The sequence below is a fragment of the Oncorhynchus keta genome, chromosome 12 (genome assembly GCF_023373465.1).
Source record: "Oncorhynchus keta strain PuntledgeMale-10-30-2019 chromosome 12, Oket_V2, whole genome shotgun sequence".
Taxonomy (NCBI): domain Eukaryota; kingdom Metazoa; phylum Chordata; class Actinopteri; order Salmoniformes; family Salmonidae; genus Oncorhynchus; species Oncorhynchus keta.
Genome location: NC_068432.1, coordinates 43,034,496 through 43,106,584, shown reverse-complemented (window position 1 = coordinate 43,106,584; position 72,089 = coordinate 43,034,496). Strand labels below are relative to the sequence as shown.

Genomic DNA, 72,089 nt, shown 5'->3' with positions numbered 1-72,089 from the left:
TGTGTAGGTGCTGTCACGTTCTGACCTTTATTTCCTTTGTTTTGTATTTATTTACTATGGTCAGGGCGTGAGTTGGGGTGGGCAGTCTATGTTTGTTTTTCTATGATTTGGGGATTTGTATGTTTCGGCCTAGTATGGTTCTCAATTAGAGGCAGGTGTCATTAGTTGTCTCTGAGAATCATACTTAGGTAGCCTGGGTTGCACTGTTTGTTTGTGGGTGATTGTCTATGTTGATTGCTTGTGTCAGCACAGTTCTCATTAGCTTCACGGTCGTTTATTGATTTTGTATAGTGTGTTTCAGTGTTCAGTGTTTTCTTTATTAAAATTCATGATGAACACATACCACGCTGCATTTTGGTCCTCTGATCCTTCTCGCCTCTCCTTTTCAGATGAAGAGGAGGACGTCCGTGACAGGTGCTTATTGCATTATGATTGCAAAGTGTCCCGATATCTTTTCCAGCTGTCCCATTATCTGGTTTTAATGCCCATTCTAGAATGCCCTTCTAGCCAATCAGAAATTAGTATTCAACAATGATCTGGTATAAGGGGACTAATATAAGGTGACTTTAATCACATTGGAAAAATTGGGTGAGGGATGTGTTGTAGTTGAACCCACATTATCTTTCATCCGGAGTTTATCCTAACTTCCACTTAAATTAAATGTTCACTTAGTCATGCATCGATGTCAATGGGAGACTAAGTGAAAATTCGGCTTAAGTGAAAGTTAGGATTTAGGATTATTATTTATGACTTTGGGTGAAGTGACTGAGGAAAAGCCTGTTTTGAAGTTTAAGACACTTTCTCATAAGTTCTCAGTGGGTGTGCGTCGCTGTGGTGCACAATGTAGGGAATAGGGTGTCATGTCACACATTAACCGTAGACTTACAGTTGCAGGAACCTGAGTGTTTGACCTCCAGGTGACGCTGCTGAGCGCATGCGGCCTGCCTCATGGAACACTCGCTGGGGTAGGTGTTGTTGTCGCTGGAGCACACACTCTCACCCGGGCGACTCTCCGGACATGGCTCGTCACACACAGAGCAGCGTCCGCGGCCACTCGCTTCATCCCACAGACACCTTTTCGCTCCCCGACACACGATGTCGCCACATGACCGGGCGTCTAGAGAGGAGACACACAGAAAGCATCAGCCAATATTATCAGACTCCCACACAGACCCAGGCCAGCACGGATATATTTCTGATTCACACAGACACCATGATTCTGGTGATGGAGATAGACGTAGTGTCCTGTCTGTGTGTATGAGAACAGACAGAACAGACATGTTTTTGATGTTTATTAGGCCTACTACTCTGGTATGTTCTGACAAAGGTCTTGGCGCATCAAAACACTGAAATCTTCATTGATCTAAGCGTGATGTATCAACTTTACAAACGGCACCCCATATTGATGCTTCAGTACTTACCAAGGCATTTCCCTTCGTACGCCACGCCGATGGACCTTCCCAGGATGCACGTGGCTCTCCTCAGATGACAGGCGCTGGCATAAACAACGCCGTCGTTGCCACACAGGTACTGGTCAGGGGATTTCACCTCTGGACACTGGTGATTACAGGCCACACAGTAGGCATTGTTGGTCTGGTCCACGACACACGACGCAGAGCCAGGGCAGCGAACTCCGTGACACGTCTCTGTGAATGGAAAGACACACACACACATGTAGAGGCATGACTCACATGTGACACTATTCATGTCATGTGAAACATTCAAATTACACACAATTGAAACATTTCACTTCACAACTCTCAGGTTACACCAGGTAAATATTCCACCACCTGTGATGTTTATTTTTCCTTGCTGCTAGTCTATCTATACGCTTTCTTACTGCCTAAGTTTGACTTAGCTTATCTGTGATATCAGATGGCAGACTCCACCTCACACTTCTGGTCTTTTTTGGACCTGCAGACAGGGCCGGCTCCAGGCATAAGCGACATAACAGGTCTATTGAGAGTAAAAATAGTGAAATACACCAGGAGCAATTTCGAAATTTGGTTGTGCATCAGTAGTTTTTCTCATGTTATGTCAGTCACTCAATTAGCTGACAATTAGCCATGTCAATGTTTTGATTGGTAGTTAGTCTAGCATGCTATCTAAACATGTAGCAATCTTGGCTGAGTACCGACTGTGCCCAGGGGCCCTGACTTTCAGGGGGCCCCTATTGATTTTTTTTGTCATTCTCACTCAGATATCATATTAACATGGCATAAGTCATGGCAGAATGTGTAAAGTTATAGGAACGTAGCTTTAAAGGCCCCCAATAGAGGGCAATGCCATCACTATTTCGACATAATTTCTGATCAATAGCATAAATTCTCATTTAGGTTCCACCTCCGAAGAATGATGCATGCTGATAATACATATTCACGAGTTGAGGGTGGGAACATGGAGTGGAGAATTGAGGGTTTCAACATGGAGTGTAGAAATAATATCAAGCAGGGCACTGGCATCCATCAGTGTAGCTAGCTAGCATGCTAACCTTATATAGCTAGCTAATGTTACTAATTGCCTCATTCAGCGCGACACATCTCCTTCACATAGAGTTGATCAGGCTGTTGATTGTGGCCTGTGGAATGTTGTTCCCCTCCTCTTCAATGGCTGTGAAAAGTTGCTGGATATTGGCGGGAACTGGAGCACGTTGTCGTACACGTCGAGCCAGATTATCCCAAACATGCTCAATGGGTGACAGGTATGCAGGCAACAGAAGAAATGGGACATTATCAGCTTCTAGGAATTGTGTACAGATCCTTGCAACATGGGGCTGTGCATTATCATGCTGAAACATGAGGTCATGGTGGCAGATGAATGGCACGACAACGGGCCTCAGGATAACATACAATTGTGTTCATTGTCCGTAGCTTATGCCTGCCTATAGCATAACCCCTGCCACCATGGGGCACTCTGTTCACAATGTTGACATTAGCAAACCGCTCGCCCACACAGTCTGCCATCTGTCCGGTACAATTGAAACTGGGATTCATCCGTGAAGAGCACACTTCTTCAGCGTGCCAGTGGTCATCGAAGGTGAGCATTTGCCCACTGAAGTCGGTTATGACGCTGAACTGCAGTAAATCCAAGACCCTGGTGAAGATGACAAGCAAGCAGATGAGCTTCCCTGAGATGGTTTCTGACAGTTTCTTCAGAAATTCTTTGGTTGTGCAAACCCAGTTTCATCAGCTGTCTGGGTGGCTGGCGATCCCGCAGGTGAAGAAGCCAGATGTGGAGGTCCTGGGCTGGCTTGTTAACAAGTGGCCTGCGGTTGTGAGGCGGTTGGATGTACTGCCAAATTCACTAAAACAACATTGGAGGTGGCTTATGGTAGAGAAATGAACATTCAATTCTCTGGAAACCGCTTTGGTGGACATTCTGCTGTCAGTATGCCAAATGCACGCTCGCTCAAAACTTGAGACATCTATGGCATCTGTGTAATGGTCATGCTGTTTAATCAGCTTCTTGATATGCCACACCTGTCAGGTGGATGGATTATCTTGGCAAAGGAGAAATGCTCACTAACAGGGATGTAAAAATGTATTTTTGAGAAATAAGCTTTTCATGCATATGGAACATTTTGGGGATCTTTTATTTCAGCTCATGAAACATTGGACCAACATGTTGCGTTTATATTTTTGTTCAGTATAGATAAACAAGTTTGTGGAATCTGTACCAATCAAAGCAGTGGAATGTGGTCAAAACCATTCATCTTGGGGGGAGCGGGGTTCCAAAATGCAACATATCACACGCAATTTTATAATTTATAAAATGGTCATATATATTTTTTTAATACATACTAACTCAAAAATAAGTAAAACTTGACAAATTATCCAATGGGTTATGATAATTTGCTGGTAAAAAAGTGGAGTTGCAAAAACACAAGTCTGCACACCCTATTTTAATTTGCTCCATGGCTCAGGCAGCCAAATGTAGACTACAGCGAAAAGCTGTTTGGCTCAGCCAAACATGGTCTATTGTATTGCTCAGCTTAATTGCAACTCGTGAAGAGGAAGAACTTTGCAGGTGTTTCTGATTAGCCATGCTGGTGGGTGGCAACATTCAAACAAAACCCAGCCCTGAAAAGAAATGCAGACAGGAAAGTATTAGCACGTCCTATCACAGAGGAAACGCACAGCATTGGTTACTAAAGTTACTACTTCAACCCAAAATATATCATACTTTGACTTAATTTATTACTTATTGATTGAAATCATTGTGCAACATCATGGGCATCGTCTTTCAGCTGAAAAAAAAGTGCATGTCTTGACCTTTAAAACTGCTAAAATGTTCTCTCCACCGAATGGCAAAATGGGTTGAATTGCAGGAAATTAGCTGTAAAACTGCAAACTTCTTCTCTCTGCCCCATGGCAAAATTAGTAGAGTTGCATAAATTTTGTTATAACATTTCAAAAAAAAATCTCTCCGCCCCAAGGCAAAATGTGTAGAATTGCAGGAAATTAACTTTAAAACTAAAATGTTTCTCTCCGTCGTACAGAGAGCGGCCAATAAAATCCCGCTTAGGGCCCCCAAGCGGCTAGTGCCGGCCCTGCCTGCAGAACTAGAGCTGCCTAAACCCATCTGCCTCTGTGCCCATGCACCAAAACATGTTCTATGAATCAGGTCGATAGGGGAGTCTTCCCTGAGCTGTGTGTACTGTCTTCCTGTGTCTGAGTCTGTTACTGTAATGCCTATTCTACAGCCTCCAGGCCATGGTACTATACTCCTAAAAATAAAGGTGTTATCTATAACCAAAAGGGATTCTTTGGTTGTCCCATAGCATAACCCTTTGAAGAACCTCTTTTGGTTCCAGGTAGTAGCCTCTGTGGAAACGGTTCCTAAAAGAGTTCTTTTTACACCTGCATTGTTTGCTGTTTGGGGTTTTAGGCTGGGTTTCTGTACAGCACTTTGAGATATCAGCTGATGTACGAAGGGCTATATAAATACATTTGATTTGATTTGATTTGATTCGACCAAAAACCAAAATGTAATGTCTAGTCTACTGCCACCAGACCATGGTACTGTAATGTCGAGTCTACTGTCTCCAGACCATGGTACTGTAATGTCTAGTCTATTGTCTCCAGACCATGGTACTGTAATGTCTAGTCTACTGCCACCAGACCATGGTACTGTAATGTCTAGTCTACTGCCTCCAGACCATGGTACTGTAATGTCTAGTCTACTGCCTCCAGACCATGGTACTGTAATGTCTAGTCTACTGCCTCCAGACCATGGTACTGTAATGTCTAGTCTACTGCCTCCAGACCATGGTACTGTAATGTCTAGTCTACTGCCTCCAGACCATGGTACTGTAATGTCTAGTCTGTCTCCAGACCATGGTACTGTAATGTCTAGTCTACTGCCTCCAGACCATGGTACTGTAATGTCTAGTCTACTGCCACCAGACCATGGTACTGTAATGAATAGTCTACTGCCTCCAGACCATGGTACTGTAATGTCTAGTCTACTGCCTCCAGACCATGGTACTGTAATGTCTAGTCTACTGCCTCCAGACAATGGTACTGTAATGTCTAGTCTACTGCCTCCAGACAATGGTACTGTAATGTCTAGTCTACTGCCTCCAGACAATGGTACTGTAATGTCTAGTCTACTGCCTCCAGACAATGGTACTCACTGACCCTTATACACATACTTTATAAATGAATTGGTCGGGTTGCAAAATTCATGAAACGTTCCCAAAATTTTCAGAATCAGGATGGAATAAACAGGGATGGAATCCTCCAACCGGGATATCTGGAAAACTTGGGAATTTTGGGGAAAGTTTCATGAGTTTTGCTACCTTAATCCCGAGGGGGACTTACTGCGGCAGCGTCCGTGGTACTGGACCTCCAGGTCAGGATGGTTCCTGCAGCGGGCCCTGAGCATTGTACACTCATCCTTGTAGGATTTTCCATCCGACCCACAGATGGACCCCCTCCTTGTGACGTTGGAGCAGTCTGGAGCACACACACACCTGGGCTTGTTCCTCTTGTTCATCTTGCATCTCTTCCCAGGACCACAGTCAACGCTATCGCATGTTTCTGGGATGGATGGATGGATGGATGGATGGATGGATGGATGGATGGATGGTGGTTGGGTGGGTGGGTGGGTGGGTGGGTGGGTGGGTGGATGGATGGATGGATGGATGGATGGATGGATGGATGGATGGATGGATGGATGGGTGGGTGGGTGGATGGATGGATGGATGGATGGATGGATGGATGGATGGATGGATGGATGGATGGATGGATGGATGGATGGATGGATGGATGGATGGATGGATGGGTGGATGGATGGATGGATGGATGGATGGATGGATGGATGGATGGTTGGGTGGATGGGTGGGTGGATGGGTGGGTGGTTGGGTGGATGGATTAATTTAGGAACAAATCAAGTCATCATACATAAAGAATATGATATATGGCCAAATTCCTTTATCAAAACCCATTATTGCAGGATACTATATGGAGAGTCATTATAGTTCATTAACATATGACATGCCATACACATGATAACATGTTGGAAGTTCCACCAGAATAAGTTCCATCAGAATAATGTTGCACCACTTGAAGTCATGATATTGATCATCACTCACCTTTACAAGGTATGCAATTAGGCGCGCCTCCATTGAAGATCATCCATCGGAACAGCGTGCTGTTGGGCACATCTTCCTCGGTCCATGCGGTGCCCAGACGACCACTCCGGCAGCAGTCCTCTCGGGTCATCCCGGACATGTAGAGCACCTGGCACCGGCCGTTCTTTCCCTGCTGCAACCAGCAGTTACCCGCTGGAGAGAGACGGTCCGTGTCCAATTAAAGTCTCGTATGCGCACGCGTATAACGGTAGAGTATTGCCTTATTTGAGCATGCTACATCTTTAACAACGCCAACTTTTCCCCATAGCACCCTATATCCATTTCTACTTTTTTTTGTTTAGAGAAAAGTTCTACAATACAGGTTATGCCAAATGTGTTCTGATTGCGTAAAGACCAATAAATCCCAATGCAGCGTGATTTCACCGGAGGACTCCAGGGAGGAGCTGCGTGTACTCACTCCTCCTTGGGACCCACCAGTCCATCTGTCTCAGGCTATCAGCTCAGCTTGTAGGAGAATGACCCACTTGTAAAGGTATAGGAAGTCACATTGACTAGTCTCCGAACCTATTATGCAATAAAGATTGTACCTGTCCGTCTACCAATTGGTCATAGATTTTCTTTCAGACTAGGCCTACACATGCGTCATTTTATGATTGATCGCATGTTTTGATTAACTACGTTAGATCCAACATATTTTGCTTTAGACACAATCCCAATCATTCAAGACAAATCTGAGTACACAACCCACACAATAACCCATATTTTCTTATGAGGTATTTGGAAGATACATGTACTGTTCTCGCTTGGCTGATGCTTCAATGTCGCCTACAATTTGACCATAAAAAGTTATACCATCCTTACTCAATAGTATAACTGGTCACATAATCAATCACAGCATACTCACCCTGGACTTTGTAGTCCTCCATAAAGTGAGTGAACCACATAAAAAGTGCAATCACGCCTTGACGGAGCTGTGGTGTTTGTAGCATCCTAAACATGGGAACGGATGGGAGAGTGGCGCGAACGACTGCAGTCCTGACGCACAGCGGATAAGTTGTGTCTGTGCGCACGCGATGCAAAGCTCAGTGAGTGACTGTCAAACTGTCTGACTCCGTCTCTCTTTTAAAATCTTTAAGGGTCTCTAGCTAAATATCTGAAGTGGGCGGTCTTCAAATTGGTGGGGTGGGGGATATTTTTGCTGTTGTATAGTTCTCCCTTCATCAGGTCCTGAACAGTAACTAGACTCTATAGAGTTTCTCAATAGTGAGTTTGCATTAAAGGATTTTAAAGAATGGTTTCGGGGCAGGAGTAGTGACGACATTGGTGCGTAAAGAGATTGTCAAGAACACAATGTTGATCAGACAGTTGTACCTGTGTCATCAATTGTACACCTACTGAAACGACATTAGTTTGCTGTTGTTTGCTCATTTTAGTAGCGTAAAATGTCAGCTGTTTTGAGATGTCATTAAAAGTTCGTATGATGCAGTATATTCGTTATCAGAGTTATTCGCAAGAAATACAAATACAATAGGGTTAAATATATGTGCATTTCTTTCTCCAAGTGGGCTAGTACACCCACTGGCCCACGCCGGTTTTGGTTATGCGTTAATCTTTCTAAGTTCTCCATTGCTGTGGATAGATAGCCTATAAGAAATGATAATAATAGCCACAGGAATACAACCATTCCAATAATAGATTGGTGAGTAGTTTGGCCCTCGCTCTCTGGGGTCAAACATATAAATATAGGCTGTACAATCCCGTCTACAAAGAGGCTTATAAAGATAAACATATACATTAGCCAACGCTTAGCTGTTGAGCTGCCTTAGTGTGAATAGCTTACCCCATATGTCGCAACGCCTTAACAGGGGGCATCTCACATGTGCCACCTCTGGACAGGTAGACTACATTTACGTCCTCAACCATAACGGCTCTGCTTTCAAATGGTGATATCGTGCGCCCTCCGTTGGTAGACATCTAGAACTGCACCTCACCTGGTCCAGTTTCTTTGTGCTGGTGCCAATGTGTGCCAATGTGTGCCAAGGGTGTGCCAAGAGAGCAATGATTTTGTGATAGTTGAAATGATCAAATCGAATGACCTAACCTCTAATAATCTGTTAAATGGTTAAATTGACATTTCTAACGTTTTGCAACCGATACATATTAGTCATAGTTTATATAGGCTAAACCTCAAATGGCAACACAACATAGACAGAATAAGAAGTGAGCATATAAACTATGCATGATAGCATGATAGAGGGGAAAATGTGGTTTCAAATGTTCTTTATGGCATAATTTTGATTTGTTTGGGTCTAGCCTATATGCATTAGGGGGACATCTAGTGGTCTGTCCGCAAGAATAATATTGGCGTGAATGTGTACGCCTCCTATTTCCTGCATACCAGTCAGCTGACTGCGACGATGAGCGACTGGGGAGGTAAATACACATGGTCCAGGGTCTGGCAGTAGTAACATAGTAGCCTACATTCATTTGATCAATGTTGCGGATACAACTTCATTCATGACTACCGAAGTAAGAGCAATAGGCTGTTTAAGAGTGTTGACCTGTTACTGTCATGTTGGAGAGTTCTGCAAATACTGGTTTCAAATAGCCTGGCAAATGAACACTTTTAAACAGCCTATTACGCTCATTTTGAAACCACTATTTGCAGAACTCTCCAACATGACAGTGACAGGTCAACACTCTTAAACAGCCTATTACGCTCATTTGAAACCACTATTTGCAGAACTCTCCAACATGACAGTGACAGCTCAAGGTTTATCTGAATTGTTTGCGTCTCTCTGTCATGAGTGGAACTACAATTGATTAGTGTCTTACTGTCTTTACGTTTATAATAGACGTCCGTGTTGTATTTCGCCAAAAATGCTGAGTTGACGGGACACAAATCAGAGACGTGTGTACAGTGTATAGTTTATTTTTCAAGCAGAAATCTATCTCTACTAATTTCAGTTTTACTTATATGATCCCCTGACTGCTTATTTTAGATTCCTCATCCCTCATTCCTAATACAGAGATGTCTGAGGAAGGAGGAAGGGGTCCGAGGGACCTGATCAAGGTGACCCATGACAAGCTCTCTGTGGATGCAGTGTCAGACTCCTCACCAGCCCCTCCTGTGGTGCAATTTCCATCTTCATAGTTGAGTAGGGACTTTACACATATCTCATCTCCATATACAGTATCAGTCAAAAATTTGGACACACCTACTCATTCAAGGGTTTTTCTCTATTTTTACTATTTTCTACATTGTAGAATCGTAGTGAAGACATCAAAACTATAAAAGAACACATATGGAATCATGTAGTAACCAAAGAAAGTGTTCTCACGAGGACCGCTCTCAAGAGGACTGCCACAGGAAAGGAAGACCCAGAGTTACCTCTGCTGCAGAGGATACGTTCGTTAGAGTTACCAGCCTCAGAAATTGCAGCCCAAATAAATGCTTCACAGAGTTCAAGTAACAGACACATCTCAACATCAACTATTCAGAGGAGACTGCATGAAAAAGGCCTTCATGGTTGAATTACTGCAAAGAAACCACTACTAAAGAACACCAAAAAGAAGAAGAGGCTTGCTTGGGCCAAGAAACACAAGGAATGGATATTAGACCGGTGGAAATCTATCCTTTGGTCTGATGAGTCCAAATTTCAGATTTTTGGTTCCAACCGCCATGTCTTTGTGAGACGCAGAGTAGGTGAATGGATGATCTTCGCATGCTTGGTTCCCACCGTGAAGCATGGAGGAGGAGGTGTGATGGTGTGGGGGTGCTTTGCTCTTGACACTGTCAGTGATTTATTTACAGTTCAAAGCACACTTAACCAGCATGGCTACAGTATTCTGCAGCGATAAGCCATCCCTTCTGGTTTGCGCTTAGTGGGGCTGTCATTTGTTTTTCAACAGGACAATGACCCAAAACACACCTCCAGGTAGTGTAAGGGCTATTTCACCAAGAAGGGGAATGATATAGATGACCTGACCTCCACAATCACCTGACCTCAACCCAATTGAGATGGTTTGGAATGAGTTGGACCGCAGAGTGAAGGAAAAGCAGCCAAAAAGTGCTCAGCATATGTGGGAACTCCTTAAAGACAGTTGGAAAAGCATTCCTCATGAAGCAGGTTGAGATAATGCCAAGAGTGTGCAAAGCTGTCAACAAGACAAAAGGTGAATACTTTGAAGAATCTGAAATATAAAATATATGTTGATTTGTTTTACACGTTTTTGGTTACTACATGATTCCATATGTGTTGTTTCATAGTTTTGATGTCTTCACTATTATTCTACAATGTAGAAAATAGTCAAAATAAAGAAAAACCCTTGAATGAGTTGGCCCATATGTGTTTTTTCATAGTTTGAATGTCTTCATTAAATATATTTAAAACCAAAAAATGTAGACTTTTACTGAAGTATCAAAATTACATTTGATTTCTAAAATATGCTTAAGTATCAAAAGTATAAATCATTTCACACTCCTTATATTAAGCAAACCAGACGGCACCATAACTTTGACATTTTTTTGAGGATAGCCAGGGGCACACTCTAACACTCAGACATAATTTACAAACAAAGCATTTGTGTTTAGTGAGTCCATCAGATCAGAGGCAGTAGGGATGACCATGGATGTTCTCATGAGAAGTGCCATTTTCCTGTCCTGCTAAGCATTTGAAATATAACGAGTACTTTTGGGTGTCAGGGAAAATGTATGGAGTAAAAAGTACATTATTTTCTTGAGAAATGTAGTGAAGTAAAAGTTCACAAAAATATAAATAGTAAAGTCCAGATACCCCCAAAAAGTACTTCAGTAGTACTTTAAAGTATTTTTACTTAAGGACTTTACACCACTGATCAGAGCGCACCCATTTACACTGAAGGCTTGTGTTAGGCTTTAGCTCAGCAGGCTAATGCAGTCAGTCTCGTGGCACACAATAGACCCTGGTTGGAAGTTTGAACACAGTCGCTCACACATGTTCAGTCAAGGCCAGGATGTCCGTGATGGTGATTAATTCATTATTTCAGGGACGACAAGGAACAATTTTGAGGGAAAGAAGGTGGTGCAGTTGGAGTATGAAGCCTATGTCCCTATGGCCCAATCAGAATTCAGGAAGATCTACACAGACATCAGGGCAAGATGGCCCACTGTCAGGCACATCTGTGTCCGTTATCGACTGGAGTGAGCTTCACAAAACTCCCTGTGTCGCATTCCTGGTAAACTAACTAACTAACTAACTAACTAACTAACTAACTAACTAACTAACTAACTAACTAACAAATAACAGTGTTGTAACTCTGAGACAGTAACTCTGTTACTATGTGATACTATGGGAAGGGAACTGTAACTTTATGAGAGATTGCTTCAAGACTAAGTTAATTCTTCTGTTTTCCAAACTGGTGCCTGTGAATGAGGCCGGTGTGATCATCGGCATCTCATCTCCTCCCCGAGGGAACGCTCTGGAGGCAGTGCAGTTAAAAACACCCTGAAAGCCACCGTGCCCATGTAATAATAATCTAATATAATAATATATAACATTTACCAGATCTTTTATCCAAATGCAACTTAGTCATATGTGCATACATTATGAGTGGTCCTGGCAATCAAAGCCAATTTCCTGGCGTAGCAAGCACCATGATCTACCAACTGAGTTACAAACACCATGATCTACCAACTGAGTTACAAGCACCATGATCTACCAACTGAGTTACAAACACCATGATCTACCAACTGAGTTACAAACACCATGATCTACCAACTGAGTTACAAACACCATGATCTACCAACTGAGTTACAAACACCATGCTCTACCAACTGAGTTACAAACACCATGATCTACCAACTGAGTTACAAACACCATGATCTACCAACTGAGTTACAAGCACCATGATCTACCAACTGAGTTACAAACACCATGATCTACCAACTGAGTTACAAGCACCATGATCTACCAACTGAGTTACAAACACCATGATCTACCAACTGAGTTACAAACACCATGATCTACCAACTGAGTTACAAACACCATGATCTACCAACTGAGTTACAAACACCATGGTCTACCAACTGAGTTACAAGCACCATGATCTACCAACTGAGTTACAAACACCATGCTCTACCAACTGAGTTACAAACACCATGATCTACCAACTGAGTTACAAGCACCATGATCTACCAACTGAGTTACAAACACCATTATCTACCAATTGAGTTAAAAGCACCATCTGAGTTACAAACACCATAATCTACCAACTGATTTACAGATTACCAGTTAGTGTCATCACGGAAATGCTATACAATGTTGTTACAGTACTATAGTAATAATTACATTTTTACTACACAGGTATAAGAGCAACTAAATGTAAAGTGTTTACAAAATGTATGTATGGTGTACTTTGCACAATGCTCAGCATAATGATCACAAGGCATAGGGTACTCATTAAGTAAGAGTTGCGTGAAACTAATCATTTTCAAGTGATAGTCACACGGCTCCAGAACCTGTCTGAAGCCTGTCTGACACAGTTTGAATTGGTACATTATGCTGAATTCATATCCAAGTGAGAAGGTGGTATTTACCACATTGGACTTGGAATAATCTAATTTGTAATTACTAGTGGGTAACTTCTATCATCCTGATCACAGACTTCTCCTACATGCTGACCTCTGACAGGACCTACGAAAGAAATGACCTCTATAACATAATTTTTGGCAGTTTAATGTAACAACAAAACATTCAGTCATAAAAAGCTATCTATTAATATGTTTTTTTTTAACATTATAATTTGTTTAATATAATGATAGCTGTATTTTAAGGTTGATGCAGCTTGTTGGCCATTAGCCAATGTGTTCAATGCACATGAATGCATCTTAAGGCTATTTACGAATTCTCAACTGGTAATTACCACCTTCCACTTGGTTATGAACGCAGCATTAGTTCCACGGGAAGCTAATACTGGAGGATTTTTTTCTGTCTTTGGTAGAAGGTGTATGAAGCTGACGAGTCCTGTTGGAAAGAGAACAATGAGTGCCAGTGGACAGGACAGAGTTGAACTCTGACCTCATCTAGGAGCTTTTCTATGGCAAATATTAGATCACACACAGTACCAGTGAATCTAAAGCTGTCCCCAACAATATAAAAAGTCATTCACACCTTTATGTACGTAAAGTTTTAATGAAATAATATTCCCCATCAGCATATTTACAACACAAAATCAAAAGTTTCAATGAACACAATAATGTTGAAAATGAATGCTCGAAAATCGTAATGAAGGAAGTGATATGTACCCTTTGAAAATACACCTGGAAAAATATCAGTGCAAAAATATATCTCATAAACATTATCTCAGAGAGTTTAGTCTCTGCTACTGTCTGTATCCTACAATTAATTCGTTGCTGTTGTTTCTCTCAGTCATGATACAATGACTGTACGAAATAAACGGATTAACCGGGAAGTGCTTCTAATGCATTTTCACCATAGCTATGTAGGGAATAAGTTAAACACTTGTTTAAGTGTTATGTTTTATCTATTGATAATAAAGAATTTGAATGATACATATTTAATATAGAAACCACACAATAAATATACTTATTTTCTACACATTCAATACCTCTGCTTTGATTAATATCACTACATTTTTACAAACAGTACAATGAATCAAATGTTACATTAATCTGATCTGAATACAGTGTATATTCTAAAGACAGCGTCTTCACAGTGTCTCCCAAGGCAGTTGTATGGCTGGGGTAATTATACAGCGTTGTCTCTGTAAAACAGTGACTGAGATACTCAAAGCCAGGAAGTACCTTAGAGAAAGTAGAAAAGATGGGTTGTTGATGTTCTGTTATTATTTTGATATTCAAGTAAATGTCTCTTTCACAAATAAGGATGCCTCGGCATCAACATAATGCCAAACCCCTCCCACTGCAATGTAAAGCACCGAGAACGCCATATGCTAGCTATGCTATGATAGCGTCCATAAGCTCTCATGTGTAAACTATTGTCTATATCCATTTGAAAGGCTGTTTACAGTATACTACTGTCAATAATATCAATTGATATGACAAATTACTATACACAAGCTTCTTACTCAACAACAGGCCTCAACAATTCCGTGAACATATATAAAAAGGAATACCAGTACTGAAGAATGAATTCGTCCAGAAAAAATGCACTGTAGATAAATAACGTCCCTATGGAGGATCCAAGATGGCCGACATAACGAGGTCTTCGCATGGAAGTGTTTGGTGGTGAGAGAATCATGTTACCTCCACTAATAAAATCTGTTGTCTCTTTGGTCCCAATCAAAACACACTCTCTAATATGCTCAAACAATGTGTTTCTGTTCACTCCAAGCAATCGTTCACTCCACAACCAAAACCATGTTAAAGCCACCACCCAAACAGCCCCTTCCACTAACAAGCCATTTGCTCAATATGTGAGTACAAATCATGTTTGTTCAGTTTGTGTGTGGTTGTGGTTGTGGTCTTTGGTCATTGTGTTCTCAGTCCGTTGGCACATTGTGGTTTCTAAGATGGGTTCTTTCCTGCGCCTGGTTCTCACGCTGCTGCGTTCTCCTGCAGGCCCTCGGTCTCCGCCTGGTCTTCATCAGTGTTTTTCATCAGCTGCTGGTACTTTCTCCTGAAGAAACCAAACTGGAAGAGACAGAGAGAGACAGAGTGAGAGTGAGACAGAGGGAGAGAAAGGCACACAAACAGAAGACGTGAAGGAAGAATAAGAGATGACGTAGGAGTATTTCATGTTTCACGTTTTTAATGACACATGCACAAGTGCCGTGAAATGCCTTTCTTTCAAGCTCCAAACCCAACAATGCCGTAATCAATATCAATGTAATACTAAAAATAACAAGGTAGAACACAAACACACGCTAAGCAATAAGAACACTACACAGTAAGAAGCTACGCTGCCCTCCATAATAATTGACAGTGAAGCATTTTTTAAATCTTTTACATTTTGGCTCTATACTCCAAAAGTTTGGATTTGAAATCAAACAATGACCATGAGGTTAAAGTGCAGACAAATCCAAACCTTTGGCCAAAATTTTTTTAAATGCTTCACTGTCCCAATAATTACGGAGAGCGCTGTATATAAAGGGTCAGTTCTAATACCATATTTACAATGTGGAGGGATACTGGCGTGATAGAGGTAAGGATAGCTGGTCTAGTTAGGATAGCTCAGAGCTTCTGTATTTTTCAGTAGTTCAGTATAAGAGAGTTTTACATCATAAAGTGCAAAAGACTGGCACATACCTTCCAAAGCAGGCCAATGACGAGAGCCAATAGAAGCAGGCCTCCAATCACACTTCCCACAATAACGCCTACAGGGATCTCCCCTTTCACCCCTGGTTTACTGATGGTGACGCCAACCTGCAGACAGGTCAGGAGACAGATGACAGTGTTCAGGAGAAGACGGGATGTTTCACACCAGCAGTCAGGCAATACATTGAGTGTAGCTGTTAATATGCTGGTCATCTAAACACATTGAACTTGTACAAATGAACAAACTCTGCCTGGACATCATAGATATAACATTAGTGTATTGAGAAGTATTTTATGTATTAGTCCAGTACCGTCAGGTGCTTGTGAGAGATGACCAGCAGTTCAGGTTGGGAAGTCTCTATCTCTGTGCTCACAGTCAGCACAGTGGACTGGAATGAGGACTGCTCAAAGACAACACAAGAGGAGGACTAATGAGGTGATGTCTGGACACCATTAAAGAGGAGGAGAAGCAAGCATGTAAACAATGTGGAACAGACAAATATGTCTGTCTATACTTACAGCAGCAAAGGTACCGTTCCATATCCGCGTGGTCACATTCACAAAGAAATCACTCATCATCCCCATGTCTTTCAGGACACATTTCATAGGCTGGCACTTGGCTGTCTTACAGTTCTGGAAGAATACGAAAACAATAGATGGGTCATTCCTACCATGCAGTGCCTTTTCTGTCCCGAGGAAATACCACTTCTTATTTAGTGTAAAATGTGGAGTACAAAAGGCTTTAAATATAAGGTCAGGTGTCCTTTACCTTAAAAGAACAACAAAAATATGGATCTTGAAAGGGAATTTTCTGAATTTTGAATGTAGGATGTAGGTGTTTTTGCCATGTTATTCATCAACTTCCACAAGAAACATAAGCCTTAAAGTAATAGCATAATTAAAATCTTTCTTCATTATTTTATAGCCCTATTTAAATGCTCTCTCAATGTTTTTTTCCCTCCTGATTATTGTATTTATTATTATTTTATTGAAGATTTTCTGAGTGTCCTTGATATCCCTTTCCACCCTGTTAGTTTGTTTTAATTCTCCATCTAAGAAAACAACCCCTTCCTACAATGACACCACATTCAGGAAGTGTCATCATTTCTTTGATGGGAAAACAAAACTAAATAAGTGTAAACATTCAGCTATATCTATTCGTCCATGTTTCATGATGTTAGTCTGTATGTCCCACTCATACATTTCCACCCTGCTAGGCTTAATTATAGAGAAAAATCAACAAAATTTCAAAATGTTAAAATATGTTTGATAGAGAAGTTAAAATCCTGTTCAAGTGTTCAACATTATGCTAGCTCGAACTTGCTTGCTCACAGAGCTATGGCTAATTTGAACAAAGATGGCAGCACTGCTTCTAGCTCCTAAGCAACTTTGCAGTATTTGTTTTTTTGTGTGTCATTTCTTGGCCATCACTAGCCGGCTACCACCTGGTAACTCAACCCTGCACATTAGAGGCTGCTGCCTTATGTACAAGGGAGAACAAGTATTTGATACACTGCCCGATATTGCACGTTTTCCTACTTACAAAGCATGTAGAGGTCTGTAATTTTTATCATAGGTACACTTCAACTGTGAGAGACGGAATCTAAAACAAAAATCCAGAAAATCACATTGTATGATTTTTAAGTAATTAATTTGCATTTTATTGCATGACATAAGTACTTGATCACCTACCAACTAGTAAGAATTCCGGCTCTCACAGACCTATTAGTTTTTCTTTAAGAAGTCCTCCTGTTCTCCACTCATTACCTGTATTAACTGCACCTGTTTGAACTCGTTGCCTGTGTAAAAGACACCTGTCCACACACTCAATCAAACAGACTCCAACCTCTCCACAATGGCCAAGACCAGGGAGCTGTGTAAGGACATCAGGGATAAAATTGTAGACCTGCACAAGGCTGGGATGGGCTACAGGATAATAGGCAAGCAGCTTGATGAAAAGGCAACAACTGTTGGCGTAATTATTAGAAAATGGAAAAAGTTCAAGATGACGGTCAATCACACTCGGTCTGGGGCTCCATGCAAGATCTCACCTAGTGGGGCATCAATGATCATGAGGAAGGTGAGGGATCAGCCCAGAACTACACGGCAGGACCTGGTCAATGACCTGAAGAGAGCAGGGACCACAGTCTCAAAGAAAACCATCAGTAACACACTACGCCATCATGGATTAAAATCCTGCAGCGCACGCAAGGTCCCCCTGCTCAAGCAAGCGCAAGTCCAGGCCCGTCTGAAGTTAGCCAATGACCATCTGGATGATCCAGAGGAGGAATGGGAGAAGGTCATGTGGTCTGATGAAACAAAAATTGAGCTTTTTGGTCTAAACTCAACTCGCCATGTTTGGAGGAAGAAGAAGGATGAGTACAACCCCAAGAACACCATCCCAACCGTGAAGCATGGAGGTGGAAACATCATTCTTTAGGGATGCTTTTCTGCAAAGAGGACAGGACGACTGCACCGTATTGAGGGGAGGATGAATGGGGCCATGTATCGCGAGATCTTGGCCAACAACCTCCTTCCCTCAGTAAGAGCATTGAAGATGGGTCGTGGCTGGGTCTTCCAGCATGACAACGACCTGAAACACACAGCCAGGGTAACTAAGGAGTGGCTCCGTAAGAAGCATCTTAAGGTCCTGGAGTAGCCTAGCCAGTCTCCAGACCTGAACCCAATAGAACATCTTTGGAGGGAGCAGAAAGTCCGTATTGCCCAGCGACAGCCCCGAAACCTGAAGGATCTGGAGAAGGTCTGTATGGAGGAGTGGGCCAAAATCCCTGCTGCAGTGTGTGCAAACCTGGTCAAGAACTACAGGAAATGTATGATCTCTGTATTTCCAAACAAAGGTTTCTGTACCAAATATTAGGTTCTGCTTTTCTGATGTATCAAATACTTATGTCATGCAATAAAATGCAAATTAATTACTTAAAAATCATACAATGTGATTTTCTGGATTTTTGTTTTAGATTCCGTCTCTCACAGTTGAAGTGTACCTATGATTTAAAAAATTACAGACCTCTACATGCTTTGTAAGTAGGAAAGCCTGCAAAATCGGGCAGTGTAGCCTAGTGGTTAGAGCGTTGGACTAATAACCGGAAGGTTGCAAGTTCAAACCCCCGAGCTGACAAGATACTAATCTGTCGTTCTGCCCCTGAAAAGGCAGTTAACCCACTGTTCCTAGGCCGTCATTGAAAATAAGAATTTGTTCTTATCTGACTTGCCTGGTTAAAAAAAAAAAAAAACTTGTTCTCCCCACTGTACATGGAATCACTGGTCACTTTAATAATGGAACACTAGTCACTGTAATAATGTTACATACTGCTTTACTCATCTCATTTCAGTATTCTACTGTATTTTAGTCAATGCCACTCTGACATTGCTATATACATTGCTGTATATATTACTGCAATGTTGGAGCTAGGAACACAAGCATTTCACTACACCCAAAATAACATCTGCTAAATGTGTGTATGTGACCAATGACATTTGATTTGATTTGAATTTGGGCTCCAAATGTCCACCCTGTTAGGATTATGCACCTGAAAGGTTATAAAAAGAACCTGAAAAAACAAATAAAGTGCCTGAGCTTGACCAATATGTTTTTCAATATGTACTTTTTTCTGATTAGAATGCTATTTTTCTTTTAAATATATATATTTTTTAAAAGGCACTCAGGAATGAGGTTATTCAGAGTATCATTAAAAAACTGGCACCGCATTCAGTATCATTAGGAAAACTGACCCAGGTATGCATTCAGAGGAGATCATTAGATGTAAAACTGTGAACCATTCAGTAGGATATCATTAGATGTAAAACTGTGAAACATCGTAGGAATGACCCAGGTATGCATTCAGAGGAGATCATTAGATGTAAAACTGTGAAACATCGTAGGAATGACCCAGGTATGCATTCAGAGGAGATCATTAGATGTAAAACTGTGAAACATCGTAGGAATGACCCAGGTATGCATTCAGAGGAGATCATTAGATGTAAACCATGTGGAATGACCCAGGTATGCATTCAGAGGATAGATGTAAAACTGACCCAACATCGTAGGTATGCATTCAGAGGAGATCATTAGATGTAAAGCTGTGAACCATCGTAGGAATGACCCAGGTATGCATTCAGAGGATATCATTAGATGTAAAACTGTGAAACATCGTAGGAATGACCCAGGTATGCATTCAGAGGATATCATTAGATGTAAAACTTTGAACCTATCTTTGTCTCTCTCTGTCACAAACAATACACACAGGAATGCACGCACAAACGCACCAGCTCCTCTGTGCTCATGAGGTTCTCCTTGGAGAAGGATGGTGTGTAAGGCTTCTCACTGATCTTCAGAGGATTGACGAGGCTGGCTACTTCACAGCTAACATCTCCAGCCTGCAGAACAACAAGAGGGCAACAGTCAATCTCTTTAAAATATAACTAAGTCCATCAGGAAGGTAATTCTTGCCAGATTCTCCCCCGTCAAACCTGGGATTTGAACCAGCAACCCTGGGCCATGCCTAGTTATTTAGAAACAGGTTGACTGGTTATTTTTACTCACAGGTGCAGTGTTGACTCCTGTCACATACAGTAATGGGTTGCCTCCTGCTGTATCGCTGGGCAGTGAGACTGTGAGGTAGGCAATATTCACTGGGAAATTCCCTGTCGAAACCTGAACAGAAGAGGAAAACACTTGTCTTACCATTTATACCACAAGGAGGAAGTATTTTACCACAGACAGACTGCCACATAATGATTGTTTGTGCATTATTTCTCACCTTCAGAGAGAATTTTAACTCAGGACCGATGTCATTGAAAGTATTCACTGTGGTCTTCACCTCATTGTCCATGTCAACCACGTAGAAATTGAGATTTGCTTCCCTGGACAGAGCGATCTCTGAATCATAGTGGACAGGGATGGAGATAGAGGCGTGGTTGTCTGAGGGGTTCACCTCTGTGCTGTCACTGTAATAAGCACATGTAATCAATCAATCAATCAATCAGTCATGTAACAGAAGATCCATAGGACTAAGAGAGATTACTATGTGATCAACAAACAAGCAAGTTCTGTGTACTCCTACCTTAGAGCTTCAAAACTCACATCGGCTTCGGTCTGCAGTTGATTCAGATTGAAGTCAAAGTTGATTATGAATGTCACCTGCAGGGAACAGATGTGTATTGTTTAGGAAACGACAACCCTGGCTGACAAGGAAAGAGAGAGAGACCTACACACACACCCATAGTGTTTTGTTTTGTCGTCAGGTCTTACCTCCTGGGTCTTCCTTAAAGCTGGGTATCCCACCTGGCACGAGAGGCTACGAGTCTCTCGGGTGGAGCTACACTTCACCTCTGTTTCATCACTCTGAAATGAATCCCACAATTTTAGGGAATGTTTACTGATAAATATGCAAATAGTTATCCTATAGTGGGTGTCATGCTAAACATCAAAGAGGCTGATCCATACTGGAGGAGTGATGGAGGCGTAGAAGAGGTTTTTGGAGTATGTGGCCATGACTCGGGTGTTGTACGCATTCTCCTTCTTGTTGGTCACAGACACAGTGAAGGACAGCCTCTTGTTCTTAAAGCTGACCAACATCTTAGATGAGCTGCAAAACACAACACTCATTTTACTCAAAACAATACAGAGGGGATAAGAATGAATGTTAAAATATAACTGCAGTATGTGAGTGGGATTGTTTCAGTGCTTTGTAATGAAGACACTATATTATGATGGGGTGGGACTGTTTCAGTGCTTTGTAATGAAGACACCATATTATGATGGGTTGGGATTGTTTCAGTGCTTTGTAATGAAGACACTATATTATGATGGGGTGGGACTGTTTCAGTGCTTTGTAATGAAGACACTATATTATGATGGGGTGGGACTGTTTCAGTGCTTTGTAATGAAGACACTATATTATGATGGGGTGAGACTGTTTCAGTGTTTTGTAATGAAGACACTATATATTATGATGGGGTGGGACTGTTTCAGTGCTTTGTAATGAAGACACTATATTATGATGGGGTGAGACTGTTTCAGTGTTTTGTAATGAAGACACTATATTATGATGGGGTGAGACTGTTTCAGTGCTTTGTAATGAAGACACTATATTATGATGGGGTGGGACTGTTTCAGTGCTTTGTAATGAAGACACTATATTATGATGGGGTGGGACTGTTTCAGTGTTTTGTAATGAAGACACTATATTATGATGGGGTGGGACTGTTTCAGTGTTTTGTAATGAAGACACTATATTATGATGGGGTGGGACTGTTTCAGTGTTTTGTAATGAAGACACTATATTATGATGGGGTGGGACTGTTTCAGTGTTTTGTAATGAAGACACTATATTATGATGGGGTGGGACTGTTTCAGTGTTTTGTAATGAAGACACTATATTATGATGGGGTGGGACTGTTTCAGTGTTTTGTAATGAAGAGACTATATATTATGATGGAGTGGGACTGTTTCAGTGTTTTGTAATGAAGACACTATATTATGATGGGGTGGGACTGTTTCAGTGTTTTGTAATGAAGACACTATATTATGATGGGGTGGGACTGTTTCAGTGTTTTGTAATGAAGACACTATATTATGATGGGGTGGGACTGTTTCAGTGTTTTGTAATGAAGACACTATATTATGATGGGGTGGGACTGTTTCAGTGTTTTGTAATGAAGACACCATATTATGATGGGGTGGGATTGTTTCAGTGCTTTGTAATGAAGACACTATATTATGATGGGTTGGGATTGTTTCAGTGTTTTGTAATGAAGACACCATATTATGATGGGTTGGGATTGTTTCAGTGTTTTGTAATGAAGACACCATATTATGATGGGGTGGGACTGTTTCAGTGTTTTGTAATGAAGAGACTATATATTATGATGGGGTGGGACTGTTTCAGTGTTTTGTAATGAAGAGACTATATATTATGATGGGGTGGGACTGTTTCAGTGTTTTGTAATGAAGACACTATATTATGATGGGTTGGGATTGTTTCAGTGTTTTGTAATGAAGACACCATATTATGATGGGGTGGGACTGTTTCAGTGTTTTGTAATGAAGACACTATATTATGATGGGGTGAGACTGTTTCAGTGTTTTGTAATGAAGACACTATATTATGATGGGGTGGGACTGTTTCAGTGTTTTGTAATGAAGACACTATATTATGATGGGGTGGGACTGTTTCAGTGTTTTGTAATGAAGACACTATATTATGATGGGGTGGGACTGTTTCAGTGTTTTGTAATGAAGAGACTATATATTATGATGGAGTGGGACTGTTTCAGTGTTTTGTAATGAAGACACTATATTATGATGGGGTGGGACTGTTTCAGTGTTTTGTAATGAAGACACTATATTATGATGGGGTGGGATTGTTTCAGTGTTTTGTAATGAAGACACTATATTATGATGGGGTGGGACTGTTTCAGTGTTTTGTAATGAAGACACTATATTATGATGGGGTGGGACTGTTTCAGTGTTTTGTAATGAAGACACTATATTATGATGGGGTGGGACTGTTTCAGTGTTTTGTAATGAAGACACTATATTATGATGGGGTGGGATTGTTTCAGTGTTTTGTAATGAAGACACCATATTATGATGGGGTGGGACTGTTTCAGTGTTTTGTAATGAAGACACTATATTATGATGGGGTGGGACTGTTTCAGTGTTTTGTAATGAAGACACTATATATTATGATGGGGTGGGACTGTTTCAGTGTTTTGTAATGAAGACACTATATATTATGATGGGTGGGACTGTTTCAGTGCTTTGTAATGAAGACACTATATTATGATGGGGTGGGACTGTTTCAGTGCTTTGTAATGAAGACACTATATTATGATGGGGTGGGACTGTTTCAGTGTTTTGTAATGAAGACACTATATTATGATGGGGTGGGACTGTTTCAGTGTTTTGTAATGAAGACACTATATTATGATGGGGTGGGACTGTTTCAGTGTTTTGTAATGAAGACACTATATTATGATGGGGTGGGACTGTTTCAGTGTTTTGTAATGAAGACACTATATTATGATGGGGTGGGACTGTTTCAGTGTTTTGTAATGAAGAGACTATATATTATGATGGAGTGGGACTGTTTCAGTGTTTTGTAATGAAGACACTATATTATGATGGGGTGGGACTGTTTCAGTGCTTTGTAATGAAGACACTATATTATGATGGGGTGGGACTGTTTCAGTGTTTTGTAATGAAGACACTATATTATGATGGGGTGGGACTGTTTCAGTGCTTTGTAATGAAGACACTATATTATGATGGGGTGGGACTGTTTCAGTGTTTTGTAATGAAGACACTATATTATGATGGGGTGGGACTGTTTCAGTGCTTTGTAATGAAGACACTATATTATGATGGGGTGGGATTGTTTCAGTGTTTTGTAATGAAGACACCATATTATGATGGGGTGAGACTGTTTCAGTGTTTTGTAATGAAGACACTATATTATGATGGGTTGGGATTGTTTCAGTGTTTTGTAATGAAGACACTATATATTATGATGGGGTGGGACTGTTTCAGTGTTTTGTAATGAAGACACTATATATTATGATGGGGTGGGACTGTTTCAGTGCTTTGTAATGAAGACACTATATTATGATGGGGTGGGACTGTTTCAGTGCTTTGTAATGAAGACACTATATTATGATGGGGTGGGACTGTTTCAGTGTTTTGTAATGAAGACACTATATTATGATGGGGTGGGACTGTTTCAGTGCTTTGTAATGAAGACACTATATTATGATGGGGTGGGACTGTTTCAGTGTTTTGTAATGAAGACACTATATTATGATGGGGTGGGACTGTTTCAGTGCTTTGTAATGAAGACACTATATTATGATGGGGTGGGATTGTTTCAGTGTTTTGTAATGAAGACACCATATTATGATGGGGTGGGACTGTTTCAGTGTTTTGTAATGAAGACACTATATTATGATGGGTTGGGATTGTTTCAGTGTTTTGTAATGAAGACACTATATTATGATGGGGTGAGACTGTTTCAGTGTTTTGTAATGAAGACACCATATTATGATGGGGTGGGACTGTTTCAGTGTTTTGTAATGAAGACACTATATTATGATGGGGTGGGACTGTTTCAGTGTTTTGTAATGAAGAGACTATATATTATGATGGAGTGGGACTGTTTCAGTGTTTTGTAATGAAGACACTATATTATGATGGGGTGGGACTGTTTCAGTGTTTTGTAATGAAGAGACTATATATTATGATGGGGTGGGACTGTTTCAGTGTTTTGTAATGAAGAGACTATATATTATGATGGGGTGGGACTGTTTCAGTGTTTTGTAATGAAGACACTATATTATGATGGGGTGGGACTGTTTCAGTGTTTTGTAATGAAGACACTATATTATGATGGGGTGGGACTGTTTCAGTGTTTTGTAATGAAGAGACTATATATTATGATGGAGTGGGACTGTTTCAGTGTTTTGTAATGAAGACACTATATATTATGATGGGGTGGGACTGTTTCAGTGTTTTGTAATGAAGACACTATATATTATGATGGGGTGGGACTGTTTCAGTGTTTTTGTAATGAAGACACTATATATTATGATGGGGTGGGACTGTTTCAGTGTTTTGTAATGAAGACACTATATTATGATGGGGTGAGACTGTTTCAGTGTTTTGTAATGAAGACACTATATTATGATGGGGTGAGACTGTTTCAGTGTTTTGTAATGAAGACACTATATATTATGATGGGGTGGGACTGTTTCAGTGTTTTGTAATGAAGACACTATATATTATGATGGGGTGAGACTGTTTCAGTGTTTTGTAATGAAGACACTATATTATGATGGGGTGAGACTGTTTCAGTGTTTTGTAATGAAGACACTATATATTATGATGGGGTGAGACTGTTTCAGTGTTTTGTAATGAAGACACTATATATTATGATGGGGTGAGACTGTTTCAGTGTTTTGTAATGAAGACACTATATTATGATGGGGTGAGACTGTTTCAGTGTTTTGTAATGAAGACACTATATATTATGATGGGGTGAGACTGTTTCAGTGTTTTGTAATGAAGACACTATATTATGATGGGGTGAGACTGTTTCAGTGTTTTGTAATGAAGACACTATATTATGATGGGGTGAGACTGTTTCAGTGTTTTGTAATGAAGACACTATATATTATGATGGGGTGAGACTGTTTCAGTGTTTTGTAATGAAGACACTATATTATGATGGGGTGAGACTGTTTCAGTGTTTTGTAATGAAGACACTATATATTATGATGGGGTGAGACTGTTTCAGTGTTTTGTAATGAAGACACTATATTATGATGGGGTGAGACTGTTTCAGTGTTTTGTAATGAAGACACTATATATTATGATGGGGTGAGACTGTTTCAGTGTTTTGTAATGAAGACACTATATTATGATGGGGTGAGACTGTTTCAGTGTTTTGTAATGAAGACACTATATTATGATGGGGTGGGACTGTTTCAGTGCTTTGTAATGAAGACACTATATTATGATGGGGTGGGACTGTTTCAGTGTTTTGTAATGAAGACACTATATTATGATGGGGTGGGACTGTTTCAGTGTTTTGTAATGAAGACACTATATTATGATGGGGTGAGACTGTTTCAGTGTTTTGTAATGAAGACACTATATTATGATGGGGTGAGACTGTTTCAGTGTTTTGTAATGAAGACACTATATATTATGATGGGGTGAGACTGTTTCAGTGTTTTGTAATGAAGACACTATATATTATGATGGGGTGGGACTGTTTCAGTGTTTTGTAATGAAGACACTATATATTATGATGGGGTGAGACTGTTTCAGTGTTTTGTAATGAAGACACTATATTATGATGGGGTGAGACTGTTTCAGTGTTTTGTAATGAAGACACTATATTATGATGGGGTGAGACTGTTTCAGTGTTTTGTAATGAAGACACTATATTATGATGGGGTGAGACTGTTTCAGTGTTTTGTAATGAAGACACTATATTATGATGGGGTGAGACTGTTTCAGTGTTTTGTAATGAAGACACTATATTATGATGGGGTGGGACTGTTTCAGTGTTTTGTAATGAAGACACTATATTATGATGGGGTGGGACTGTTTCAGTGTTTTGTAATGAAGACACTATATTATGATGGGGTGAGACTGTTTCAGTGTTTTGTAATGAAGACACTATATTATGATGGGGTGAGACTGTTTCAGTGTTTTGTAATGAAGACACTATATATTATGATGGGGTGAGACTGTTTCAGTGTTTTGTAATGAAGACACTATATATTATGATGGGGTGGGACTGTTTCAGTGTTTTGTAATGAAGACACTATATATTATGATGGGGTGAGACTGTTTCAGTGTTTTGTAATGAAGACACTATATTATGATGGGGTGGGACTGTTTCAGTGCTTTGTAATGAAGACACTATATTATGATGGGGTGGGACTGTTTCAGTGTTTTGTAATGAAGACACTATATTATGATGGGGTGAGACTGTTTCAGTGTTTTGTAATGAAGACACTATATTATGATGGGGTGAGACTGTTTCAGTGTTTTGTAATGAAGACACTATATTATGATGGGGTGAGACTGTTTCAGTGTTTTGTAATGAAGACACTATATTATGATGGGGTGAGACTGTTTCAGTGTTTTGTAATGAAGACACTATATTATGATGGGGTGAGACTGTTTCAGTGTTTTGTAATGAAGACACTATATTATGATGGGGTGGGACTGTTTCAGTGTTTTGTAATGAAGACACTATATATTATGATGGGGTGAGACTGTTTCAGTGTTTTGTAATGAAGACACTATATTATGATGGGGTGAGACTGTTTCAGTGTTTTGTAATGAAGACACTATATTATGATGGGGTGAGACTGTTTCAGTGTTTTGTAATGAAGACACTATATTATGATGGGGTGGGACTGTTTCAGTGTTTTGTAATGAAGACACTATATTATGATGGGGTGAGACTGTTTCAGTGTTTTGTAATGAAGACACTATATTATGATGGGGTGAGACTGTTTCAGTGTTTTGTAATGAAGACACTATATTATGATGGGGTGGGACTGTTTCAGTGTTTTGTAATGAAGACACTATATTATGATGGGGTGAGACTGTTTCAGTGTTTTGTAATGAAGACACTATATTATGATGGGGTGGGACTGTTTCAGTGTTTTGTAATGAAGACACTATATTATGATGGGTTGGGATTGTTTCAGTGTTTTGTAATGAAGACACTATATTATGATGGGGTGGGACTGTTTCAGTGCTTTGTAATGAAGACACTATATTATGATGGGGTGAGACTGTTTCAGTGTTTTGTAATGAAGACACTATATTATGATGGGGTGAGACTGTTTCAGTGTTTTGTAATGAAGACACTATATATTATGATGGGGTGGGACTGTTTCAGTGTTTGTAATGAAGACACTATATTATGATGGGGTGAGACTGTTTCAGTGTTTTGTAATGAAGACACTATATTATGATGGGGTGGGACTGTTTCAGTGCTTTGTAATGAAGACACTATATTATGATTGGGTGGGACTGTTTCAGTGTTTTGTAATGAAGACACTATATTATGATGGGGTGAGACTGTTTCAGTGTTTTGTAATGAAGACACTATATTATGATTGGGTGGGACTGTTTCAGTGTTTTGTAATGAAGACACTATATTATGATGGGGTGGGACTGTTTCAGTGTTTTGTAATGAAGACACTATATTATGATGGGGTGGGACTGTTTCAGTGCTTTTGTAATGAAGACACTATATTATGATGGGTGGGATTGTTTCAGTGTTTTGTAATGAAGACACTATATTATGATGGGGTGGGACTGTTTCAGTGTTTTGTAATGAAGACACTATATTATGATGGGTTGGGATTGTTTCAGTGTTTTGTAATGAAGACACTATATTATGATGGGGTGGGATTGTTTCAGTGCTTTGTAATGAAGACACTATATATTATGATGGGGTGGGACTGTTTCAGTGTTTTGTAATGAAGACACTATATTATGATGGGGTGGGACTGTTTCAGTGTTTTGTAATGAAGACACTATATTATGATGGGGTGAGACTGTTTCAGTGTTTTGTAATGAAGACACTATATTATGATGGGGTGAGACTGTTTCAGTGTTTTGTAATGAAGACACTATATTATGATGGGGTGAGACTGTTTCAGTGCTTTGTAATGAAGACACTATATATTATGATGGGGTGAGACTGTTTCAGTGTTTGTAATGAAGACACTATATATTATGATGGGGTGAGACTGTTTCAGTGTTTTGTAATGAAGACACTATATTATGATGGGGTGGGACTGTTTCAGTGTTTTGTAATGAAGACACTATATTATGATTGGGTGGGACTGTTTCAGTGTTTTGTAATGAAGACACTATATTATGATGGGGTGGGACTGTTTCAGTGTTTTGTAATGAAGACACTATATTATGATGGGGTGGGACTGTTTCAGTGTTTTGTAATGAAGACACTATATTATGATGGGGTGGGACTGTTTCAGTGTTTTGTAATGAAGAGACTATATTATGATGGGGTGGGACTGTTTCAGTGTTTTGTAATGAAGACACTATATTATGATGGGGTGGGACTGTTTCAGTGCTTTGTAATGAAGACACTATATTATGATGGGGTGGGACTGTTTCAGTGCTTTGTAATGAAGACACTATATTATGATGGGGTGGGATTGTTTCAGTGTTTTGTAATGAAGACACCATATTATGATGGGGTGGGACTGTTTCAGTGTTTTGTAATGAAGACACTATATTATGATGGGTTGGGATTGTTTCAGTGTTTTGTAATGAAGACACCATATTATGATGGGTTGGGATTGTTTCAGTGTTTTGTAATGAAGACACTATATTATGATGGGTTGGGATTGTTTCAGTGTTTTGTAATGAAGACACTATATTATGATGGGTTGGGACTGTTTCAGTGTTTTGTAATGAAGACACTATATTATGATGGGGTGAGACTGTTTCAGTGTTTTGTAATGAAGACACTATATTATGATGGGGTGAGACTGTTTCAGTGCTTTGTAATGAAGACACTATATATTATGATGGGGTGAGACTGTTTCAGTGTTTTGTAATGAAGACACTATATTATGATGGGGTGGGACTGTTTCAGTGTTTTGTAATGAAGACACTATATTATGATTGGGTGGGATTGTTTCAGTGCTTTGTAATGAAGACACTATATTATGATGGGGTGGGACTGTTTCAGTGTTTTGTAATGAAGACACTATATTATGATGGGGTGGGACTGTTTCAGTGCTTTGTAATGAAGACACTATATTATGATGGGGTGGGATTGTTTCAGTGTTTTGTAATGAAGACACCATATTATGATGGGGTGGGACTGTTTCAGTGTTTTGTAATGAAGACACTATATTATGATGGGTTGGGATTGTTTCAGTGTTTTGTAATGAAGACACTATATTATGATGGGGTGGGATTGTTTCAGTGTTTTGTAATGAAGACACTATATTATGATGGGGTGGGACTGTTTCAGTGTTTTGTAATGAAGACACCATATTATGATGGGTTGGGATTGTTTCAGTGCTTTGTAATGAAGACACTATATTATGATGGGGTGGGATTGTTTCAGTGTTTTGTAATGAAGACACTATATTATGATGGGGTGGGATTGTTTCAGTGTTTTGTAATGAAGACACTATATTATGATGGGGTGGGACTGTTTCAGTGCTTTGTAATGAAGACACTATATTATGATGGGGTGGGATTGTTTCAGTGTTTTGTAATGAAGACACTATATTATGATGGGGTGGGACTGTTTCAGTGTTTTGTAATGAAGACACTATATTATGATGGGGTGGGACTGTTTCAGTGCTTTGTAATGAAGACACTATATTATGATGGAGTGGGACTGTTTCAGTGTTTTGTAATGAAGACACCATATTATGATGGGTTGGGATTGTTTCAGTGCTTTGTAATGAAGACACTATATTATGATGGGGTGGGACTGTTTCAGTGTTTTGTAATGAAGACACTATATTATGATGGAGTGGGACTGTTTCAGTGTTTTGTAATGAAGACACTATATTATGATGGGGTGGGATTGTTTCAGTGTTTTGTAATGAAGACACTATATTATGATGGAGTGGGACTGTTTCAGTGTTTTGTAATGAAGACACTATATTAAGATGGGGAATCTTTTAACAGTGTCACCATTAACTAGAGCAGTGAAAATAAAATATGCACACATGACTGTAAGTCGCTTTGGATAAAAGCGTCAGCTAAATGGCATATATTATTATTATTATTATTATTATTATTATATCATGCTACCCCTCTGACTGGCCGAGGTGCTGTCTGTCTGTAATGTCTGGTCTGGTCTGGTCTGGTCTGGTCTGGTCTGGTCTGGTCTGGTCTGGTCTGGTCTGTCTGTCTGTCTGTCTGTCTGTCTGTCTGTCTGTCTGTCTGGTCTGTAATGTCTGTCTGTCTGTAATGTCTGTCTGGTCTGTAATGTTTGTCTGTCTGTCTGGTCTGTAATGCCTGTCAGTCTGTAATGTCTGTCTGGTCTGTAATGTATGTCTAATGTCTGTGCTGTCTGTATGTCTGGTCTGTAATGTCCGTCTGGTCTGTAATGTCTGTCTGTCTGTAATGTCTGTCTGTCTGTAATGTCTGTCTGTAATGTCTGTCTGGTCTGTAATGTCTGTCTGGTCTGTAATGTATATCTGTCTGGTCTGTAATGTCTGTCTGTATGTCTGGTCTGTAATGTCTGTCTGGTCTGGTCTGTAATATCTGTCTGTCTGGTCTGTAATGTCTGTCTCTCTGGTCTGTAATGTCTGTCTGTCTGTATTGTCTGTCTGTCTGTCTGTACTGTGTGTCTGTACTGTTTGTCTGTACTGTGTGTCTGTACTGTTTGTCTGTACTGTGTGTCTGTTAATGATTCGCTGGGATTCAAACAAATCGCACTGCACTTAACTGTTAAAGGTAATTATGTTAGAGCCGACATCCATAGTGTTTACTGTCAATGCTATCATGTCAGGGAAATTGATTTTAAAAGTCAAGTTCAGTGCAATGTCGCTACATTTTGGTGTGTTTGAATCATGGCCTCTGTCTTTCAACTTATGAAACTATCTGAATTCATTTTCTTTAACCAGCAAGGCTTGATAGAGGAAGTTTATTCTCACTAAAGCAGAACAGCAGAACAGAAAATGGCTTATTTGTCCGGTCCCACAGAAAAACATTTTGGAATACTGTGTTTGCTATTCATGAGATCTTATAGGGAGTGTTCATTTCTGATTGTTTATTTCACTTTTGTTTGTTTGGCAATGTAAACATATGTTTCCGCCAATAAAGGCCATTTGAATTGAATTGATTTAGGTTTAAGGTAGCCTGCACCACTGAGCGCCGTGTTCAGTATGGATTTACTATGCTGGATTGAGTGTCAGATCTCACCTGGGAATCATCTCTCCTTTCTTGACGTTCAAGAGCAGGTCACTCTCACACAGCTCATCAGAGCCACAGTCTTTGGAGAATGGGATCTGTGTTAAGAGTGTTAAGAGAGACATGACACTCTGTTTAAGGGTTGAATTGGGAATTCGGATGTGGAGGTGCCCTATCCCAGTTCTACATCCCAGTTCAACTATAACCCCAGCCTCAACCACAACCCTAGCCCTAACCCTATCCTCAACCACAACCATAACCCTAGCCTCAACCACAAACCTAGCCCTAAACCTAGCCTCAACCACAACTACAACCCTAACCCTAGCCTCAACCACAACCCTAGCCCTAACCATAGCCTCAACCACAACCCTAGCCCTAGCCTCAACCACAACCACAACCCTAGCCCATAAACCTAGCCTCAACCATTACCCTAGCCCTAACCCTAGCCCTAGCCTCAACCCCAACCCTAACCCCAGCCTCAACCACAACCCTAGCCCTAACCCTAACCCTATCCTCAACCACAACCCTAACCCTATCCTCAACTACAACCCTAGCCCTAAACCTAGTCTCAACCACAACCACAACCCTAGCCTCAACCACAACCCTAGCCCTAACCCTAGCCCAACCACAACCCTAGCCTCAACCACAACCTTAGCCCTAACCCTAGACTCAACCACGACCCTAGCCCTAAACCTAGCCTCAACCACAATCACAACTCAAATGTAAAATGTCTTGATTTGTTTAACACTTTTTTGTTTACTACATTATTCCATAAGTGTTATTTCTTCACTATTATTCTACAACATATTATTGAAACATATTATTGAAACTCACAAAGAACTCCCATGAAGTAGGACGGAGGACATCTAGAACAGGACTGGAGTCTGGGTCATGCAGAGCGATGTCCACACGCAGACCGATGGAGCTCACAAAGTCAGGGGCCTCCTGGCAGACAATAAGACAGGATTGATTTGATTTGTTTCATTCATTTGACTGGGAACATGTGCAACGCAACAAACATTGTACAACATTTTAGCTACATGCTGTACATAGCTAATTCTCTACAGGATCAGAACTTAGTGGAATTGTATAAGGAAAACCACATGAGAATACAGCAATGTAGTGTACTTTATATCCTTTTTAATGTTTATACATACATGTAAATATTAGTCTTGGCAATTTTCCTCAAATAATAATATATTTATTTTTAAAGAGATTGATATATTAATGACATGTACCAATTGATTCTTGAAGAATATAACTTGTAAATTCCTCATGAGCTTTAGTTCAACTGTCGTACCCCATCAGTACCTTAACTTCTTGGTGACTGGGGGGCAGTATTGAGTTGCTTGGATGAATAAGGTGCCCAGAGTAAACTGTCTGCAACTCAGCCATAAAAGCTAGAATATGCATATAATTAGTATATTTGGATAGAAAACACTCTGAAGTTTCTAAAACTGTTTGAATGATGTCTGTGAGTATAATGAGTATAATAGAACTAGTCAGGCGAAAACCTGTGAAAAATATCGTCGTTAATATCGTCGTTTTTCAACTAATTCCCTATTGAAGATACAGTGGGATATTGGTCATGTTGCACTTCCTAAGGCTTCCACTAGATGTCAACAGTCTTTAGAACCTTGTTTGATGCTTCTACTGTTAAGTGGGGCCAAATGAGAGGGGAATGAGTCAGAGGTCTGGCAGAGAGCCACGAGCTCGTGACGCGCGGTCATGTGAGAGTTACCTCACGTTCCATTGCTTTTCTATAGACAAAGGAATTCTCCGGTTGGAACATTATTGGAACATTATTGAAGATTTATGTTAAAAACATCCTAAAGATTGATACTATACTTAGTTTGACATGTTTCTACGACCTGTAATATAACTTTTTGGACTTTTCGTTCGACCTTTCGGCTGGACATGCACGCGCGTTTGGATTTGTTTACCAAACACCCTAACAAAATGAAGGTATTTGGACATAAATGATGAACTTTATCGAACAAATCAAACATTTATTGTGGAATTGGGATTCCTGGGAGTGCATTCTGATGAAGATCATCAAAGGTAAGTGAATATTTTTAATGCTATTTCAGACTAATGTTCACTACACAACATAACGGATATCTCTTTGGCTGTTTTGGTCTCTGAGCGCCGTACTCAGATTATTGCATGGTGTGCTTTTTCCGTAAAAATAATTTGAAATCTGACACAGCGGTTGCATTAAGGAGAAGTTTATCAAAAGTTCCATATATAATAGTTGTATCTTTTATCAATGTTTATTATGAGTATTTCTGTGAATTGATGTGGCTCTCTGCAAAACCATTGCATGTTTTGGAACTACTGAACATAACACGTCAATGTAAAATTAGATTTTTGGATATAAATATGTACTTTATCGAACAAAACATACATGTATTGTGTAACAAGTCATCTGATGAAGATCATCAAAGGTTAGTGATTCATTTTATCTATATTTCTGCTTTTTGTGACTCCTCTCTTTGGCTGGAAAAATGGCTGTGTTTTTCTGTGACTTGGTGGTGACCTAACATAATCGTTTGTGGTGCTTTCGCTGTAAAGCCTTTTTGAAATCAGACACTGTGGCTGGATTAACGAGAATGTTATCTTTAAAATTGTATGAAATACTTGTATGCTTGAGGAATTTTAATTATGAGATTTTTGTTGTTTTGAATTTGGCGCCCTGCACTTTCACTAGGCGGGGTGGGACGCTACCGTCCCAAATATCCCAGAGAGGTTAGACATAAGCTTGTTTTACTCCAATGTTTGTAAACAATGTAAATGTGAATGTGAACAACAACTGTATAGCCTCAAAACATGGTTCAAACTATAATTTTTATATCATGGATTGGTCAGTCCTTGCATCCATAGCTCTGTCTATGAATTTGAGAGTGGTTATGCTTTGTTATTGTTTCAACTGCAGATTGCCCCTTTAAGTGTTGAAAGGATGCTTCCTCCATTCAAAATGAACACAGTCATTCAATAAGACCTGATGAAGGAGGAAAACCAGACACACTTCATTCAGCAAACCATCATTTCATATTATCTCTCTTTACCTGAACAAAAACCTCATAGGTGTCACAGAGCTCCCTGGTGGAAACCCGGATATCTTTCTGCAGGACTCTCTCCGAGTTACTGAACTGACCTCTGGAGGTGACACGAGACGACTGGAGATCAGCATCCAGGGTCAGGTTGTACCTGAGAGCTGAGGTGAGACGTAACAGAGGCAACAAGACACAATTAGAGGGCGCTAAGACCATTGCTATGATGTGAGAAGCCCCTGTAATACTGAACGTGGCCACTGATATGACAGTGACTGTGGAGAGGGGAAGGGAGAGGGCAAGAGAAGGAGAGAGCAAGAGAGAGAGAGAGAGAGGGGGAGAGAGAGGAAGTAGAAGAGAAGGAGAATGAGAGAGAGATAGATTGACACAGGAAAGCAGGGCTTACCCACAGGTCCTACAGGTATCTTGGGCCTGAAGGTTGCACTGAAACAGACAGTGGTATTGAAGCAGGACACCAGCCTCCCACTGACCCTGCACGTCTTACTCAGGATGTTGACCTTGTCAGGGTTAAAGGTCGCCCTCGCTGTCACCACGGCCAGACCTCGAGACCTGGGAGAGGAACAGTATACTGAGATTTCTTGTCATAATCCTAATCATTAAGTCACACTGTAGGAGTCAACTTTAGATTGGTTGATTGATTCATTCCTTTATTGGTTAATTGATTGGTTAATTGGTTGACTGACTGGTTGATTCATTCTTTAAATAATGATATAATGGACATCAGCAGCCATGTATAAGTGGTTAGCAGCAGTGTCAGACCCAGTGGGGAATGGACATTATTGTATTTCAGCTAGCTGTTCTGCTCTTCATATCGAGTGGAATCGAGAGGAATACCTAGGATAGGATAAGTTATCCTTCTCACCCCCCTTTAAGATTTAGATGCACTATTGTAAAGTGACTGTTCTACTGGATGTCATAAGGTGAATGCACCAATTTGTAAGTCGCTCTGGATAAGAGCGTCTGCTAAATGACTTAAATGTAAATGTAAATGAGTGGGACGAGATAACAACACTCAATTAGTTTACACAGTTAATAGCAAGCTGTCCATGAGACAGCACATCTCCCTCAGTCAACTAAAACATGAGGAGACAAGTATTGGATGTTTTTCTCACAACCTACTGTAATTCCATTGGATTGGTTTACTTTCACCCAAAATAAGTTGGCCAGCTGCTAAGAACAGCTGGCAACTTGAGTGGGGCGTGTTGGAATTGTGGGAAACAAAATTATATAGTTGGGGGGGTGGAACAGGGTTAATACAAAGAAAAGAGAAGAAACTAGCAAATCTCACCAGAGCTGGACCACCTTCCCATAAGCCCCCACTGATACATCTGGGATGGTGTCATCGTTCAGGTCAGAGTTGGCGTCTAGGGACCGCCCAAAATACTTCAATGCAGGGTCCAGCTTGGAGCCCAGGATTCTCTGAAATGAACAGGATAAAAGATGATCTCACAACTGGATCTCACATCCAATGCTCACGTTGACTGATTTCTAACAGCCTGAGCACCATCTGCATCATCAGCAGGTCTGTATTCAGAGGACAGTGTTGAGTCCTGTCGCTACCTGAGAACACTGTGTCCTCAGTTTCTTCTTGTCCCCGTTGAAGACATAAATGACCCCCCTGTTGTTGTCTTCCAGCGGGGCTCCCACCACTACATCACTGTAACCATCCATGTTGAGGTCAGGCACCGCTGAGATGGACATCCCAAAACGAGCGTTGTCCGCCGGGGACGGACCCCTCAGGATCCCCTGGTCACTTAGGATGCCCTAGAAACATAAATGCAAAATAATTCATATTGAATATATTGTAAGTGTGCTTAGGATGATCTCTTTCAGAATGTCCTGAACCACTGTGCTCAGAGGTTGTGGTGTGGAGACCAAACTGAAAGCATTAGATGAAATATACAGCATTGGGTCTGCCCTCAGAAAAGAGATGAAAGGCTTTAGGAAGATGTGCTGGGCATTGTCATGAGAAAGCTTTGGGAGTAGGTTACAGTACCGTAGAGTAGAGTAGAGTACATATAGTAGACTGCAGTAGGTTACAGTACCGTAGAGTACAGTACAGTACCGTAGAGTACAGTACCGTAGAGTAGAGTACAGTACATATAGTAGACTGCAGTAGGTTACAATACCGTAGAGTAGAGTACAGTACATATAGTAGACTGCAGTAGGTTACAGTACTGTAGAGTAGAGTACAGTACATATAGTAGACTGCAGAAGGTTACAGTACTGTAGAGTAGAGTACAGTACATAGTAGAGTAGAGTACAGTACCGTAGAGTAGAGTACAGTACATATAGTAGACTGCAGTAGGTTACAGTACCGTAGAGTAGAGTACAGTACCGTAGAGTAGAGTACAGTACCGTAGAGTAGAGTACAGTACAGTAGAGTAGAGTACATATAGTAGACTGCAGTAGGTTACAGTACCGTAGAGTAGAGTACAGTACCGTAGAGTAGAGTACATACCGTAGAGTAGAGTACAGTACCGTAGAGTAGAGTACATATAGTAGACTGCAGTAGGTTACAGTACCGTAGAGTAGAGTACATATAGTAGAGTAGAGTACAGTACCGTAGAGTAGAGTACATATAGTAGACTGCAGTAGGTTACAGTACCGTAGAGTAGAGTACAGTACCGTAGAGTAGAGTACATATAGTAGAGTAGAGTACAGTACCGTAGAGTAGAGTACATATAGTAGACTGCAGTAGGTTACAGTACCGTAGAGTAGAGTACAGTACCGTAGAGTAGAGTACATATAGTAGAGTAGAGTACAGTACCGTAGAGTAGAGTACATATAGTAGAGTAGAGTACAGTACCGTAGAGTAGAGTACATATAGTAGAGTAGAGTACAGTACCGTAGAGTAGAGTACAGTACCGTAGAGTAGAGTACATATAGTAGAGTAGAGTACAGTACCGTAGAGTAGAGTACAGTACCGTAGAGTAGAGTACATATAGTAGAGTAGAGTACAGTACCGTAGAGTAGAGTACATATAGTAGAGTAGAGTACAGTACCGTAGAGTAGAGTACATATAGTAGAGTAGAGTACAGTACCGTAGAGTAGAGTACATATAGTAGAGTAGAGTACAGTACCGTAGAGTAGAGTACATATAGTAGACTGCAGTAGGTTACAGTACCGTAGAGTAGAGTACAGTACCGTAGAGTAGAGTACATATAGTAGAGTAGAGTACAGTACCGTAGAGTAGAGTACATATAGTAGAGTAGAGTACAGTACCGTAGAGTAGAGTACATATAGTAGAGTAGAGTACAGTACCGTAGAGTAGAGTACATATAGTAGACTGCAGAAGGTTACAGTACCGTAGAGTAGAGTACAGTACCGTAGAGTAGAGTACATATAGTAGAGTAGAGTACAGTACCGTAGAGTAGAGTACAGTACCGTAGAGTAGAGTACAGTATAGTAGAGTAGAGTACAGTACCGTAGAGTAGAGTACATATAGTAGACTGCAGTAGGTTACAGTACCGTAGAGTAGAGTACAGTACCGTAGAGTAGAGTACAGTAGTAGAGTAGAGTACAGTACATATAGTAGAGTAGAGTACAGTACCGTAGAGTAGAGTACAGTACCGTAGAGTAGAGTACAGTACAGTACGTAGAGTAGAGTACATATAGTAGAGTAGAGTACAGTACCGTAGAGTAGAGTACAGTACCGTAGAGTAGAGTACATATAGTAGACTGCAGTAGGTTACAGTACCGTAGAGTAGAGTACAGTACCGTAGAGTAGAGTACAGTATAGTAGAGTAGAGTACATATAGTAGAGTAGAGTACAGTACCGTAGAGTAGAGTACATATAGTAGAGTAGAGTACAGTACCGTAGAGTAGAGTACATACCGTAGAGTAGAGTACAGTATAGTAGAGTAGAGTACATATAGTAGAGTAGAGTACAGTACCGTAGAGTAGAGTACATATAGTAGAGTAGAGTACAGTACCGTAGAGTAGAGTACATATAGTAGAGTAGAGTACAGTACCGTAGAGTAGAGTACATATAGTAGAGTAGAGTACAGTACCGTAGAGTAGAGTACATATAGTAGAGTAGAGTACAGTACCGTAGAGTAGAGTACATATAGTAGAGTAGAGTACAGTACCGTAGAGTAGAGTACATATAGTAGACTGCAGTAGGTTACAGTACCGTAGAGTAGAGTACAGTACCGTAGAGTAGAGTACAGTATAGTAGAGTAGAGTACATATAGTAGAGTAGAGTACAGTACCGTAGAGTAGAGTACAGTACCGTAGAGTAGAGTACATATAGTAGAGTAGAGTACAGTACCGTAGAGTAGAGTACAGTACCGTATAGTAGAGTACATATAGTAGACTGCAGTAGGTTACAGTACCGTAGAGTAGAGTACAGTACCGTAGAGTAGAGTACAGTATAGTAGCAGTAGAGTACAGTACATATAGTAGAGTAGAGTACAGTACCGTAGAGTAGAGTACAGTACCGTAGAGTAGAGTACAGTACCGTAGAGTAGAGTACAGTACAGTACCGTAGAGTAGAGTACATATAGTAGACTGCAGTAGGTTACAGTACCGTAGAGTAGAGTACAGTACCGTAGAGTAGAGTACAGTATAGTAGAGTACAGTACAGTATAGTAGAGTAGAGACTGAGTAGTACAGTACCGTAGAGTAGAGTACAGTACCGTAGAGTAGAGTACAGTACCGTAGAGTAGAGTACAGTACCGTAGAGTAGAGTACATATAGTAGAGTAGAGTACCGTAGAGTAGAGTACAGTACCGTAGAGTAGTGTACATATAGTAGAGTAGAGTACAGTACCGTAGAGTAGAGTACAGTACCGTAGAGTAGAGTACATATAGTAGAGTAGAGTACATATAGTAGAGTAGAGTACATATAGTAGAGTACAGTACCGTAGAGTAGAGTACAGTACCGTAGAGTAGAGTACATATAGTAGAGTAGAGTACATATAGTAGAGTAGAGTACATATAGTAGAGTAGAGTACATATAGTAGAGTAGAGTACAGTACCGTAGAGTAGAGTACATATAGTAGACTGCAGTAGGTTACAGTACCGTAGAGTAGAGTACAGTACCGTAGAGTAGAGTACATATAGTAGAGTAGAGTACAGTACCGTAGAGTAGAGTACAGTACCGTAGAGTAGAGTACAGTACCGTAGAGTAGAGTACAGTACCGTAGACAGTACCGAGAGTACATATAGTAGAGTAGAGTACATATAGTAGACTGCAGTAGGTTATAGTACCGTAGAGTAGAGTACATATAGTAGAGTAGAGTACAGTACCGTAGAGTAGAGTACATATAGTAGACTGCAGTAGGTTACAGTACCGTAGAGTAGAGTACAGTATAGTAGAGTACAGTACATATAGTAGACGGCAGTAGGTTACAGTACCGTAGAGTAGAGTACAGTACCGTAGAGTAGGGTACAGTACATATAGTAGACTGCAGTAGGTTATAGTACCGTAGAGTAGAGTACAGTATAGTAGAGTACAGTACAGTACATATAGTAGACTGTAGTAGGTTACGGTATAGTAGAGTACAGTATAGTACAGTACAGTACATATAGTAGACTGCAGTAGATTACAGAACCGTAGAGTAGAGTACAGTAGAGTACATATAGTAGACTGTAGTAGGTTACGGTATAGTAGAGTACAGTACAGTACATATAGTAGACTGTAGTAGGTTACAGTACCGTAGAGTACAGTACAGTACCGTAGAGTAGAGTACAGTACCGTAGAGTAGTATAGTAGACTGTAGTAGGTTACGGTATAGTAGAGTACAGTACAGTACATATAGTAGACTGTAGTAGGTTACGGTATAGTAGAGTACAGTACAGTATAGTAGAGTACAGTACAGTACATATAGTAGACTGTAGTAGGTTACGGTATAGTAGAGTACAGTATAAAAAACATTGATTGAACCTTTATTTAACTAGGCAAGTCAGTTAAGAACAAATTCTTATTTACAATGACGGCCTACCAAAAGGCAAAAGGCTTCCTGCGGGAAAGGGGCTGGGATAAAAAAATTATAAATATATATATATAGGACAAAACACACATCACGACAAGAGAGACAACACTACATAAAGAGAGACCTAAGACAACAACATAGCATGACAGCAACACATGACAACACAGCATGGTAGCAACACAACATGACAACAACATGTTAGCAACACAACATGGTAGCAACTCAACATGACAACAACATGTTAGCAACACAACATGGTAGCAACTCAACATCGTAGCAGCACAAAACAGGGTACAAACATTGTTGGGCACAGAGAACAGCACAAAGGGCAAGAAGGTAGACAATAATACATCACGCAACGCAGCCACAACTGTCAGTAAGAGTGTCCATGATTGAGTTATTGAATGAAGAGATTGAGATAAAACTGTCCAGTTTGAGTGTTTGTTGCAGCTTGTTCCAGTCGCTAGCTGCAGCGAACTGAAAAGACAAGTGACCCAGGGATGTGTGTGCTTTGGGGACCTTTAACAGAATGTGACTGGCAGAACGGGTGTTGTATGTGGAGGATGAGGGCTGCAGTAGATATATCAGAGTATCTCAATGTACAGTACAGTAGACTACAGTAGGTTACAGTACAGTAGAGTACAGTAGAGTACAGTACAATAGACTACAGTAGGTTACAGTAGGTTACAGTAGAGTACAGTACAGTACAGTAGGTAACAGTACAGTAGACTACAGTACAGTACACTACAGTAAGTTACAGTACTGTAGAGTATAGTACCGTAGGTTACAGTACAGTAGAGTACAGTACAACACTGCACAGTAGAGTACAGCACAGTAGAGTACAGTACAGTAGAATACAGCACAGTGCAGTAGAGTGCAGTACAGTAGAGTACAGTACAGTACAGTACAGTACAGTAGAGTACAGTAGAATACAGCACAGTACAGTAGAGTACAGTACAGTAGACTACAGCACAGTAGAGTACAGTACAGTAGAGTACAGTACAGTAGAATACAGCACAGTGCAGTAGAGTGCAGTACAGTAGAGTACAGTACAGTACAGTAGAATACAGCACAGTACAGTAGAGTACAGTACAGTACAGTAGAATACAGCACAGTACAGTAGAGTACAGTGCAGTACAGTACAGTAGAATACAGCACAGTACAGTAGACTACAGTAGGTTACAGTACAGTACAATACTGCACAGTAAAGTACAGTACAGTAGAATACAGCACTGTGCAGTACAGTAGAATACAGCACAGGGCAGTAGAGTGCAGTATGTGTGGCTTACCTTGGTGAAAGAGAGGAGATAGACCTTCCCAGTCTCCTTCTTCTGTTCATTCATGAACATGGGAGCGCCAACCAGCAGTATATCAGACACACCATCTTTATCCACATCCAGAGGACAGAGTACACTGCCATAGTAGGAGCCTATCTACAGAATAGAAAGCACATGGAACACACAGTATCTTCAGAGCCTATCTACAGAATAGAAAGCACATGGAACACACAGTATCTTTAGAGCCTATCTACAGAATAGAAAGCACATGGAACACACAGTATCTTTAGAGCCTATCTACAGAATAGAAAGCACATGGAACACACAGTATCTTTAGAGCCTATCTACAGAATAGTAAGCACATGGAACACACAGTATCTTTAGAGCCTATCTACAGAATAGTAAGCACATGGAACACACAGTATCTTTAGAGCCTATCTACAGAATAGAAAGCACATGGAACACACAGTATCTTTAGAGCCTATCTACAGAATAGAAAGCACATGGAACACACAGTATCTTTAGAGCCTATCTACAGAATAGTAAGCACATGGAACACACAGTATCTTCAGAGCCTATCTACAGAATAGAAAGCACATGGAACACACAGTATCTTCAGAGCCTATCTACAGAATAGAAAGCACATGGAACACACAGTATCTTTAGAGCCTATCTACAGAATAGAAAGCACATGGAACACACAATATCTTCAGAGCCTATCTACAGAATAGAAAGCACATGGAACACACAGTATCTTTAGAGCCTATCTACAGAATAGTAAGCACATGGAACACACAGTATCTTTAGAGCCTATCTACAGAATAGAAAGCACATGGAACACACAGTATCTTTAGAGCCTATCTACAGAATAGAAAGCACATGGAACACACAGTATCTTCAGAGCCTATCTACAGAATAGAAAGCACATGGAACACACAGTATCTTCAGAGCCTATCTACAGAATAGAAAGCACATGGAACACACAGTATCTTTAGAGCCTATCTACAGAATAGAAAGCACATGGAACACACAGTATCTTTAGAGCCTATCTACAGAATAGAAAGCACATGGAACACACAGTATCTTTAGAGCCTATCTACAGAATAGAAAGCACATGGAACACACAGTATCTTCAGAGCCTATCTACAGAATAGAAAGCACATGGAACACACAGTATCTTCAGAGCCTATCTACAGAATAGAAAGCACATGGAACACACAGTATCTTTAGAGCCTATCTACAGAATAGTAAGCACATGGAACACACAGTATCTTTAGAGCCTATCTACAGAATAGAAAGGACATGGAACACACAGTATCTTTAGAGCCTATCTACAGAATAGTAAGCACATGGAACACACAGTATCTTTTGAGCCAGTGAGCAGAAACAAAGGATAACAACATTAACAAGTCAGATATGATAGATCACACATAGATAATAGAGAGAACAGAGATAATAGAAAGCTTTGACATCTACCACCAGAAAAAAGGTACATGCTCTTCTCTGTCAGCCAGTCCCATCCTCGTACCTGATCTCCTCTCTGGGAGTCTATGACGGTGGGTTGTCCTTTGCTGTTGATGATGTACACTATGACCTGTCCAGTGTGGTTGGACCGAGGAGCGCCAGCCACGTAGTACTCCGTGCTGCCATCATTCAGCGTTGTCACAGAGTAGCCTGAACCGAACAGCCAAACAGAACATTATGGACTGATCTGTAACAATATCCAGTGCTAGAGGTTTTACTGCCAGTCACACTGTAAATCAAGATATATTTAGTTTGAGCTCCAATAAACATTCAAATTGGCTTAGAAATTGTTGGAAAATCAAGAGGCGTAAGAATGGTTTGGTGCTGTATGATAAACCAACAATAAAATAGCACTGCTTAAAATGAAGATAAAGGAGAAAATATTGACTTGTAAAACATATCAAACTCACATACCTAATAGTGAACTGTGGTTTCTGTCCTCTAGAATGTTCTCGAAGGCCGTCTTGGGGAAGATGTCTGATTTCTGAGGAGTGTAGTGAACCACAGTACCACTCCAGCCATAGGCCCCCACTGCACCCAGCATCATCATATTCTAGAACAAGTGGGAGAGAATGGCCTGTTTAAACATGCTGAATAGTGGCTTACAGGTTGGAAATACATGTGGAGGTTTGTGTGATAGTATCCATAGCCCATACATACCTGCTTCTTGGTTTGGTGGGCACTGAAGCCCACTTGGGACATCTCCATCTGAAAATCACCCCCTTTCCCAGTACCTGTCTCACGAGACAACACACAATGAAAAGATTAGTGGCTTTGTTTAGTGTCCTGTACAGAGTAAGACTGCTACCTTCTTAAAAAGGTAACATGTCTTCAAGGTCCATTCATATTGCTGGAATGTATATAGGTCGATATTTTTTCATTATGGATACAAATTTGACCTCTATAAAAACAATCTGAATAAATGACTTTAGAAAACGGTAGTGTACCCTCTATATTGAAGATTCTGTCTCCCAGAGTTCCAGCGATCTCAAGCAGAGCTTCCTCAGCTGACACATTAAAGAAGTACCTGTCTGTCGGGGTACTGGCGATGGACTTGATCTCAGCAATCAGGTTTTTAGTGTCGATGTCATTCCTTATGTAATACCCGAGGACCTAGAAACATAATAAATAATACATCTTAAAGCGATTTATATTAGAATGAAAGGGACGATTAATCAAACATAAAAATGTCATGTTATAAAGGGATCAAACAGTAAATGTTAATACCTCACACTTAACACTGTATGTATACCTATGTGCCTTTTGCTAAAGAGAGACAAACCTAGATATACATACGTCAAGCTAAATGTGATATTAACTTACAGCAATACCAAACCGGGTGATCTTCTCCTGCTCACACTTCCCGATGACGTCGTCTTTGAGGCCCTTGTCGTGAGACTCTCCATCCGTCACCACCACCATCACCTTGCTGGCTCCAGGTCGGGCACCGTTCGTAGGCAGGAACGCCTGCTGTCTGAGATACACATTCAATAGGTGTCAAACAGCAACATCCATCTCAAACCCAAGTCAATAGCAATAAGCATAGCTTCTAAAACGCTTGTTCTGAACACACTTTATTGTGTTGGATTCCATTGAATTCCATTCCTCCAAGTGTTGTATTCCTTTCCATTCTATTCAAGTGTTCCATTCTAACCCCCTCTTTGGGGGGTTTTCAGTTTGCAAAAAGGGGTTCTAATCCTTTTGTTGAGTCAACAGAGGCAGGATATGTTTAATTAGAATACATGAGGTCACGGTCACTTAAGGACCCATTGACTACCAGAAAACAAGAGGAAATGACTGAGAATGTTGGCATTGCAGGCAGGGAAAGTGTTGCTCACTGAGACGCACCTGGCAAATTCAATGGCCCGGAAGGTGTTTGTCTCCAGACCTGACTTCTGGGGTATGTTCGCTGCGGCCGCAATGATTGAGTCTTTGGTTTTGTAGGAGTTCAGATAGAATGCAAAATCCGGATCAACCGCGTACTGTATAATACTTACCTGAAAGCAAAAACATAACATCAGCAAACAAACTGATAGGGACAAATGCATGTCATTTACTTGGGCCAGGATTCAATCCGACAGTGAGTTGTCGGCAATGAGGCTTTTAAAGGCAATTTCAAAATGAGACGAAATATGCATGGTTTATCTTGAATGAGATCTAAAACGCAGGAACATTGCCTTTAAAAGCTGCATTGTCGATTGCATCCGGCTTTTGACAATTCCTATAAATAAATGTCAGTCGTGGCATTTCATTCTACCTGAGCCCAGGTAGAAATGATGTACAGAAATTATGTTGTACAGAAATGATGTACAGTACACTGATAACTGTGATCCCACTTACCTGAGTATTGTCAGGTCCAATATCCAAGTTCTCCAACAGTTTCTTGAGGAAAGCCACAACTGGTGGCCAGGGATATATACTGTTAGAGCCATCCAAGACAATAGCAATATCCATGGGACCCCCACAAGCTGGAAAGACGGTAGCCATGTATAACTCCAATTACAAAGGGGTGTTAAATATGATAGGACTTCATTTATACTTTTAATCAAAGGTGAAAACAATACAGAATTCTTATTCTAAGGATACACATGTAGAAATGATTGTGGACTCTTACTCTGAAGGGCAGGTGAGAATGAAGACAGGGGGTTGAAGAGAGGGCTGACTTCTGCACAGATCCCTGGGTAGTAATATTGACTGCCACATTTCTGAGCCCACAGAGGTCCACATGTCTACCAGGAAAAGAAGACGCATGAGACAGACAGTAAAACATCCAAAACAACCTTTAGGCTATCAGCCAATCCCAAACTGATCTTCTAGGAGTTTTCCAACTGTACAAACAGATATAGGTTAAATCTGCTTACCATGAATACATTTTTCCCTTGTGACCGTGCGGGCTAGGGTATCTCAGTTTAGGGTAGCTAGGGTAACAAGGGTATCTAGGGTTAGGTTAGTTAGGCTTAGGATATCTAGGGTTAGGTTAGCTAGGCTTAGAATATATAGGGTTAGGTTAGCTAGGCTTATGATATCTAGGGTTAGGTTAGTTAGGCTTAGGATATCTAGGGTTAGGTTAGTTAGGCTTAGGATATCTAGGGTTAGGTTAGCTAGGCTTAGGATATCTAGGGTTAGGTTAGCTAGGCTTAGGATATCTAGGGTTAGGTTAGCTAGGCTTAGGATATCTAGGGTTAGGTTAGCTAGGCTTAGGATATCTAGGGTTAGGTTAGCTAGGCTTAGGATATCTAGGGTTAGGTTAGCTAGGCTTAGGATATCTAGGGTAGCTAGGATATCTCAGTTTAGGGCAGCTAGGATTAGGGTAGCTAGGCTTAAGGTATCTAGGGGTATGGTAGCTAGGGTTAGGGTATCTAGGGTAGCTAGGATATCTCAGTTTAGGGCAGCTAGGATTAGGGTAGCTAGGATTAAGGTATCTAGGGGTATGGTAGCTAGGGTTAGGGTATCTAGGGTATCTAGGGTTAGGGTAGATAGGGTTATGGTAGCTAGGGTTAGGTTAGCTAGGCTTAGAGTATCTAGGGTATCTAGTGTAGCTAGGGTTATGGTAGCTAGGGTTAGGATATCTAGGGTTATGGTATCTAGGGTTAGGGTATCTATAGGGTATCTAGGTTTAGGGTTTCTAGGTTTAGGGTAGTTAGGGTGTCTATGGTATATAGGGTTAGGGTATCTAGGGTATCTAGGGTTAGGGTAGCTAGGGTTAGGGTTAGGGGAAGGGTAGCTAGGGTATCTAGGGTTAGAGTATCTATGGTTAGGGTATCTAGGGGTAGGGTAGCTAGGATTAGGGTATCTAGGGTTATGGTAGCTATGGGTTATGGTAGCTATGGTTAGGGTTAGGGTATCTAGGGTTAGGGTTAGGGTATTTAGGGTTAGGGTATCTAGGGTTAGGGTATCTAGGGTTAGGGTAGCTAGGATATCTAGGGTTAGGGTAGCTAGGGAATCTAGGGTTAGGGTAGCTAGGGTATCTAGGGTTAGGGTAGCTTGGGTTAGGGTAGCTAGGGTTAGGGTAACTAGGGTTAGGGTAGCTAGGGTTAGGATAGCAAGGGTTAGGGTAGCTAGGGTTAGGGTAGCTTGGGTTAGGGTAGCTAGGGTTAGGGTAGTTCTACAGCTGTACAGAAGTAGTGATGTAAAATCGAATTACCATAAATGTATCTTCTGTAGCTGTACGGGTTAGGGTCAGCCCCAGGCTCATGTTGACATTGACATTACTCACTGTTGATATGCTGACTGAGTCTGTAACAGGAGAGGACGAACAGTTAGTACACTGTACTTACAGGAATAATTACGCTGCAATAAGAAAAACACTTTAAAGTGTTATTGAATACATTCTCATGGTGTAATTACAGAGGTTTACTAACATTCATTAAAACACAAAATGAGCACAGAGTTCAATGAGAACTCTCAACTCTGAACAAAATCCCATCCTAACTTCTGTGGCCATAATTCTGACTGACAGACAGATTTGACAGGATTCAAAGAGATTTAAAGGAATGCTATGGTAAAACACAAGATAACACTCCACGAGTCACACAAGGATTGCTAAAAGAATAAGAGTTGGTTATAGAAAATAGCTGGAGCTGTCTTACTTTGCAGGTTGAGTCTCTGACATCCTGAACTGGCCCCTCTGATCTCACACTTGTAGGCGTCCCCTTTCCTGTCCTGGTTGTATCCACTCCAGGGAGAACCAACCAGCAACCTGGGGGGAAACACACAATGGTGTGAAGATCTAAATTACTTAATTAATGGCAACTACTGTAATGCCATTGTCAGGAAATAGTTGGATACAGTACCATACATTCACAACAAGACAATTAGAGTAACATGATCTGTAAGCAGAGTTTGTTCTTTTCTACAGGTGTGGAAGGTAAACACATACTCTACCAACATCATCACAGTTCATCTTAGGGTGGAAGGTATAATAAGCACCTTAACCCTGAGGGGCAAAGTGCAGACACTTTGAGTTGATCAAATCAAATGTATTTATATAGCCCTTCAGCTGATATCTCAAAGTGCTAATCACTCTTTTGTTGCAGAGAATTTTCCTGCACAGCAAGAAATACAAACTTGTAGTGTGTTCGAGGTTTAAAAAGGCTTCTAAAAACTGTAATTTCGACTTTAGAATGTTAGACTTGATTTCCCCCTACGAAAAATGTATCAATCCCTATCAAATAAATGTCCATTATATAAATCCACATAATAAATCACATTTCCTCTTGCTGCAGGATTATTCTCCTGCTGTAACAAACTGGCTCAAATTAAGATCCTACATCTGTAAGGGGATGTTTTCAGTCTCCTTCTGTTGCATGAGAAGGAGAGAGCCATAATCAGTGGCAGTCCCGTTGTCTGCTGCTGGTGGATCAGGAGCTGGGTAACCATGGTGATTACACAGCATTACCACCATGTGAGTCAGCCAGTCAGGACACACATGCCCACTACATTACACAATGTGATGTCAAACACCCTCCCACAAAAACCAACCACACATATTACCCTTTCTTGAATAGCTTATACACACACACACACACACACACACACACACACACACACACACACACACACACACACACACACACACACACACACACACACACACACACACACACACACACACACACACACACACACACACACACACACACACACACACACACACACACACAGAGCCCAATCTATTACACATGACACATCATGGGGGAAAGCCCCACCTTGCTAGAGTACACAGTGTGGACAGACAGACAGACAGACCACCTAGTGTTTCTAAACTGTTGACACACAGATGGACTCACTACAACATCCTGTGAGGTACAGTATAACAACACAACAGAACCACTCAGACTGAGAAAGAGTGAGCACAGACATACTGAACGTATGGCCATTGGGGTGTGTCAGTGAAGTCTTGCTGTGTTTTGATTGGCCATTCATGAGGGTACATCTGGAGTTCTGGGAATACCTGTATGATGTTCTATTGCAAACAAATATATATGTTGGTGTGATATTAAACCTAGTAAAGACTGAATGAAAGTCCATAGCATCAGCTGGATGCAGGACTTGATGGACGGTGGGCAAAGTTCTTCGCAAGCCTGGTGTCACAAAGAAGAGAAACATGCCTTCCACTGGCTACAGAATACACACTATTGTGTTGTGCTTCTCATTGCTGGTGTTAGATGAACTGCTACCATTAAGTATACAATTCTTGGTATTTGTGTTCAATGTTGTTTCCTGGAATATTCCAAAACTCCCCTTATTTAATTGTGCTTCATAGGAATAGTGATTCAGCAAGTAGTGTGATTCAGAGGGTGATAAATGTCCCCTGACTTTGTGTTAGAGCCAAAACCTACACTCTGAGACAGGAAGCCGCCAATTAGACAAAGGGAGTGTACTTTGACCCCGGATTTCTCTGTGATGTCATACATTCAGCCTTTCAATACAACAAGGCACCTCTATTCTTTGGGGTTCACAGGGACTCTGGGTTTTCCCTATATTGACTCACTGTTTTTATCCTTTACCCTCCTCGTTTCAAGTGGGGTATTTGTCAAGATTACAAATGACCAAACAATAAATCTCTACTAGTTTGAGAATCAGTCTCTGCTCTGCTACCCAGGCTAAATCTCTACTGTTATTTTGTAATAAACCCAGTGTCATCCACCAGCTGACTCTCTATCTGTTGAATTAGTCCGGGGACGAGGTTAGTCAAAACCTGGTCAATTAGCCCTGGGACGTTGTTAGTCAAAACCTGTTGAATTAGCCCTGGGACGTTGTTAGTCAAAACCTGTTGAATTAGCCCTGGGACGTTGTTAGTCAAAACCTGTTGAATTAGCCCTGGGACGTTGTTAGTCAAAACCTGGTCAATTAGCCCTGGGACGTTGTTAGTCAAAACCTGGTCAATTAGCCCTGGGACGTTGTTAGTCAAAACCTGGTCAATTAGCCCTGGGACGTTGTTAGTCAAAACCTGTTGAATTAGCCCTGGGACGTTGTTAGTTAAAACCTATTGAATTCGCCCTGGGACGTTGTTAGTTAAAACCTATTGAATTCGCCCTGGGACATTGTTAGTTAAAACCTATTGAATTCGCCCTGGGACGTTGTTAGTTAAAACCTATTGAATTCGCCCTGGGACGTTGTTAGTTAAAACCTATTGAATTCGCCCTGGGACGTTGTTAGTCAAAACCTATTGAATTATCCCTGGGACATTGTTAGTCAAAACCTTTTGATTTTTAATTTTTTTTTAACCTTTATTTAACTAGGCAAGTCAGTTAAGAACAAATTCTTATTTTCAATGACGGCCTAGGAACAGTGGGTTAACTGCCTGTTCAGGAGCAGAACGACAGATTTTGTACCTTGTCGGCTCAGGGGTTTGAACTTGCAACCTTCCGGTTACTAGTCCAACGCTCTAACCACTAGGCTACGCTGCCGCCCCACGGGGACAAGGTTAGTCATAACCTGTTGAATTAGTCCTGGGACGAGGTTAGTCAAAACCAGTTGAATTAGTCCTGGGATTTTGTTAGTCAAAATCTGTTGAATTAGCCCGGGGACATTATTACTCAAAACCTGTTGAATTAGCCTTGGGACGTGGTTAATCAAAACCTGTTGAATTAGCCTGGGGGGTGAGGTTAGTCAAAACCTGATGAATTAGCACACGGGGACGAGGTTAGTCAAAAATGGATGAATTAGTCCGGGGAAGTTGTTAGTCAAAAATGTATTAATTATTCCTGGGACGTTGTTAGTCAAAACCTGTTGAATTAGCTCGAGGATGAGGTTAGTCAAAAACCTACTGAATTGGCCTTGGGACGTTATTAGTCAAAACCTCTTGAATTAGCCCTGGGACGAGGTTAGTCAAAACGTGTTGAATTAGCCCGGGGGGGTGAGGTTAGTCAAACGCTGTTGATTTAGCCCGGGGGAGGGGGGTGAGGTTAGTCAAAACCTGTTGAATTAGCCCGGGGGGACGAGGTTAGTCAAAACCTGTTTAATTAGCCCAGGGAGGAGGTTAGTCAAAACCTGTTGAATTAGCCCAGGGAGGAGGTTAGTCAAAACATGTTGCATTATCCTGGGGAAGAGGTTAGTCAAAACCTGTTGAATTAGCCGGAAGACAAGGTTTGTTAAAACCTGTTGAATTAGCCCACAGGGACGAGGTTAGTCAAAACCTGTTGAATTATCCCAGGGAGGAGGTCAGTTAAAACCTGTTGCATTATCCAGGGGATGAGGTTAGTTAAAACCTGTTGAATTAGCCCAGGGAGGAGGTTAGTTAAAACCTGTTGAATTAGCCCGGGAAAGAGGTTAGTTAAAACCTGTTGAATTAGCCCGGGGAAGAGGTTAGTTAAAACCTGTTGAATTAGCCCGGGGAAGAGGTTAGTTAAAACCTGTTGAATTAGCACGGGGAAGAGGTTAGTTAAAACCTGTTGAATTAGCCCGGGGAAGAGGTTAGTTAAAACCTGTTGAATTAGCCCGAGGACGAGGTCAGTTAAAACCTGTTGAGTTAGCCCACAGGGACGAGGTTAGTCAAAACCTGTTGAATTAGCCCAGGGAGGAGGTTAGTTAAAACCTGTTGCATTATCCTGGGGAAGAGGTTAGTCAAAACCTGTTGAATTAGCCCGGGGAAGAGGTTAGTCAAACCCTGTTGAATTAGCCCAGGGAGGAGGTTAGTTAAAACCTGTTGCATTATCCTGGGGAAGAGGTTAGTTAAAACCTGTTGAATTAGCCCGGGGAAGAGGTTAGTTAAAACCTGTTGAATTAGCCCGGGGAAGAGGTTAGTTAAAACCTGTTGAATTAGCCCGGGGAAGAGGTTAGTTAAAACCTGTTGAATTAGCCCGAGGACGAGGTTAGTAAAAACTGTTGAATTAGCCCGGGGAGGAGGTTAGTCAAAACCTGTTGAATTACCCCTGGGACGTTGTTAGTTAAAACCTGTTGAATTAGCCCTGGGACGTTGTTAGTCAAAACCTATTGAATTAGCCCTGAGACGTTGTTAGTCAAAACCTGGTCAATTAGCCCTGGGACGTTGTTAGTCAAAACCTATTGAATTAGCCCTGAGACATTGTTAGTCAAAACCTGTTGAATTAGCCCGGGGGGACGAGGTTAGTCAAAACCTGTTGAATTAGCCCAGGGAGGAGGTTAGTCAAAACCTGTTGAATTAGCCCAGGGAGGAGGTTAGTCAAAACCTGTTGCATTATCCTGGGGAAGAGGTTAGTTAAAACCTGTTGAATTAGCCGGAAGACGAGGTTTGTTAAAACCTTTGAATTAGCTGGGACGAGGTTGTGTTGAATTAGCCCAGGGAGGAAGTTAGTTAAAACCTGTTGCATTATCCTGGGGAAGAGGTTAGTCAAAACCTGTTGAATTAGCCCACAGGGACGAGGTTAGTCAAAACCTGTTGAATTAGCCCAGGGAGGAGGTTAGTTAAAACCTGTTGCATTATCCTGGGGAAGAGGTTAGTCAAAACCTGTTGAATTAGCTCACAGGGACGAGGTTAGTCTGTTGAATTAGCCCAGGGAGGAGGTTAGTTAAAACCTGTTGCATTATCCTGGGGAAGAGGTTAGTTAAAACCTGTTGAATTATCCTGGGGAAGAGGTTAGTTAAAACCTGTTGAATTAGCCCGGGGAAGAGGTTAGTTAAAACCTGTTGAATTAGCCCGGGGAAGAGGTTAGTTAAAACCTGTTGAATTAGCCCGAGGACGAGGTTAGTTAAAACCTGTTGAATTAGCCCGGGGAAGAGGTTAGTTAAAACCTGTTGAATTAGCCCTGAGACGTTGTTAGTCAAAACCTGGTCAATTAGCCCTGGGACGTTGTTAGTCAAAACCTATTGAATTAGCCCTGAGACGTTGTTAGTCAAAACCTATTGAATTAGCCCTGGGACGTTGTTAGTCAAAACCTGTTGAATTAGCCCAAAACCTGTTAAATTAGGGGAGGAAAACCTGTTGAATTAGCCCAAAACAAAACCTGTTGCATTATCCTGGGGAAGAGGTTAGTCAAAACCTGTTGAAATAGCCGGAAGACGAGGTTTGTTAAAACCTGTTGAATTAGCCCACAGGGACGAGGTTAGTCAAAACCTGTTGAATTAGCCCAGGGAGGAAGTTAGTTAAAACCTGTTGCATTATCCTGGGGAAGAGGTTAGTCAAAACCTGTTGAATTAGCCCACAGGGACGAGGTTAGTCAAAACCTGTTGAATTAGCCCAGGGAGGAGGTTAGTTAAAACCTGTTGCATTATCCTGGGGAAGAGGTTAGTCAAAACCTGTTGAATTAGCTCACAGGGACGAGGTTAGTCAAAACCTGTTGAATTAGCCCAGGGAGGAGGTTAGTTAAAACCTGTTGCATTATCCTGGGGAAGAGGTTAGTTAAAACCTGTTGAATTAGCCTGGGGAAGAGGTTAGTTAAAACCTGTTGAATTAGCCCGGGGAAGAGGTTAGTTAAAACCTGTTGAATTAGCACGGGGAAGAGGTTAGTTAAAACCTGTTGAATTAGCCCGGGGAAGAGGTTAGTTAAAATCTGTTGAATTAGCCCAAGGACGATGTTAGTTAAAACCTATTGAATTAGCCCGGGGAGGAGGTTAGTCAAAACCTGTTGAATTAGCCCGGGGAAGAGGTTAGTTAAAACCTGTTGAATTAGCCCGGGGAAGAGGTTAGTCAAAACCTGTTGAATTAGCCCAGGGAGGAGGTTAGTCAAAACCTGTTGAATTAGCCCTGGGACGTTGTTAGTTAAAACCTGTTGAATTAGCCCAGGGACGTTGTTAGTCAAAACCTATTGAATTAGCCCTGGGACGTTGTTAGTCAAAACCTATTGAATTAGCCCGGGGAAGAGGTTAGTCAAAACCTGTTGAATTAGCCCGGGGAGGAGGTTAGTCAAAACCTGTTGAATTAGCCCTGGGACGTTGTTAGTTAAAACCTGTTGAATTAGCCCTGGGACGTTGTTAGTCAAAACCTATTGAATTAGCCCGGGGAAGAGGTTAGTCAAAACCTGTTGAATTAGCCCGGGGAGGAGGTTAGTCAAAACCTGTTGAATTAGCCCTGGGACGTTGTTAGTTAAAACCTGTTGAATTAGCCCTGGGACGTTGTTAGTCAAAACCTGGTCAATTAGCCCTGGGACGTTGTTAGTCAAAACCTATTGAATTCGCCCTGGGACGTTGTTAGTTAAAACCTATTGAATTAGCCCTGGGACGTTGTTAGTTAAAACCTATTGAATTAGCCCTGGGACGTTGTTAGTTAAAACCTATTGAATTAGCCCTGGGACGTTGTTAGTTAAAACCTATTGAATTAGCCCTGGGACGTTGTTAGTCAAAACCTGTTGAATTAGCCCAGGGAAGAGGTTAGTCAAAACCATATAAAAACCATCCACTTACAGGACCTTGCAAAATTATTGAGACCCCTTGGATTTCTTCATATTTGATTGTGTTACAAAGAGGGATTAAAATTGATTGAATTATCTTTTGTGTCAACAATCTACTAAAAATACTGTAATGTCAAAGTGGAAGAAAAATCTGGCCCACGTTGACTCCCACAGTTTTGTTTTGTATAATCAGTGTACTGTTGTTATAAAAAGTATTCATCATCTTTGTTTCGGCAAGCCTAAATTAGTTGGATTAACAAATCACATAATAAATTACATGGACTCAGTCTGTGTGAAATAATAGGGGTTTATATGATTTTCTTATGACCACCCCTTCCTCTGCCCACCATACATACAACATCTGTAAGGTCACTTAGTCAAGTAGTGAATTTCAAGCACAGATTACCAGGGATATTTTCTAAAGCCTCATAAAGAAGGAGGGACAGTGATTGGTAGATGGGTAACAATAACAAATCAGACATTGAATATCTCTTTAAGCACATGGTCAAGTTAATAATGATGCTGTGGATTGTGTATTAAACCACCCAGACAGATCAAAGATACAGTTGTCCTTCTGAACTGAAAGGAAACTGCTCGGTGATGTTACCATGAGGTCATTGGTCATTTTAAAAGAGCTACAGAGTTCACTGTCTGTGACGGGAGAAAACTGAGGATGGATCAACAACATTGTAGTGACTCCATGATAAAGACCTAAATGACAGATCGAAAAGAATACAAATATACTGAATAAAAATTCTCCAAAATATGCATCTTGTATGCAACTAAAGTACTACTGGGAAAAAAAACCACAGCAATGGAATACACTTTTTGGCCTAAATGCAAAGCCGTATGTTCGGGGCAAATCCAACACAACACTGAGTAACTGATTCTCTTCATTTTCAAGCATGGTGTTGGCAGCATCATGGTGTGGGTATGCTTGACATCGAAAAGACTTAAATCTGCTTGATAATTGCTGGCTAGCCATGATCCCCAACATCTTGACAGAGCCTGAAGAATTTTGAAAAGAATAACGTGCAAATATTGCACAATCCAGGTGTGTAAAGCTCTTAGAGACTTACCCAAGAAGACTCACAGCTGTAATCAATGCAAAAGGTTTTGCTAGCGTATTGAATTAGGGAGCTGAACACTTAGGCAACGACTGTGTTTTAATTATTTAATTAATATATTTTATACATTTTTATTACACTTTGACATTACGGAGTATTTTGTGTAGATTGTAAAAAAAAACAAAAAAACAAATACAATTAATTACGTTTTAATCCCACTTTGTATTACAATAAAATATGAAGAAATCCAACGGGTCTGAATGCTTAAGCCTTAGTTTCCTTGGTTACTGACGTTTCCATCCACACAGAGATAGTTAATATGACATAGGTTAAGCCTTAGTTTCCTTGGTTACTGACGTTTCCATCCACATAGAGATAGTTAATATGACATAGGTTAAGACTTAGTTTCCTTGGTTACTGACGTTTCCATCCACACAGAGGGAGTTAATAGGTTAAGCCTTAGTTTCCTTGGTTACTGATGTTTCCATCCACACAGAGAGAGTTAATAGGTTAAGCCTTAGTTTCCTTGGTTACTGACGTTTCCATCCACACAGAGAGAGTTAATAGGTTAAGCCTTAGTTTCCTTGGTTACTGACGTTTCCATCCACACAGAGAGAGTTAATAGGTTAAGCCTTAGTTTCCTTGCTTACTGACGTTTCCATCCACACAGAGAGAGTTAATAGGTTAAGCCTTAGTTTCCTTGCTTACTGACGTTTCCATCCACACAGAGATAGTTAATATGACATAGGTTAAGCCTTAGTTTCCTTGGTTACTGACGTTTCCATCCACACAGAGGGAGTTAATAGGTTAAGCCTTAGTTTCCTTGGTTACTGACGTTTCCATCCACACAGAGAGAGTTAATAGGTTAAGCCTTAGTTTCCTTGGTTACTGACGTTTCCATCCACACAGAGAGAGTTAATAGGTTAAGCCTTAGTTTCCTTGGTTACTGACGTTTCCATCCACACAGAGAGAGTTAATAGGTTAAGCCTTAGTTTCCTTGGTTACTGACGTTTCCATCCACACAGAGAGAGTTAATAGGTTAAGCCTTAGTTTCCTTGGTTACTGACGTTTCCATCCACACAGAGAGAGTTAATAGGTTAAGCCTTAGTTTCCTTGGTTACTGACGTTTCCATCCACACAGAGAGAGTTAATAGGTTAAGCCTTAGTTTCCTTGGTTACTGACGTTTCCATCCACACAGAGAGAGTTAATAGGTTAAGCCTTAGTTTCCTTGGTTACTGACGTTTCCATCCACACAGAGAGAGTTAATAGGTTAAGCCTTAGTTTCCTTGCTTACTGACGTTTCCATCCACACAGAGAGAGTTAATAGGTTAAGCCTTAGTTTCCTTGCTTACTGACGTTTCCATCCACACAGAGAGAGTTAATAGGTTAAGCCTTAGTTTCCTTGGTTACTGACGTTTCCATCCACACAGAGAGAGTTAATAGGTTAAGCCTTAGTTTCCTTGGTTACTGACGTTTCCATCCACACAGAGAGAGTTAATAGGTTAAGCCTTAGTTTCCTTGGTTACTGACGTTTCCATCCACACAGAGAGAGTTAATAGGTTAAGCCTTAGTTTCCTTGGTTACTGACGTTTCCATCCACACAGAGAGAGTTAATAGGTTAAGCCTTAGTTTCCTTGGTTACTGACGTTTCCATCCACACAGAGAGAGTTAATAGGTTAAGCCTCAGTCTCCATGTTTATTTATGACGGGTAGGAAAGGAAGCATAGACGTATCAAAAGGAAAATGTCTCCTCTGTAGTCTCCAGGATGCAGACAGACAGCATTACAGACCACAGGAAGTGTGTATGTGAGCAAAGATGTGAACCCAAGAGTCTAACTGTGATGTCTGTGCTGATCAGCAGACAACTGTATAATGTATGTGTGGTGGTTTGTCAAGGGTTTGTGTGTGTGTGTATCTGTGTGTGTATCTGCATGTGTATCTGTGTGTGTGTGTGCGTGTCACTACTGTGTTTGAAGTGTCTGCATCCAGCCCCGTTGCCAACTTTGCTGAGGGTCATGTGACCTAGTGGTAAGAACCAGAAGAACAGTGGCTTGAGAAAACGGATGTTCCCAGTAGGGGTTCCGACCCCAGATACAACAGTAGGGTTTAGGTCTGCTGCTCTGCTGGGGTGTGTTGTATTTCTGTGTGAGAGTGACTGGACAAAGCACAACATCAGCATAGTGTAGTACAGTGTACGATTATCATTATTCTATTCCTACCACACAATACTTCTGCATTGCGGCCTATGCAATGCATGACTCAGTAGCCTCACCATTTGCCCTGGTGATTCCTGAACTGTTGCACAGTGTATCCAAACTCCTCTACAGAAGGTTCAGAGAATACCTTGGCTCCAGCAGTTCCCACATTAAAGGATAAGGACCCGGGCATGTTCCAACCTGCAGAGAGAGAGAGAGAGAGAGAGAGAGAGAGAGAGAGAGAGAGAGAGAGAGAAGAGAGAGAGAGAGAGAGAAGAGAGAGAGAGAGAGAGAGAGAGAGAGAGAGAGAGAGAGAGAGATCCCACCATCGTAAATAACAGACTCTCCTACACACTTTCATCACCTGTGATATGAGATACGAAATGCTCAGCTTTTATGTGTGTGTGTGTCCTGGTTCCCAGGGTCCTGCAGTAGTACACAAATAGCAACAATGACAAAAACAACAACGCATACTGTATAGTCCTATGCAACGTCAGGTCTTATTACAGTAAGGTGTCAGAGTGATCGAATGGCAGACACATACAAACACTTCCATGAAGCATAACAGGTTTTAGGCATTCACAGTGAAACATGAACAAAGTATTCTTCCACCCTGTTAACTTCAGGTCTGAATATAATGACAAAGATAATAATAATCAACTTCATGTTTGGACAACCTAGCTATTACAGATCACAAATCATACAGCAGCCTGAAGCTCAAATGTGATACTGCACATGTGCTAATTATCTTATTGTAAAGCTAAGTAAGGGGGAATCTGGCCATGGGTGACTGTGTCAGTGATCACCTATCTGGACAAGTCGCAGCATGACAATGTGTACAGATTACTGGTCTGAGGAGCAGACATGTCGGCTGGTCATAAGGAAAACACAGTATTTACAGGGGCCTACTGAGATGAGTGTGAGTGTTTATCAAACCACTACTTAGGCCTCCGAAGACAACAAAACAACACTCATGTCACGACACCATCCATCACAATAACAGAAACAACACAGAGAGACACAGAGGAACGCTACAAACACTGGCAAAGTTATTTTGATTTTTTAATCAGTCACATTTACATTTACATTTAAGTCATTTAGCTTCTTTAATCATCCAGTGGAAATGTTTAAATACTTACCTATGACTGTGATGTGGTTGTCTTACCGAGCTACTTTAAGATTAAATAATTAACTGTAGGTCGCTTTGTGGTCTATCCTGGATAAATAAAATGAATTACAATGAATGATGATGACAATGCTCTGGGTAAGAACGTCTGCTAAATGACTAAAATGTCAAATGTAAAATCTTCAGAACTGAACCAGCACAGAAAGAATGAATGGGTTAGGATTTAGCCTTGCCCAATAAAGCATTTCTAAAAATCTACTCTTCACATATGCTGTGGGAGCCAATATAAATCGATTTTAGTAGACATTGTTCCGAACAAGGTGTATGAACATTTTATACTGCAGACCAACAAAGAGCATTTTGCTAAGTAGGGTGGTGACACCAGAATCAGGTTAAGTTCACATACCATAACAAGACCCAACCCAACACAGGCCAGGTGGACTTTACACTTCAAACAAATAGAGAAATGAGGCTCACACTTCCATAACTGTAGCATTCTGCTCCATACTACTACACGGCTCAGATATTATAGGGTTAGGGACACTATTATCAAGTTGGAATAACACTGTTAATAACTCCGCACATATTATGAACACCTGCTCTTTCCATGACATAGACTGACCAGGTGAATCCAGGTGAAAGATATGTTCCCTTATCGACGTCACCTGTTAAATCCACCCATCAGTGTAGATGAAGGGGAGGAGACAGGTTATAGAAGGATTTCTAAGCATTGAGACAACTGAGACATGGATTGTGTATGTGTGCCATTCAGAGGGTGAATGGGCAAGACAAAAGATTGAAGTGCCTTTGAACGGGGTATGGTAGTAAGTGCCAGGCGCACCGGTTTGTGTCAAGAACTGCAAGGATGCTGGGTTTTTCCACACTCAACAATTTCCTGTGTGATGGTCCACCACCCGAAGGACATTACAGCCAACTTGATAGAACTATGGGAAGCATTGGAGTCAAAGTGGCCCAGCATTCCTGTGGAACGCTTTCAACACCTTGTGGAGTCCACGCCCCGATGAGCTGAGGCTGTTCTGAGATGTTTATGTATGTTAACATTATGGAAACGGCATCATACACTATGACGATAGGATCACTATGACGATAGGATCAGATTCAAAAGTACAACTGGACTATTCCCTGGTGCTGTTTTGGAATTGCTAACAGAATGTAAATACACACATGCCCACTCAGCCCACATCCATGAATAAGTCATTCTGGTAAAGACTTTCACAACTTCCTGTTTCCTCATCGTCTCGTTGTCAGGTAACATCCTCTGTAGGCTGTAGCATGTTTACCATTGGTTGTCTTCTAACTAGTCAGTGAGTCACATCACAGACAAACACTAAAACAGGTCTATAAGGGGGCCGACGTCTCCAAATGGCACTCAATTCCCTATATAGTGCACTACTTTTGACCAGGCTATTCCTGATATAGTGCACTACTTTTGACCAGAGCCCTATGGCCCCTAGGGTGCCATTTGGGATGCAGTCTTATCAACCTGTTAGAGAAGTGGTAGGCAGATAACAGGATGTGAGGATGTGGTTGTCCTCCTATTTGTCACACCTATGAGTTGTGATCACACTGCTGGGTCTATAGCCATATTAACATATGCTTTAAGCTAAGTAACGCCTGCCTGAAGAGTCCCTGAGAGTGAGATAACGTACAGAATCAACACCAATGAATAGATCCTTAGACACTTCTCAAACACAGTGATATACATGGCCCTGACAGTTCAACTTGGGTGTCCATCTACTCCAATGAAAACTGTTTGAATCATGACAGTGGTTGTTACTGACACACTATGTGAGATATGAGTGAGAAATGTTTCGACTCTTGGCTAAAATCATCAACGACCACTCACATGCCTTGTCAGTGTGTTCCCCAACTGTCACCGTGGAAACAGGGATTCCGGGACGGGCAGTGGCAGAGGCACAAAGAGGACCTTTTATTGAAGTGGACCGATACAGTGTGACAGAGAAGGAGAGAGTGAGGTATACAGTGTGCGAGAGAAGGAGAGAGTGAGGCATACAGAGGTAGAAGGAGAGAGTGAGGTATACAGTGTGCGAGAGAAGGAGAGAGTGAGGCATACAGAGGTAGAAGGAGAGAAGGAGGTATACAGTGTGTGAGAGAAGGAGAGAGTGAGGTATATAGAGGTAGAAGGAGAGTGAGGTATACATTGTGAGAGAGAGGGAGAGAGTGAGGTATACAGTGTGACAGAGAAGGAGAGAGTGAGGTATACAGTGTGTGATGAGAGAAGGAGAGAGTGAGGTATACAGAGGTAGAAGGAGAGAGTGATGTATACAGTGTGAGAGAGAGAAGGAGAGAGTGAGGTATACAGTGTGAGAGAGGGGGAGAGAGTGAGGTATACAGAGGTAGAAGGAGAGAGTGAGGTATACAGTGTGAGAGAGAGGGAGAGAGTGAGGTATAGAGTGTGAGAGAGGGGGAGAGAGTGAGGTATACAGTGTGAGAGAGAGGGAGAGAGTGAGGTATACAGTGTGAGAGAGAAGGAGAAAGTGAGGTATAGAGTGTGAGAGTGGGGGAGAGAGTGAGGTATACAGAGGTAGAAGGAGAGAGGGAGATAGTGAGGTATACAGTGTGAGAGAGAGAGGTAGAAGCAGAGTGACGTGTACAGTGTGAGAGAGGGGGAGAGAAAGAGGTACACAGTGTGAGAGAGAGGGAGAGAGTGAGGTATAGAGTGTGAGAGATGGGGAGAGAGTGAGGTATACAGTGTGAGAGAGAGGGAGAGAGTGAGGTATACAGTGTGAGAGAGAAGGAGAAAGTGAGGTATAGAGTGTGAGAGTGGGGGAGAGAGTGAGGTATACAGAGGTAGAAGGAGAGAGGGAGATAGTGAGGTATACAGTGTGAGAGAGAGAGGTAGAAGCAGTGACGTGTACAGTGTGAGAGAGGGGGAGAGAGTGAGGTACACAGTGTGAGAGAGAGGGAGAGAGTGAGGTATAGAGTGTGAGAGAGGGGGAGAGAGTGAGGTATACAGTGTGAGAGAGAGGGAGAGAGTGAGGTGTACAGTGTGAGAGAGAAGGAGAAAGTGAGGTATAGAGTGTGAGAGAGGGGGAGAGAGTGAGGTATACAGAGGTAGAAGGAGAGGGGGAGAGCGTGAGGTATACAGTGTGAGAGAGAGGGAGAGAGTGAGGTATACAGAGGTAGAAGGAGAGTGAGATATAGCAGCGATAACAAAAATGAAAAAAGGAGTCACAGAGAGACAGACAGAGAAAGAGAAGGAGAGATAGAGACAGACCGACAGACAGACAGAGACAGACAGACAGACAGACAGACAGACAGACAGACAGACAGACAGACAGACAGACAGACAGACAGACAGACAGACAGACGAGAGTAGTAGAGAGAGAGAGGGGGAGAGAGGGGGGGTGAAGAGAGGAGAGTAGTTGGAAAGAGAAACAAAATAGAGGAGTAGACAGAGAGAGAGAGAGAGAGAGAGAGAGAGAGAGAGAGAGAGAGAGAGAGAGAGAGAGAGAGACTTGTTAACCACCCCAGTACCTCTGAGAAAGGGAGAGAGAGAGAGAGAGAGAGAGAGAGAGAGAGAGAGAGAGAGAGAGAGAGAGACAGACAGGGTGAAAGAGAAATACAAAAAGAGACTGTCCCCACTGGCCCTGTGTAAACCTCGCTGATTCTGTCCCTATGTGATTCCAGGTGGCTGGATGCTTTGTGTGCAGCAAGCTGGATAACCCACTGCTCTGTGACTGATTGACTGATTGACTGACTGATTGACTGACTGACTGACTGAGCACCTCATTGGGCAGCGGGGGCTCCGGTGAATCCATGTCTATTGGGAGTTCTTCCTGGTTAAGTCAGCTGGTCAGGACAAACTCTAGTCCCTGACCCAATCTATGTTGTCTTTTCACCTTCACTAACATCTCAAACAACAACATCTCATATGACATGATAGCAAACATAACTTGTTTTGACTGTGAGAACTGTAGACAGCTGCTCCCTGAGGGAACACTGAGAGGAATCATGAAGCCATGTGTACAGTAAACTCACTTCACAGCTAGCTTGAAATGTCACTAATGGAGCTATCGAATGGAGCTATCGAATTCTATACCTCAACTGGTTTGTACGTTGTCAAGCGCGCGGTTACGTATGTTGGCAAGGTAGAGGAACCTGATTCAAGTCAGAGGCAGGTTCAGGGAGGCAGCACTATAAGCTGAGATAGGGGAGGCAGCACTATAAGCTGAGATAGGGGAGACAGCACTATAAGCTGAGATAGGGGAGGCAGCACTATAAGCTGAGATAGGGGAGGCAGCACTATAAGCTGAGATAGGGGAGGCAGCACTATAAGCTGAGATAGGGGAGGCAGCACTATAAGCTGAGATAGGGGAGGCAGCACTATAAGCTGAGATAGGGGAGGCAGCACTATAAGCTGAGATAGGGGAGGCAGCACTATAAGCTGAGATAGGGGAGGCAGCACTATAAGCTGAGACAGCACTATAAACTGAGATAGGGGAGGCAGCACTATAAGCTGAGATAGGGGAGGCAGCACTATAAGCTGAGATAGGGGAGGCAGCACTATAAGCTGAGATAGGGGAGGCAGCACTATAAGCTGAGATAGGGGAGGCAGCACTATAAGCTGAGATAGCACATGGTTATAAATACATCAATAAATATTACATTCTTAGAAATAAGGGTCCCTTTTGTGTTCCAGGTAGAACCCTCTGTGGAACGGGTTCTACATGGAACCCAAAAGGGTTCTATCTGGAACCAAATGGGGTTCTTCAAAGGATTCTCCTATGGGGACAGCCGAATAACCCCTTTTGGTTGTAACTAGCACCTTTTTTTCAAAGAATGTACTAGTAGCGATGGTTTAATTAACAACTATGCTTTGCATCTCTGCAGGCAAGAGTCTAATATACTGTGGGTGACTGCGGTGTTTAGACCATTGTTGCGGCATGTTCATCCACACCTCTGCAAACCTCTGCCAGAGAATAAGGTGTATGTGCTCCCCCTTGGCACAGCCCATTGTGACCTCATCAAGATGATATATGAGCCTGTCTGGCATGAATGATTTTCATTGCTTCAGCCAACTGTATATCACAGATACAGCCCTTGGTTCACTCCAGACCTGACTGCCCTCGACCAGCACAAAAACATCCTGTGGCGGACTGCAATAGCATCGAATAGCCCCCGTGATATGCAATGTTCAGAAAGTCAAACCAATACATATCAGTCAGGAAAGCTAAGGCCAGCTATTTCAGGCAGAAGTTTGCATCCTGTAGCTCCAACTCATCTATACTGGCATGATGTTTTCAAAGGCATGGAAGAGCAGACCTCCTCCCAGCTGTCACTGCACTGAGGCTTGAAACACATTGTCTTGTGGCTAAATCCATGATTATCAAAAACTTCAATAAGCACTTTCCACACCTGGCCATGCCTGAAGTCAATGGCTCTCCAACCCTTGATTAGCCAACAGATCACGCCCCCGGATATCTGTGGCACTTGACCTCTCCAGGTTCTCAAAATAACGTTTTAAATCCAGATAGCAGAATGTTCAAAAAGCTGCAAAACTTACCCGGATGAAATCAGCTGGGCTTGAAAATCTGTCCCGCTTTTCTGAAACTATCTGCTCCATTGTTGCAAGAGTTACCAGCCTGTTCAACCTCTCTTTCATATCGAGATCCCGGGATTGAAAGCTGCAGCAGTCATCCCCTTTCAAAGGGGAGACACCCTGGCTATAGACCTATATCCATCCTGCCCTGCCTATCTAAGGTCTTCGTAAGCCAAGTCAACAAACAGGTCACTGACCATCTCGAATCCCACAACCTTGCTGTGCAATCTGGTTTCCGAGGGTCACGGCTGCACCTCAGCCAGACTGCAAGGTACTAAATGATTTTAACCTTCGGGTAAAAGACTGTACTGTGCAGCCGTGTTATCTTCTCAAATAGGCTTTCGACAATGTCAATCATTACACAACATTGACTGATTTGCGGCTGACTCAACAGCCTCGGTTTTTCGGATGACTGCCTTGCCTGGTTCAAATTACTTTGCAGACAGAGTTCAGTGTGTCAAATCGGAGGGCAAAATATTTAACTGGCAGTCTCTATGGGGGTGCCACAGGGTTCACCAAGCCCACTTTAATATCTCTGTATATAATGATGTTGCTCTTGTGAAAAGGCGATTGATGTATCCACTTCAACGCAGTATAACCATTCTATAACATTCAATTGGACACTGTTCAACCGCTATCTTGATCCAAACAAGCTTCAATGCCATACAGCACTCCTTGAACTCAACTATAAAACGACTGTAAAAACCAAAATGCATGATTTAACCGATACAAACTATATGCACCCGCATGCCCGAAATAGCATAAACAAATGGATTTTCCAACCTTGAATATGTGGACATCTATAAGTATGGTGTCTGGCAGCATTTTGCAAACTCTCCTTCCAGACTCACATCAAACATCTCCAATCAAAAATCAAATCCAGAGTCTTCTATTCCGCAAAAAGCCTCCTTCACCCACGTTGTGGAGCTGTACCCTAGAAAACTGACATCCTACACATGATGACTGGATAACATCACAAAATGGCTTAACAGTCACACTCAGCAAACTGGGAGGTATCACAGTGCCATCCGTTTTGTCACTAAACCACCTTTACCACCCACCACTGCGACTGGTATGCTCTATCGGCTGGCCCTCCTCATCCATTCAAGATAACCCACTGGCTGGTCATCTACAAGTCCATGCTAGGTAAAGCTGCCTTATCTCATTCACTGGTAGTATTTAGTAACACCCATTAAGTCTGTGCTCCAGCAAATGTTCTCACTGATCATCCCTAAAGCCAATACCTCATTTGGTACGCGGTCAGTACAGGTACATCAAAGCTGGGACCAAGAGACTGAAAAATAGTTTATCTCCCTCAAACTTCAAACATCAGCTGTTGAACAGCCATCACTGCAGCAGAATGGCTACATACTAAATCATTGGCCACTTTAACAAACCTCATTCCCATACTGTTTTTATACTGTTTTTATTTATTTACATATCTTGCACTACTCATCCCAGATGTATATACTGTACATGCCCATCTGATCATTTATCACTGCAGTGTTAATCTGCAAAATGTATTATTCGCCTACCTCCTCATGCCATTGCACACATTGTATATAGACTGCCCATTTTTTTTTTCTACTGTGTTATTGACTTGCTAATTGTTTACTCCATGTGTAACTCTGTGTTGTCTGTTCACACTGCTATGCTTTATCTTGGCCAGGTCGCAGTTGCAAATGAGAACTTGTTCTCAACTAGCCTACCTGGTTAAATAAAGGTGAAATAAAATAAAAATAAAAAACATGGGGGATGTAAACACAGCTCTGACCTGACAACACATACAAATATACCTAACCTGCTTTCCCAACACAGATTGTAGAAAACTTGCTCTTTCTAGCAGATAAATGGTCAGAAATAAAATAAATAAATATGCATTCCTGATATCCATGATATTTAAAATATGTGAGTACCCCCCCAGCTTCATCTATACTGGCATGATGTTTTCAAAGGCATGGAAGGCAGACCTAATTCAAAATGTCACTGACAGATTGAAACAACATTGTCTTGTGGCTAGTTATCTCAGAGGAGCAATTCAACACTGTTATACTTTCCACACCGTTGCCTAATATGAAGTCAATGGCTCATAGTGTTGATTAGTAAGTAGATCACGCACTTGGGATATCTGTGGCACTTGACGCTCGCTCCATGCAAAATAACGTTTTATAATCTCATACGGAATGTGCAAAAAAAAGTACTTACATTGGATGAAAATCAGCGTTAAAACAGTCCTCTTTGGATTAAACTCCATTGTTGCAAGAGTAAAAAGTCGGTGATGAAAGCGGGCGCCTCTTCGAGTCCCGGGTTTTAACTTCAGCGGACTTCTCACGGTTGGTAAAGTTCAGGACCGGGCGCTCCGGACTGTAGATATTGAGGACAGATAGGGAGTGGGTGTATCTACGTCACAGCGCACTACCTGGCCCACAATTGCAGTGCTCTTTTTGAGGAGTGAAGGCTACAGCTCAAAGATTGCGACATCTGGTTGGTTTTACCTTGCAGGGTAATATACTGTACTGTAGTGTTGTGTTATCTTCTCAAATATGTTCGTGCTGCGACAATTCAATTATTACACAACATTGACTGATTTGCAGGAGTTCTGTAATTAAAATATATATTGTTCGTGCATTCTAGTTACTTCCTTTTCAATGTATCTTCCCCATTGTTCATGTATACAATAGCAGGGCTAAAATATTTAACATGAGCTTTTATATGGAGAGAATGCCACCAACTTCACCAAGCCCATTTTAATATCCTTAATATTGACTTGTCTGAGTGAAAAGGCGCCTATGATGTAATTCACTTCAACCCAGTATAGCCTAAAGCAGGGAACATCAACACGATTCAACCGCAGGCCGATTTTATCTTGATCGGTCAGGAACAATTTGTAGATTGCAAATTGAACTCAATATAAAAGACTGTAAAAACACCAGGAAATCAGTGATTTAATTTTATACAAACTATATACAAATGCAAGTAAGGCTTGAAATAGAAGGTAAACAAATATATTTTAATAATTCTCTCTCTCTCTCTCTATATATATATATATATATATATATATATATATATATTAAACAGTATGGCTACCACAGCATTTTGCAGCGATGCCCGGCCTAGAGTGTAATAGACTGTGGATACAATTGAGCAACAGATCTTCTTTCACAAAAAGTCCCTTCTCATGTTGTGGACTGTGGCTGATGATGACATCTCACATGATGACTGGATAACACCACTGCACCTATACAGTCACACTAGGGGATGTGGGGAGGTATGAGTGGACAGCTATGTCTGGAACCATTTACTGTTATCTACACAGACAGGAAGTGGCACTTTATCTTCTTTATCCTCATCCATTCAAGATAACACAATTCTGTACACTCAACAATAAACCAAATGGTATGAACGGTGACCAATGACTCATTATGTTGTAGTATTTAGTATTGACATTAAGTCTGTGTCCATACAAATGTTAACTGTATATGTTTCCAGAGAATGATATACTGCATTTCAGTACAGCGGTCAGTACAGGTGCATCAAAGCTGGGACCGAGAGACTGAAAAATAGTTTCTATCTCAAGGCCATCAGACTGTTGAACAGCCATCACTAACACAGAATGGCTACATACTTGAAATCATTGGCCACTTTAACAAATGGATCACTAGCCACTTTAATAATGATGTTTACATATCTTGCACTACTCATCCCAGATGTATATACTGTATTTTACACCATCTACTGCATCTCGTCTATGCCGGTCGGTCATGGCCCATCCATAAATGCATATGTACATATTCTTATTCCATCCCTTTACTTAGATGTATTAGGTAGTTGTGGTGGAATTGTTAGATTACTTGTTAGATATTTCTGCCCTGTCGGAATTAGAAGTACAAGCATTTTGCTACACTCGCATTAACATCTGCTAACCATGTGTATGTGACCAATAACATTTTATTTGATATGATTTGACCTGAGTATCAGGGTGTGTCTGTTACAAATCCAAGACAACAGAACTCGGAGTGATTGGTTACCCAGCATCAGGCCGGTGTGGTTGAATAGGGGAGCAGAGAGCCATGCTGAAATCTAGATTCAACTTACATAGATCATCACAAGTGCCATAGACCGACTGAACCACACACAGTCTTATTGAATAGGTCTGTATCCCTACAGACAATCCCAGCTGCACTATAGTTACATTCTGACCTGTATGTTTGGTCTTAGGACACTGACTGATACTGTACCCCTGGAAGAACCTTCTGAGATAAACAGACAGGCAGACCAGTAGTCAGTAGTACTATGGAAGCCCTGAGGCAGAGCAGTAGTCAGTAGTACTATGAAAGCCCTGAGGCAGACCAGTAGTCAGTAGTACTATGGAAGCCCTGAGGCAGACCAGTAGTCAGTAGTACTATGGAAGCCCTGAGGCAGACCAGTAGTCAATAGTACTATGGAAGCCCTGAGGCAGACCAGTAGTCAGTAGTACTATGAAAGCCCTGAGGCAGACCAGTAGTCAGTAGTACTATGGAAGCCCTGAGGCAGACCAGTAGTCAGTAGTACTATGGAAGCCCTGAGGCAGACCAGTAGTCAGTAGTACTATGGAAGCCCTGAGGCAGACCAGTAGTCAGTAGTACTATGGAAGCCCTGAAGCAGACCAGTAGTCAGTAGTACTATGGAAGCCCTGAAGCAGACCAGTAGTCAGTAGTACTATGGAAGCCCTGAGGCAGACCAGTAGTCAGTAGTACTATGGAAGCCCTGAGGCAGACCAGTAGTCAGTAGTACTATGGAAGCCCTGAGGCAGACCAGTAGTCAGTAGTACTATGGAAGCCCTGAGGCAGACCAGTAGTCAGTAGTACTATGGAAGCCCTGAGGCAGACCAGTAGTCAGTAGTACTATGGAAGCCCTGAGGCAGAGCAGTAGTCAGTAGTACTATGGAAGCCCTGAGGTAGAGCAGTAGTCAGTAGTACTATGGAAGCCCTGAGGTAGAGCAGTAGTCAGTAGTACTATGGAAGCCCTGAGGCAGACCAGTAGTCAGTAGTACTATGGAAGCCCTGAGGCAGACCAGTAGTCAGTAGTACTATGGAAGCCCTGAGGTAGAGCAGTAGTCAGTAGTACTATGGAAGCCCTGAGGCAGACCAGTAGTCAGTAGTACTATGGAAGCCCTGAGGTAGAGCAGTAGTCAGTAGTACTATGGAAGCCCTGAGGCAGACCAGTAGTCAGTAGTACTATGGAAGCCCTGAGGCAGACCAGTAGTCAGTAGTACTATGGAAGACCTGAGGCAGACCAGTAGTCAGTAGTACTATGGAAGCCCTGAGGCAGAGCAGTAGTCAGTAGTACTATGGAAGCCCTGAGGCAGAGCAGTAGTCAGTAGTACTATGGAAGCCCTGAGGCAGAGCAGTAGTCAGTAGTACTATGGAAGCCCTGAGGTAGAGCAGTAGTCAGTAGTACTATGGAAGCCCTGAGGCAGACCAGTAGTCAGTAGTACTATGGAAGCCCTGAGGCAGACCAGTAGTCAGTAGTACTATGGAAGCCCTGAGGCAGAGCAGTAGTCAGTAGTACTATGGAAGCCCTGAGGCAGAGCAGTAGTCAGTAGTACTATGGAAGCCCTGAAGCAGAGCAGTAGTCAGTAGTACTATGGAAGCCCTGAGGCAGAGCAGTAGTCAGTGGTACTATGGAAGCCCTGAGGTAGAGCAGTAGTCAGTAGTACTATGGAAGCCCTGAGGTAGAGCAGTAGTCAGTAGTACTATGGAAGCCCTGAGGTAGAGCAGTAGTCAGTAGTACTATGGAAGCCCTGAGGCAGACCAGTAGTCAGTAGTACTATGGAAGCCCTGAGGCAGACCAGTAGTCAGTAGTACTATGGAAGCCCTGAGGCAGACCAGTAGTCAGTAGTACTATGGAAGCCCTGAGGCAGAGCAGTAGTCAGTAGTACTAAGGAAGCCCTGAGGCAGAGCAGTAGTCAGTAGTACTATGGAAGCCCTGAGGTAGAGCAGTAGTCAGTAGTACTATGGAAGCCCTGAGGCAGACCAGTAGTCAGTAGTACTATGGAAGCCCTGAGGTAGAGCAGTAGTCAGTAGTACTATGGAAGCCCTGAGGCAGACCAGTAGTCAGTAGTACTATGGAAGCCCTGAGGTAGAGCAGTAGTCAGTAGTACTATGGAAGCCCTGAGGCAGAGCAGTAGTCAGTAGTACTATGGAAGCCCTGAGGCAGAGCAGTAGTCAGTAGTACTATGGAAGCCCTGAGGCAGACCAGTAGTCAGTAGTACTATGGAAGCCCTGAGGCAGAGCAGTAGTCAGTAGTACTATGGAAGCCCTGAGGCAGACCAGTAGTCAGTAGTACTATGGAAGCCCTGAGGCAGACCAGTAGTCAGTAGTACTATGGAAGCCCTGAGGCAGAGCAGTAGTCAGTAGTACTATGGAAGCCCTGAGGCAGAGCAGTAGTCAGTAGTACTATGGAAGCCCTGAGGTAGAGCAGTAGTCAGTAGTACTATGGAAGCCCTGAGGCAGACCAGTAGTCAGTAGTACTATGGAAGCCCTGAGGCAGACCAGTAGTCAGTAGTACTATGGAAGCCCTGAGGCAGACCAGTAGTCAGTAGTACTATGGAAGCCCTGAGGCAGACCAGTAGTCAGTAGTACTATGGAAGCCCTGAGGCAGAGCAGTAGTCAGTAGTAC

The 72,089-nt window shown here is 41.6% G+C and overlaps 2 protein-coding genes and 1 long non-coding RNA gene across 13 annotated transcripts in view; 1 reads left to right on the top strand and 2 right to left on the bottom strand.

Annotated features, from left to right (window-relative positions):
- The window catches only part of LOC118391531 (follistatin-A-like), a 13,621-nt gene extending 5,842 nt beyond the window's left edge, over positions 1–7,779 (bottom strand). Inside the window, exons 1-5 of one of the 2 annotated variants that reach the window (XM_052458406.1) lie at positions 7,500–7,779; positions 6,596–6,787; positions 5,823–5,957; positions 1,422–1,646; positions 887–1,117 (exon numbers count right to left, since the gene is read on the bottom strand). In XM_052458406.1, coding sequence (XP_052314366.1) covers positions 887–1,117; positions 1,422–1,646; positions 5,823–5,957; positions 6,596–6,787; positions 7,500–7,593 — 877 coding nt within the window. In that variant the 5' untranslated portion in view covers positions 7,594–7,779. Of the gene's footprint in view, positions 1–886; positions 1,118–1,421; positions 1,647–5,822; positions 6,042–6,595; positions 6,788–7,499 lie in introns of both variants that reach the window. The other variant, XM_052458405.1, reaches the window with a different exon arrangement.
- A 5,964-nt stretch (positions 7,780–13,743) lies between these two features.
- LOC118391613 (integrin alpha-2-like) lies at positions 13,744–67,815 on the bottom strand. The gene is made up of 29 exons (XM_052458354.1): positions 67,635–67,815; positions 58,797–58,920; positions 48,737–48,846; positions 48,292–48,383; positions 46,762–46,876; positions 46,488–46,615; positions 45,996–46,144; positions 45,471–45,621; positions 45,095–45,260; positions 44,808–44,881; positions 44,562–44,700; positions 44,152–44,297; positions 42,636–42,779; positions 36,969–37,172; positions 36,697–36,827; positions 35,794–35,957; positions 35,403–35,551; positions 33,169–33,279; positions 32,347–32,432; positions 21,340–21,481; positions 21,145–21,237; positions 20,957–21,033; positions 20,654–20,840; positions 20,437–20,547; positions 20,160–20,270; positions 16,392–16,505; positions 16,184–16,273; positions 15,864–15,980; positions 13,744–15,248 (listed from the first exon to the last, which is right to left on the bottom strand). The coding sequence occupies exons 1-29, from the start codon at positions 67,681–67,683 to the stop codon at positions 15,153–15,155; spliced, it is 3,570 nt and encodes a 1,189-aa protein (XP_052314314.1). The 5' UTR covers positions 67,684–67,815; the 3' UTR covers positions 13,744–15,152.
- Positions 56,558–58,769, top strand: LOC127906384 (uncharacterized). Of its 10 annotated transcripts, XR_008061102.1 has the most exons (4): positions 56,558–56,851; positions 57,149–57,206; positions 57,330–57,793; positions 57,910–58,768. It is a non-coding gene; the product is annotated as an uncharacterized LOC127906384 (long non-coding RNA). The 10 variants fall into 10 exon arrangements; XR_008061101.1 differs by lacking the exon at positions 57,149–57,206 and having other exon boundaries at positions 56,558–57,090; positions 57,207–57,793; positions 57,910–58,769; XR_008061099.1 differs by lacking the exon at positions 57,149–57,206 and having other exon boundaries at positions 56,558–57,148; positions 57,207–57,793; positions 57,910–58,769.
- Positions 67,816–72,089: the final 4,274 nt, after the last annotated feature.

Excerpts from the sequence above, each read along its gene's own strand:
- LOC118391613 (XM_052458354.1), bottom strand. The coding sequence starts at position 67,683 with ATGGAGTTTAATCCAAAGAGGACTGTTTTAACGCTGATTTTCATCCAA. Across the intron at positions 42,780-44,151 it reads ACTCCCAGAGAGGAGATCAG|ATAGGCTCCTACTATGGCAG; the intron begins GTACGAGGATGG and ends TCTATTCTGTAG. Across the intron at positions 15,249-15,863 it reads TCATTGGCCTGCTTTGGAAG|TTTGGTTTCTTCAGGAGAAA; the intron begins GTATGTGCCAGT and ends TGTCTCTTCCAG.